Source organism: Sceloporus occidentalis, unplaced genomic scaffold (genome assembly GCF_023333645.1).
Source record: "Sceloporus occidentalis isolate IW3139 unplaced genomic scaffold, rSceOcc1.0.p SCAF_101, whole genome shotgun sequence".
Taxonomy (NCBI): domain Eukaryota; kingdom Metazoa; phylum Chordata; class Lepidosauria; order Squamata; family Phrynosomatidae; genus Sceloporus; species Sceloporus occidentalis.
In genome coordinates this window covers 815,737-887,825 of record NW_028317081.1, presented here as the reverse complement: position 1 = coordinate 887,825, position 72,089 = coordinate 815,737, and the positions used below count along the sequence as shown (strand labels likewise).

Here is a 72,089-nt window from a genome sequence, read left to right as displayed (position 1 = left end):
TTCATTCTACAGGACAGAACTGTATCTGTCCTGTAACGTTCAGATGCTTAGAAACAATTGTCTCCTACTTTAATCACCAGGTATTGTCTTTGCTGGAAGTACAGAAATGTAACTATCTACACCCAGAATATAATGCATTATGTCCCACATGATCTGCATGACAGGGACATTTCTAAAAGCAAAAAGCTGTGCGGACAGGTCACCGAAGGTCTGCACAGGCCCATGGTCCAACATCTTAACATTCACCGTAAAATACTTTTTCAGTTGTATACATTAAAGTCAACTGTGCCGAACGATGTTTATAGCGTTTGACAAAAATCCAACACAGATTTAGATTACCATTTTCTCATAAAGGTTACTGTACATGATCTGACCCAAGTCACACACTTTAACAAGGACTCTGGGTTCACTGCCAATAATATTTTGTTCTATCACCCAAAACACAAATACAAATTCATAAACTTTTGTTTATATGAAACTATGATTTTTCACTCACTACAGTGACAAGAGGGAGTAACCCACTTTGGGGATGAGATCATAACACCCACTTCAGCAAACACACGATGGCAACTCACCACTAAAAAAGACAGTCCATGTCACTAATAATGTGTATTGACTGGATGTGGGCCGAGTGATCTCCTCACACCTGCAACTCCCAATGCACAACATGACGAACAATATATATATATACACACACACACAGAACAAAACTAGAAATTGTCATACACCCAAATACTACTTGAAAGCACCTATGGGTAACACTTATGGGTGATTCCGTCACACTGTACGGATTTATATTGCCGCTACGTTAAATTCCCCAGTCCTGGAGAATCCTGTCTAATCCTAACATGGCTATATTTCTTACCAAGGAGTTGAACCAGTAGAGCTGAATGAATTTTAACCCCAAAGAGACTTTCCTGCTTACTAAAACTCTCTCTGCACACCATTTAAGTGGAATATATATGTATACACACTATACGAGATAAGAAGACAGGTGGATCTGGCAAATGAGTTTATGGCTCAGCTGACCATCATATTTTAGGATCCAAAATTTCCCATCCACAAGGTTAGTTGCAGAAAAAAGCAGGTCTACATGATGAGTCTCCAGCCTCCCACGCTTTACAACTTTACCTCCTCTCACTGTGAAGAAAATTACACACACAAAGCAGCTACACAATGAATGCCGTGCAGCGAGTATGCCCCCCAGGGCCAGTTCCCTACCCCTCATACAAGGACCCCACTCCCATAAACCGAGCGTGCCCCCGAAGTTACCCAGGAGGTGACCTCTACCCCGGGTTTTGGGTAGCTTACTGGGAAGCCGGCTCAGGAGAGTATGTTCAGGCCGTAGCCTGTCATAGATCAGGCCGCCCCCGCAGGCTTCCCGTAATCCGGGTCTAGGTAGCGGCCTAGCGGGGCCTGTTGGTTGGCCTCCAGCCCGAGCCTTCAATTACACCAGGTACGGCTTGCTAGGAGAGGCCGAATGGAGTCACCCCCCACACTCGGTTACTGGGCCTGAGGGGGCGCGCTCGGTACTAGTGCCCCGCTGAGTTACCTGAGCCCGCGGCCTCCGGGCGGCTCCTAAAGGGGAGCGGGGACAGAGAGGCCTTTCCACCCCCCGTAGGAAGACGGTGCTCACAAGCTGAGGGAAGATAATCCGGGATGGTGCTTCTTCCGCCTGGCTGCGGCGGACATGTAGAGAGAGGGGGAGCGGGGAAGGAGCCGATCCCTTCTCCTCCTCCCCCCGGCCTGCCCCCTCCCGCCCGCTGTAACGAGACTCTCGTCAACAAACAACACCCGCCGCTTCCACCACCGTCGTCGTGCACTGCTCAGCCCGGACACGGCCGCTCGGTTCGCAGGAGGACAGGGCCCCGTGTATCCGTGCGCTGAGGAGCCCGCAGGCTGCTAATCCGGGTACAGCGCGCCCTTGGTGGGGGTGTAGAGGGGCAACCTGGACCCCGGGAGCGGGGAGGGGGAGTCGTGGAGGACGCCGGTGTTTTGGGGAGGGGGAGGGGAGGAGTCCGGTTGGTGCACGGCGCTCCGGGGATCGGGATACGCTTCTCCCTCAGAACAAAATGCCGACCGGAAGTGCAGCCGCACGAAGGACTCCCTCCACCGGCGCCAAACCGCCGAGCAGCCAGAGCCAGGGCCACTTCCGGTGTGTGTGACACCGTGAGCTCATACACACAGGGCTGTAATGTGTGCTACACACGCATTGTGTGACACACTAGACTGTGTCATAGCAGAAACTTACACCACTTCCGGTGTGTGTTACACACTGCCTTTCCCTGTGTCCTGTGATGTGTTATAGCAACACTGCTACTTCCTGTGCATGAAATGAAATGCATTTTATATATTACATTGTGTAATATATATTGGGCTGCCTAATAAACTCAGCTATTCATTTGCCTGTCTCATTGTGCTGAAATAACAAATATTATTGGAATGATTTGGAAAGGAAGCCGCACAGTCAGCCTCAATAATATTTCACCTAATTCAAAGTGCAGTAACACATCCTAGGCGATGGCAATGATTTTATACCAGAAGAATAAATCATCCGAAATACAAAAGGACCTGAAATTTATCAATGAAGTTACGTTTTAGTGTCCCAAAATTTTACTGATATAATTTGTTGCCGTGTACATTCAATGCGAAAATAATAAATACGCATTTACCATCATTAATATATATACCATCATTAATATATATATATATTTATTTATATATATATATATATATGTGTGTGTGTAGTACTGTTCAAAAAGTTTGGGGTCACTTAGAGATTTGCTTGTTTGTGAAAGAAAAGCATGTTTTGTCCATTAAAATAACATGAAATGGATCAGAAATCCAGCGCAGACGGTGTTAATGTTGTAAATGACTAATGCAGCTTGGAAACGGCTGATTTTTAATGAAATATCTTCATAGGCGTACAGAAGCCCTTTATCACTCCTGTGTTCCAATGACCCTTTAATCACTCCCATCACTCCTGTGTTCCGATGGCCTTTTATCACTCCCATCACTCCTGTGTTCCGATGGCCCTTTATCACTCCCATCACTCCTGTGTTCCGATGGCCCTTTATCACTCCCATCACTCCTGTGTTCCAATGGCCCTTTATCACTCCCATCACTCCTGTGTTCCGATGGGTTCTTTATCACTCCCATCACTCCTGGGTTCCAATGACACGTTGTGTTTGCTAATCCAAGTTTAAGTTTTAAAGGCTGATTGATCTTCAGAACACCCTTTTGTTACAGCTAGAAATTTCCATGAAAACAGCTAAATGACCCCAAACCTTTGAACGGTAGCGTGTATTTTAATATGTATATTATTGAAGGATACAACTTATCCTTGCAGCTGGACTGTTTTTTATTTATATATACTGTATTTATATTGCAACTATTAAGGAGTCGGTCCCATTTTTTTCAGGGATGATGTTAATTTAGGAATAAAGGGCAGGGAAATGTGGCTGAAACGAAGTGGAGTGAAAATGGTTATTTACACCAGGTATGAAAAACGTTGGCCAGATCTTTAGGCAAAAACAGGCAGATTTGCTATGCTTGGCTAGTGTGTAGCGCTTAGGTCTTTTATGGAAGAAAGATGTTTTTAAGTTAGATAAAATATAACGCTGTTATTATGCCTCATTCACGTGCTTCTTCTTCATCTTCCTTTTGGAGGCATTCAAGGCAACTCCTCAGAGACATGGCTTCCGGATACAGATATGCTAAGCTACGCATTGAAATGGACCATGAAGCGTCACGGCCTATCACCAGAATAATTCATATGCATGGTGGTATGCATACATGTTCTAACGTGGTGCCATAACTGTGCCAAGTCTCCATGATTCATTGTTATAAAGGAAAAGCTACAATGGGGTATGGAATGCCCCCTCGTCTACAGTTCAACCCTTTTCCACCATGCTTAGGGTAGCTATAGAAAGGCTTAAGGGGTACCTGTGCTCCGCACGTTATCTCCTCACCCTTTGGTGGTGGGAAAGAGGAGGATTAAATCAATTATCTTGTCCCCACCGCATCCACCATGTCCCCTTTCCCGCCTTTGTCAATATTCAAACATACCTATACTCTCCAAACCCCTCATCGTAACTAGTGTGCGGGTGTCAAGGAGAGTATGTAACTACACATACATATCTAGAGCGACCTTGGAAATCAGTTTGGCCGTCTAAAACTGTCCATTAAATGCAACATGCCCAAAACGTCTGATGCCATGTATGTATAAAACAGGCCTATATTGTGAAACTGGGATATCTGTAGCATGGAGAAATATCTATTTATTACCAAGACCAGTCCCCTACCTTATTTCCTGGATAAAGCAATTATTATTAATAATATTATTATTATTATTATTATTTTATTTATTACCAATACCAGTCCCCTACCTTATTTCCTGGGTAAAGCTATTATTATTATTATTATTAATAATAATAATGTATTACTAAGACCAGTCTCCTACATTATTGCTTGGGTAAAGCAGTTAATAATAATAATAATAATGTTAATAATAATGTATTTATTAAAAAGACCAGTCCCCTACAGTATTGCTTGGGTAAAGCAATTAATAATAATAATAATAACAATAATAATAATGCTGCATTTATTACCAAGACCAGTCCTTTACTTTATTGTCTGGGTAAAAAGATTAATAATTCTAATAATAATAATCTACTTATTACCAAAACCATTCCCTTACCTTATTGCCTGAGTAAAAATTTAAATGTTGTGACAACTTTTATTAAGGTATATATTGTATATTTTGTTGCTCTGTTTATGGCAGAAAATGTTTAAATTGCTCATTTAATTTCATATTGATTATTATCTATTGCAAATCTTTTGTTAATAGCCCATAATGGCTGTGAGTCTGGTTCTTTTAGGAATGCAATGTTTTCTCCTAAGTAGACATTATTTTACACTGAAATGTAGACAATTACTTCTGTCTCTTTTATGGTAAATTTGATTTTATGGTTATACTTTGACTATTAAAACAATATAGCGGTATTAACAAGTCATATCGTGGTAGAAATGACCAGAAAATAGTTTATAAAAAGTGAAACAGATTTATTTATTTATTTTTTTAACCTTAATATATAACCATGATAAAAATATCAAACAATGATCGATCAACCTTTTCTTGTTAATTAATATTTACAAATATAAATCAGCACAAAGTTATAAAAAACAATTAAAAAAAACCCCTCATAGTTAATGGGTAGAGATCGCTTGATAAACCCTCTCTGTTTTACCTAGTCTTTTATTAAGCATTTTAAAGGTGAGCTGCCACCTTTACAGTTTTGCAGTTATTTGAATCAAAAGTGAATAATTATTCTTAAGGGAGCTGTGATCTGTGAGAAGGTGGCAAGACTTACATAATTAGTATTTAAAAAAAAAAAAAGAAATTAGAAAATAGGATGAAATAATCACGCAGAGCCAGAGAACATAAAGTGAAGATGTCGACTTTCAAGGTATGCATATAAGGAAAGGGCTTCCTTTAGGCAATGGTCAGTCCATGGAGCAGGCAGCCTAATATGGCTAATTGCTTACTATGGTAACTAAAGTAAAAAAAAAAGTGGGTAAAAGTGGCTCTTTTCTGCCAGCGGATCTATCATGAAATCAGTTAAACAACATGCGGAAAAATGTCTGATCTCGGCTAACACACAGGAAGCAGTAACTGTAACAACAGGTGGCGGATGAGCTTCGCTTGTACAATGCATTAGCATCACTGCTTTTACCAACTAGAATAAAGGTTTATTATCCGCTGACCTGTCCTTTGGTGTCCATGGCTCTCTGTGCATGGATAACCCTGCCTCTTAGAAGAGGGAGAGCTGCAGATACCCTACCCAGGTATGCCCCTTATATGTATGTGATGTGCTGAACTGTGAATGCCATAATAATGCCATAAGAAGTTAAGTCCAGGATCAGGGTAATCATGTGATATATTGCAGCACCTCTCCTATTTCTCACGTCTTTCACAAAATGTCTTTTTACATCATGCAAAGTATGTAAATGTTTGATGTGTTCATTCCGTTTTATGGAAGTCCATTAACAGAAGACTATGTTACAAAAATTGTGTTACATTATCTCTTACCTAATAAAAATGTGCCAAGCACTTTAATGATTATGTACATGCTTTAATGGTTTTTTTGCCTAAGTGATGTGGCAAGCAGTGAACTGCTATCTGAAAGAAGCTTCAAATACATATATACACGGAACAGCCTCCCATCAGAAGGGGTAGAGGCTAATACAGTGAGGGAATTTAAACATGCGTGGGATAGGCATAAAGTTATCCTGAATCTAAGACAAGACCAAGAACTGAAACAAATGGACAGACTAGATGGACACGTGCTTCTTATCTGCCATCAAATTCTGTGTTCTGTCAAAGTGGATTACATTTGGGGATGCTTACAGGGTTGGTGTATTTTGTAAATTGGGACACATTGAAATTAGGCTTAAGTTAATACTGAGCACCGAATATTTCTGATGGTGTCTGGCAATCCATTTAACTCTAAAACCAGATTGTCTGGCACATTATATACCGGTATTTCTAATCAGTATATATTAGACTCGTGCTTTCGGATTTGTATGAGTTTTAACTTTAAAAAAATGTGTCGATTTGTACGAATGTCCAAAAACGAGGAGGGACCCCAACAAAACAAACAAAAGCAAAGCGAAGAGATCCGAATTTCTGTATTCAAATATGTCTCCCTATCTTCTCAGTAAACCGCTTCCATGTCCCTGTCTCCTTTCCTGCAGCTCAGCTACTTCTCTTGCCTCTTTTTGTTCTTCTTTCTTCTGTCTTCTTTCTTCATGAACCAGGCCTACTTTCGCAAAAGGGCGGAGTCTCCGGACACACCCTCTCCCCGGATTGGATCAGACACATTTCTGGACTAAACGCATCAAGCTTCTAGCCTGGAGTCTCCTTGTGTTGATCTGGTGTCAGCTGGCGCCTCATGGTATGTTTATCTAGTTGATATGGCAGACATCTGTGTCAAGGAGAGCCACAGAAACAGGAACTGGTCCGTCCTTTAAAATGAATCATTCCCACGGTGTCTGTTGGTGGGTACTGAGTGCTGTTTATCAGGGAAGACTAAGAGAACTAAATATAAGACTTGGAGGAAAGAAAAGAGGGGAGATGTGATAGGAACGTATAAATACATAAAGGGATTTGACAAAGTAGAGCAAAGAGGTTTATTTCAAAAGGGATCATAATCTAAAACTAGAGGGTCAGAGGTTAAGATGTAATGTTAGCAAGTAAAGTAAGAGCGTAGTAGATAAATGGAGCAGCCTCCCATTAGAAGTGGTAGAAGCTAATACAGTACAGTGAGGGCATTTAAACATGCATGGGATAAACATATGGCTATCCCGAATCTAACATAAGATCAAGGACAGGGGGTCTGAATCTTTACATCAGGAAAAATGGGCAGACTAGTTAGACTGGTTCTTATCTGCCGTCAAATTCTGTGGTTCTAAGTAAGTTTCTATGCTCCAGCTTTTCTGGATTGGAAACACACACACATTATATATATATATATATATATATATATATATATATATCGCACTGTGCTTTTTTTATGACGTCAATATTTTCTATTCCCGTCATAGATTAACTATGCACACAATTTCTGCCATATCCTCACAGTCTATCTATACGTCACCTGAAGGGCTCCCCAAATACATTAATCGACATCATAAATACTGCCCAGGTCTAGGAGCTTCACTTGCACAACGCATTGGGCATCACTGCTTTTTAACAAATATAATAACGATTTTAGTATTTTCAGCTTCTCTGCAGGTCTGTCCATTGGTGTCAGTTGTGCCGGTGACTTCGGGATATGGATTTGGTAAAAGTCATTAAAGTTAAGATTATTTTCTGGGCACTGATCATTCATATAAGAAATTAGACTTTCTAAATAAGGGTTTCAGATGAATCTATGCCGTACTGGTTTCATTCACAAACCTTGCTTGCTCATCAACTCTTATTTAATTGCGGACAAACACTTTAAAATGCCGCTGCTGCCTCCTGATATCTACCTGCCAATTGTTATTGATGAATAAACATATCAGCTGTCTCCAGTATTGATCTGCTTGTATCTTGCATCGCTGGAGTTACTGCGGGGGGGTATTTTGTGAACGGCGGGAGTGTGTGAGGGTCATCGGGGCCACGTGTCTCCGTCATTGCCCGGGAGATGAGTAACATGTGTGTGTAGTCCTGTAACATATTAACTGCTTAAAATAAAGTATCGATTGGGATCAGGGAATGATTGGCAATACGGTACTGCTCTGTGGGTTGATGCGAATTCACAAATCTGGAACACCCGTAGATTATTATCAATGATAATTTCAGTGTAATTTCTCTTTCATCTACAATAATGTTAAACCAGGTCCTTTAGACACTCTTTCCACCTTGTCTGGATTCTTTCTGTGCTTGGATCTCTTTAAGCAGTTCATTATGTGAGCATGTGCTGTATAGGACTAGCAGATCCTTTCGTGTACCTCCGTCGCTTGCCAAAGTTACCGCGTGTAAATGGATGTCTACCAATGCTATATGCCATACCGTCTGGGAATATGTAAAATTCATACAGATGCATAATTCAATTCATTCCGCCTGTGGTGGGTACTACATCTCTGGCGCCCCCTTCTGCTGACATAGGAAAGCGGCGTACCAACTTGTATTACTGCCACCCACCAGCTCTATGCTCCCGGCAGCCACCTAGTCTGCCCATACTGAGGGCCGGTCTCGCTTACAACCTAAAAGAAGTAAGAGGTGAACTTGAAGCTAATATTAAGTTTTGAGCTGCAATAAGATTGCTAGTATGTTTTGGTTGAAAAGTTGTCAAATCTAAATATTATAAATTATTATTATTATTATTATTATTATAAATAATACCCATTCCAGCAAGTAGAATTCATATAGAGTGTCATATAAACTGGAAGATCTGGGGTTTATCCACTAAAGCAGTAGTTTACAGGTGAGATTCGAGGAGAGTTGGGGTTTCCACTCGCCAAACTCACTGTATATCATGGAGAGTCAAGTCCAGTAAGATTTCCATTTGGGATGGAACATTACAAAGGGTATTTAATAATGATCTTCAAAAAAAGTGTTTTAAGACTCAAAAAAATCGCAACTATTCAAACCAGTGGATGAAAAAAAAAACCGAACAAGTTTGGGCCTCACAGGTATCCTGTTGAGAGCAAACACTGATAGCAAAAAATGATTATTTTCTTTGAATATAATTTTCTGCAAAAAAGAAAAGCTATAAAAAAAGTTATAGCACAGATATTAAGTGGTTGACATTTAAAAAATTGGGAGTTAAAGTCCACATTTCCCCCAAACCCTGTTTTTTTTTTTTAATTTTATATGCATTGGTTTACTGTCCATTTAATTTAACACCTTTAATGCAAATTTAACCCCTTAATGACAAAGCCCCTACATGTACGGGCTCAAAGTGCATTGTTTTCAATGGGTTTAGGGACCGCCCATTGTCCCTAGGGGGTTAATTAAAATTGATATACGATCTCTGATATTTTGACATCATATAGCATCTCATGTGTTTAGCCGTTTTTGTAATTGGTAATATAGATATTTAAGCATATTTTTTTCATCGGCTCAGATGGCGGTACAGTGATTAAAAAATAAAGGAAAGGTTTTTACATTATATACAATTATATCTTGGGCCAAATAAATTGTGTAAAACCACTTCCTTAATCCTTACAATGTATGGGTTTTTGGTTCAGAAATATGTGATCGCATTTATTTTTGTAATTGTTGCCCTCTAGTGGTAATTGCTATATAGGTGCTAAAATTCAAATAGTTTAGGATTGGCAAAAGTGGGGTTTAAAGGGAAAGTCTTATGAAAGAATAAACACTTGTCACATTGTTTCTGTGCGTCGCCAGTGCATCGTTCATGAAATGTACTTTTTCCCTTAAAACAAAATACACTTTAATTTTGAATGCAGTTATATGAATAGGAAACAATGTTGGCAACATTCTGTCCAGATCTACTTTGGATTTATTTAGGTGTTATGTGGATATATATGTTATTTCACACTTTCCCAAACCAAATTAGGTGACTTGACGACTATATAAGTATTTGTACAATGGCATTGTCTACTGAAGGTAATGGCATTTAAAGGATACATTTATTTCAATTAAATAATTAGGAGGGACTCTTAGAGTGTAGTGGATATATGGAAAAGCTATCTGTTATGATATAAGATTAGACAGAGGACCAAATAGGGTTTGTGGTTTTAGAACAGGTATCAAAATGAAAACATTAGACGGGTGAAAAGGGGTCCTATCCAGGATATAATCCATACTGTCCCTGTTCTCTGGGATTTCCTACTCCATTATGCCAGACTCTCCCCACTTTTAACCCCTAAATTTAAACGCTCAGTAAGAGCCCACCCGTGCAACCCCCCCTCTTAATACCCTTAACCTTCATCCAAAAAGAGATCTCCAGGCCTCTGACTTCTTCACATCACCCTGACTATAACGAAATCATCTTCACCCAAACAACTCCTGTCCTTCTTCTTCCTCTAAATAGATTGTAAGCCCTGAAGACCAGGAGAAGGAATATCAGAGACCAAAATTCCTGCAGTGAATCTGGCGCTTCGGTTTGTTTCTCCAATTACCTACCCCACTCGTAACTGCCCCACAAGGACCACTGAGGTCTTCTAGATGTATCGACAGCAAATCTTGGTGGATCTAGTGACCCTTTATTTTTATGTTTGCCTAAAAAATTTAAGGACAAGCAGGTTGTGAAGAAATGTCTCAGATCTGAGAGCGTGTAAAATTGGTTGATGGGGATTAACATTTTTGTTCTCTTAGAACACAATATTTGTGTGTGTGTGTGTGTGTGTGTGTGTGTGTGTGTGTGTGGTATAGAACAATAAACGGTCTACCGTAAGCTCATTCTGCATATTGGAGTTTTTCAATGTTTTAGTCTTCCCTATCATTTCTGCTCTGGCTGGGCAATCAGCAGTAACCCTCATCTCAGGCCTGCCCCCTAGTGGCCCTGAAGAAAATTTCAGTTTACGCTACATCTGGTTTTGCGCGTGCAGAGCTATTGTTATTATATATTAATTAACCCCTTAATGACAAAGATCGTACATGTACGGGCTCAAAATGCATTGTTTTCAATGGGTTTAGGGACCGCCCATTGTTTCATTTCACTGAACAATTTGGACTTACAGAAAAAAGGTGAGGAGGCCGCGCTTACAATCTATGCTTCTATACCACCCCATGGCAATAGGAATACGTTTAAGGTCGAACAAACTCAAACTCTGCAAATCTGCAATAAAAATATAAATAATTCAGCCTTTTCTTCATGTATTGTATCATCTCATTTGAATAATTTTCATTGTCAAGATGGTTTCAGTCTTCACAAAGTGACAAGATGGCAAGAGAGAGTACTCTGTTTAAATTGGATATTAATTGCTGGTTATTTCCTTTTTCTTTCGCATAAGACAATTACTGGAATTACAAAGTTTTTCAAATTTTGGTTGAATTTTGTTACGTTGAGATCTGAGAAACGGCAACTCATTTTCAGACAGATTCTTAAGAGAGAGAGAGAGAGAGATAATAAATGAAAGCTCTTCTGTTCTCCACCGTCTACTGTTACCTGTCGGATGAAACGACGGCACATTGTGATTATATTGGAAGTACTTCAGTTCTGCGCTAAAAGGATTAAAGTATTTTGTAGGAACCCACTGGTGATGTGAAAGTTATAATGGCAACACGGCGCGTATATCAGACGTTTTTTAGAACAAATAATCAAATAGTCACATCTCTCTTGTAGCTGCCTGTTTTCAGTACAGATCTGCGAGCCTAGCTGACACAGTGTTTGCCCGGGCCGGACTGAGGGGAGAAAAGGGTCCCTGGCACTTTTCCGCGCATTGTCACCAGCCGTCGCAGAGCAGGACCCCAAACTGCCCCCGTATTTGGTCATCATCTGTACTGCTGAGCAGTGAGGTATGATGTCATAACCCAATACTCTGCCTCCTAAGCATGTGTTAGGCAAAGTGCTCCATAGTTTAAAAGTGCCTGTTTGTTACCATCACATTGAGTAGCAGCACATCCATTAGTTGGCTCACCCCAGTATGAATTATAAGCTGCACACCTATACCTGGTTGGCCTACGTCAGGATACCCCAATGGCTCCAATGTAGGGTCTTGTTCACTAGGCCTCACAGTTGACTTACTGTTTTACAGTGGTGTTAAGGGAACCACTCGGAACATTGCTACAATATACATTTTATCTACAAATCTACACTTCTCTCTATAAATAAATTAGAAATCAGGATACTGTATAGGGTAATAACGGATCACTATTTGTTGGCATTGTTACTTGACAGTAGGAGTTAATGTGATCATTCTAAGCATCCATCTTCTCGTCTAAAGTATTTAATCTTCCAGTCACTGTGGGACTCTATGATTACATCACATATCATACAATTACATCATTTCACTCCTGTGTACTGTAATACACCAACATTTGTTACCTGGGAACTCTGCAGGTTTGACCCGGAGATTGCTGGAACTCCCACCGATGTCACCGGACCGCCTGCTGATGTCAGTGGGCAGTCCCAGCCGCGTCCCGCAACGGAAGGCTCCGGGTAGCCGGAGCCCAGAACTTCCCAGGTATGGTTACCTGGTGTAATGATTCCCATAGTGATGTCATAGAGGAGTACGGATGGATGGTACCCGAGGGCACGGTGTCGCTGTCCATGCTGTGCTGCAATGCACGGTAAGGTTGTTCCAGACACAGGTGACCTTTCGCCAGTGTGTAGTTCGGAGTAGCGCGCATGTGCAACACCTGCCCTATATTTTTAAAGGTAAACACATTCCCAGTTTTAATTGCTGGTGTGAACCTACTTCCCCTTATACCTATATATATACCCTCTCTCCCCTTATAGCCCTTGCTCATACAAGAGCTATCTTTAGTCTCTGGGTGTTATTCCCTGTTATCGCTTTCTCCTGAGTCCTGCACCGGTTTCCAGTACCTGGCCTTGACAAGGAGTTTTCTTATCCTTTTTTTACTGTCGATATTGCATCCTGAACTGTTTAAATAACTTCTGCTTGGCTTTGACCTTTGTTCCTGTCTTATCCTTGTGTACTGAAATCACGAGTCCTGCTCAATTATACCCAACCTCAGCCCACTTTGACTAAGACTCTGCCTTGTTCTTCTGCATTACGCTCCTGCTGTTCTTGTGCCGTGTTTTACTCTGCACTGCCGATCCTTATCCTGACAACTATACCTGGTGTGACAGGAATGAACATTTACCCCTTAAAACCTTCATGACCTTCCATGTTGTCATGAAAAAGGTGGCCCAAAAACCTAACATGACAGCATGGAATGCCATGAAAGTAGCAGTGTACGCTCTCGTGCACACTACTACCCGGCCGGTACAGGCCAGGGAACCACCAATCATGAACCCCATTCTTGAAGTCTTGCCCAATCACGCGAGACTTTCATTAGGGATGGAGGCGTGTCATTCTGATTTAATGCGATGCTCCATTCATGTAAAGTGAGTGCAGCCTCAGTAAGGTGAAAAAAAGGTAAAAAAAAAACTATAATAAAAGTAAAAGTAAAAAGAAATAAAATCCAGCGGTAGGATAACAAAAAAAAGTTCAAATAAAATTGTGCTAACAGGTTGCCCTGCAGAGGATCAGACGTTATTGCACAGCCAGCCACCTGAAAGAAAAATCGGTAACATTAACAGTACATATAAAAAAATAAGAAAAAATACGCCCAGCCTTTACAACTCCAATCACTCTAGACAAAGCGGGTGCAGAAGCAAAACGCTGATATACTTGTGAAAACATATATCTAAACTGTGTTTGCATAGTGTATTATCGTTTAACCCTTTATTTTCTGTGTGCCGATCAGTGAAATGAGCGTGTCATGTAGTATGCCCTGTAGATTAAATATATAAATATATATATATATATATATATAACCCAATGCACTGTAGAATATGTTTTGGTGGGTTTTTCTCAGTTACATGCAATCTGTGCAAATAACCCTAAGAAATATGGAAAGTTTTTGGTGAAAAAAAACCCCACAAACTATTATGATGACTCCCTTTACCAGGGATTGTTGATCAACTGGTTGCATAAAAAGTGTCCAAACGCTCCTAGTAAAATACTCTGGGTTGTCTTCTCTCCAAAAATATGTACTTTTGTGGGGGTATTTTGAGCTGGTGGGCTGCTAAAATAAGCCTATCTGTCCTTGAAAAAACAATATATAATTTGTGTGGGTGCACGAAACATAATGTAAAAATGCTGAAAACAAAAACATAAAAGGACTATTTAGAATGTAAGTATGTTGTAATGTTTCAGTCATGGATAACGCAGTGAGCTTGGAAAAGGTTTCTTTGGTGAAGTTGAAAATAACCCTTTTTTTTTCCGACAGCAGAAAAACACACAGCACTTTGAAATGTTGTTTAGACAACAAAAAGGGGGATTAGGGGGCAGCTTTTTCATGTAAGATCTGGTCGAGCTGCATGCTGCTCAGGCATATGCAAAGTTCTAGCCTTAGATGCCACCAATCAACTGGGATTGTGTCCTGGATTTCAGGTGTCCCAGCCGGTGTCCTGATTAGGACTGTTGGCAGCTATAGATGGGCAATTCTTGAATTGAGCGTCGTGAATGCCTGACCCATGGCTTCTGGTCCTCTACTGTATCGGGTCAATGAAATGTCAGGCTACCATCTGCTGCCAGCCAGTCCTGGTCATAGGATTTGATGTCCCAAAAACAAATCCGGGACAATCAATGTCAGGTGCTCTGCAAACTGCGACTCAGCCGTGTCAAACCATTAGGGGAGGCAAAACCTGTCATGGACAGTGGGCTGAGCCAATGCTGGGAGCCCAGATATTTGAATGTCTGCCATGCCTCCCCTGCTTCTTTGTTTTGCTCAGCAATGAAACGGTGGCGATCATACTCAGACACAGTAGTTATCACTTTATATCAGGTGTTGGTCCATAGCTAGCAAATACTTGGTCTGATCAGGAACGAGGTCCATCTAGCACCCAGATTGCACCCACACGAATTGCCCAGACTGCAACCACAGGATTAAGCCCACACTCACATCCCTCGTCCCCTTTATCTCAGCTCTCATTTTGTCTTTAGCTCTCCTCTTCTTTCACTTTATCTCTCCAATTTCTATTGCTTCAACTTCTCTTTATTCCCCCTTTTTTTATTTATCTCTCCCCTTCTCTTTGACCCCCTTCTCATTATCAATCCTTCCTATCTCTCCCTCTGTGTTTATCTCTTCCCTTTCTTTTTTATGTCTCTTTGTTCTCTTTATCCTCCCACTTTTCTCTTTATCTCTCACCCTCTTTCGCTCTCTCTTTTCTTACCGTTCTCTTTTTTCCTTATCTCTCCCCTTTGTCCCCATATCTCTTTCCTTTCTCCCTATCTTTACTTTTATTCATTATTATATTTGGCATGTTTTCCCTATCTGTGTCTTATCTCTCCCCAGTAACCCACATACACAGTGGCATGTTTACACACACTCTCACATTTGCAAGGCTCAATCACGTCAACACACATGTACACATACTCACTAACACATACGTATATATACACATCCATGCTCACACATCCGTGCTTGCACACACACACATGCATGCTCACACACACACACATCCATGCTCACACACACACACACACACACACACACACATCCATGCTCACACACACACACATCCATGCTCACACAGTTGCACAGTTGGCTATAGGCTTCTGGTAGCAGTCCCAAAATCTTTAAATCAGAGCAGTCAATCAGTGATTTCCATGTGTTTTGTAAGCTTTCTCTCACTAGATGGCAGTCTTTTCCACAGAAACAATAAAGACGGTCTCTCGTCAAATAGAATGCTAATAAATAAAGAATCCATAAAAACACACGAACAGGGAATATTTTGTACACTTATAAAATCACAAATTATTTCATTCTTTCCTTAGATAATTGATATGAATACCCATTGCGGATTAGACTTTTTATCGTTTTTTTATTCTTTATTTTCTCCTAAAGAAGCCGGTAAGGCGAAACGCGTTGAGAAGAGAAGAGAAGGAGGACGCAACATTACGGTATCATTCGATAGGAGCAGTTTGGGATCTATTTCCCTTCATCTCCAGACTTTTAAGTTGAAGTGCTTCATTTACACCTGCGATCGTGTAAGTGCATTTCGTTGATTGTTTAACATCTGCAGGAAGATATTGCACCATTTGGTCTTTTTATTTATCTAATTTTAGATTTATGGAAGAAATAAAGATCCTTTTACTATTGATATTCTGAAGAGCCTCTTACATCGGCTGCATTCACATCACATTTATATTATTTTATCTTTTTGACAATATTACACTTATTCTTATTATTTGTTCTGTTTTACCCTACATGCACATGCGCCCCTATATTTGTTGTATCTACATTAGATAATATTTCCCATTTTGCTGATAATTTTATGGTTTATTTACAAAATGTGAAACTTTGGCTTCAAGATTTGAAACCTCATGTAGTTAACCTCATTGCCAGTTAACCAGGAATGTAAAAAAGCCTTTATTTTAGGATGTCTGAGCTTGGCTGTCAAAACTCGAATTTGCCGTTTGGGTACAAAGTACTGCACTCAATACGGGAACAAGCAAACAAATAAACAAAAAAATGACTTTTAACATAGTTAATAACAGCACCCCTGTACCCCAGCCATTGCACTGCGTACCCACCCATTGTTTATTTTATTTCATCATGCACTGCAGGTTTGCACTCCAGTCTGGAAAAGGTTAACGACACAGCATTGATGAGATTACACAAAAATATTGCACTCCAGCACTTAGGAGGTTAACTACACACAACACCAGCAAACAGAAAAGACAGATTTTAGGGGAATTGCTGTGCTGAGAAATAACTTTAGTTACAATGCGTCTGCTCGCTGCGTGTCATTATAACGTAACAGTCGGCCAGGGTATCAAACCAGTGGCCAGTTGGACTTTTAAAACATGGTCGAGCTGGTCCAATACTGACTACTTGGGAACCCTATCCTTCCAGATGACTGTACGTTAGCGCTGCCGTATGGGCCATTCTCTCCAGGACGTATCTTCTTTTTACATGTTACTGTCCAACACCAATAGTGCTGCCCTGATGTATGCCATATGTATAAACGCACAGAATTAAATGATTTACTTAACAAAGCGTATACAGCCCCATAACGAAAGCGCATTATAGTTGGTGGACAACTACATGTAAATATTAGATGTGTCCTGGAAAGAAATGGCAGGTATTATAAATTCTAGGCTAGAAGGCTTTACTGGTAAATCTGGTATAATTGCAGTATACCTTTTTGTCCTCTAGATGGCAGAAGCACTTCACAAAAAAACACTTTAAATGACCAGACAGGAAACCACCAGGAAAACAGAGCTGTGAATTATGGTGGGAAGAGGCTGAACAATGTGCCTGTAGGGGGCACTATACAACACCTCCCAAAAAACACTAACAGATAATGGGAGGGAAATGGTTAAATTTATACTAGACATAATAAGTCTCTTTTTTTAAACATCTTTTAAAAAATGCCCCACCGATGGACTCCTAAAATTCAGAGAATAAATGTAATAAAAGGAGCAACCACCATTTTCCCCACATTATAGCATTTTGGTAATGTTGTCCCTTAAATAATCAGCAAGGTTTTAGCATCGAACATGGATGCCATTATAGGAACACAGCAAGGATCCGAATGGGGTGCAAATGCTGCATAAAATATTTAGTAATCAATACAATATTGTGTTGGACTACAAGTAAAATACACAAGCGGCAGTGACCTAGTATGTTTATGTCTATTGGGCATTTTGCCCCCTGCCCCACTTGCCAGGCAACTGCGTAGCATTAATAAAGATTTTATGTGAATTTACACAAATTGATTTATTTTCAGAATTATTTTGTATATTTGCCTTTCCATTTTTTTTAAGTACAAATATATATCACATATATATTATTATATATACTATACTAATATATTATTATCACCAGTTTATTCATAGCAGCCCACAGACCGTGACATCTATACTTTGTTTATACAATTTTTGGTTTTATTAAATTGAATTTTACATATTTCATCCAGTTTAATGGTATCTATATAGCTTCCACAATGGGTTAATTTTATGCTGTGTCTTTGTGGCTTTTACATTATTATTGATAACGTTTGTTTTGTTATTTGAACTATATAATTGTACTTTTTGTATGCTCACTTACTTTAGTAGCTGTTATCGTGTTTATTATAGCCTAATATATGTTTCCCATTTAAGATTTAAGTTCCTTTTTACAGACTGGAGCGGACTCTTCACATGCAGACTGAGACAGGTTAAATAAAACCCCATGAAATTATGAAAAATGTGGTTTTTTTGGAGCGAAAAGCTGGCATCTGGACGCCATGATGAGAGTGAAAGTCACCTCCACGCGATGATGAAAACACTGCATTTGTCGTGGTGTATAGTTGTATATGTCGTAGCGCTTCTGATGTTTACGCTGTCAGAAGCTCTTTGGAACAAAAATGGAAAATGCTTATGGAGATTTTTCAATGATTATAAATAATCTTTATTTTTGCATATTTTTCTCTTTTATCTCTTGTTAAGAGGGTCTATTAGATGGTAAATCTACAACCAGCAGCACTGCCTTTATTTTTGCTCTTTATTCATATTTTTTGGTGTGCGGTCCAGCCTTCTGTTTCTATAGATATTTGTTCATTTTGCATTATTAGGGGATCCAGGACCAAGCTCACATAGAACATCAGGGCACGGTGAGCATTTCTGTGCGCCAACTACTACTTTATTTTTATATTTTTATTTTTACATATTTTATATGTAAAAAGGATCCCATCACCAACTTTACTGGCGGAGCAAAAGGATTGGCTGTATTAAATATTTTAAAAAACATTTAAATAGTAAGCACACCATTTAACACATTATATGCCAATTTAAGGATTGTGTGAGATGTCATTTACTGTGCTGTGGCTTTAATCAATTTTATTAAGTCATTAATGGCAATGCTTCCTTTATTATGCGTTAGGAATAGTGCTGTGGGGTCTACTGTATGTTTTACTCTTGAGGATGTTAGAAAAGACTTTCGCAGATCTGCAAGCAAGTTATTCATTCATATTTTGCATTATTTTGTACATTTTCCTGTATATGTACCAAATATGTATTTTGGGGACATTGTTTCTTTTTGGCCAAATGTTGTTGTTTACCTTTTTTTCAAATGCACATTCCTTTCCTTCGTATCCCCTCCCCCACTGGCCTCCTACGGCTATAACTCCTCCCCTGCTGGCTTCCTACAACCATAACTCCTCCCCGCTGGTCTCCTACACCCATAACTCCTCCTCTTATAGCCTCCTACACCCATAACCCCTACCCCTTTAAACTCCTGCAGCCATAACTCCTCCCCTCTGTCCTCCTAAAAATGTCCTCTCTCTTATTTGTCTCTCTCCGTCCCTGTTGATAAACTCAAGATTAAACAATGTAGTATAAGCACGGCCCATATGTTATGTTACCATTTTAGTAGATTTTTAGGAAATTATTATAAAACATGTTATTAAGATTTAAATTAGCGTCCAATCAGGAAGAGAGGGTGTTAGTAGAATGCAGGGATATGGCATCCTCTCAGCAGACATAATATGAGATATATATTTTTTTTACATTTTAAAATATATATATATATATTTTAAATGTCTTTAAAACTGATATGTTGGAAAAATGATGTTTGGCGCGCTATTGATTAATATTATTTATTAATATACTAATTTATTTTCTATCATTCTAAAATTATATAATAATAATAATAATAACTTTAATTATAATTGATTATTATATAAATAATAATAATAATTATTATTGTTATTGTTTTTGTGACAGGAGCTTTTTTGCCATTTGGCTATTTTCCGTTGTTCCCATGTGACTGGCGGTATATACCGGATCAGTCACCAGGAAGCTAGCGATGCTGGCTCCTACTGACAGGGGAGACCCCAGGCTGTCGATGGACATGCTGATCTCCTGTGTACCCCCGGGAGATGTCCCTCTGGTGTAAAAACCATAGGACATTCTGTTATGTATCTGTCATCTAGAGCATGTCTTAGAGGACATAATAGTAATTCCTGTATCACGAGGGATTAAGGGCACAGTGTGCTCTTGGTTCTTTGGCCTTGGCTTCATGGGCTTGTGTGGCCCCTCAAAGGCTGCACAGGCGCTCGTACCCTGCTGGTGAGAGGACCACAGGCTCCGGACAACAAGGAAGTGTCTTGAAGTGCAATGGCAGCAACCCTTGTTCAGTTTAAATAATCTGTGTTTTTCCGCCCCAGTGTTGTGTGGTATATGCAATATTATGTCCGTCCCCACATTACATTTTTGCCGATTGCCCTGATATGAGGATGGGGCAGTCTTGACCGGGAGTTACGTGTCAGCAGTCCTGTGCAATGCCAGAACAGACCGGTACGTCATTGAATACACATGCGCAGTGAACAAGCCTTAGGATGGACATAATGTGATGCCAACTTAACATGAACTGGGTGCGACAGCATGAAGGAACATAGAGGAAGCTGAAATATGCTGTTTCATTTAACATTTATTATAGAACCCAAGACCATACCGGGGAACTTGTTGGCTCTGCCTACCCGGAGCCTACCCTTGCAGGATGTGGCCAGGACTGGCCACTGAGGTCCCGCTGACGTCGGTGGGAGGGTCCGCTGATGCTGGGGGCGTTCCCGCTGATGTCAGTGGGCATTCCTGCTGATGTCGTAGGAAACACCTCCATTTAAAGTGGAAATGGGCGGGGAGTGGGGCGTGTCCAAATCCCGCTCCCTTCTCCCGGAGATCTCTGAGCCAAACCCGGAGAGTTCCCAGATAGGGCCATTATAGATGTAAATGCGCACATACTCATATTTTTCAGTTATTTAGTGGATAACACCGGTAATCCACACATCGCAGAAGGAATGAACAACTCTTCATTATCTATTTTTTTTTTATTGAAAATACACCTACAAAGTGAAGTATTTCAGTCCACACCGGATACATTGGAAAACAGAACCATAAATGTGGAAAGAATTTTCTACAGTACCTGATATTCTTGAAAACAGTTAGTTAAAAATCACACACAACAGAATAGAATGTTTGACTCCAACACATTTAACAATTAGAACCATAAAAGAACACTTCACAGATATCAAGAAAAAAAAAAAATACGGTTACTTTTTTACCGGCTAAAGTTAAAGTTACGATTTGTACATAAACGGAATCTATTATAAAAAATATTTTCTAATTACATTTCATAAAATCTGTTTTCTATATTCGTATTAGCAAAATAAAACGTCTGTAGTTTTCTCTCTTAAAACGCCTGTGTAAAACATTCTAAAATGCAGAAATATTTCTGCGTTTCTGATAAAAAAAAAAATCTTTTACTCAAATGTATTTATATTTACAGAGCAGTTAATATGTGTACTTCCAGGTACATTTGGGTTCAAAGAAGTTGAGACGTTCCGAACCGTTTTCTCTGTATATCGTCGATAAATTGAGCTGCTTTCATGTAAATGTTACAAATAAGAATGGAGATTGCTTGTGCTTTTCTGAGTAAATGACGTTACATAAACTTAATGCCGCATGATTTATATTCATTACATTAACCCCTTAATGACAAAGCCCGGACATGTACCCGTGCATTGTTTTCAATGGGTTTAGGGACCGCCCATTGTCCTTAAGGGGTTAAAGCCCACTATAATAAGAGATATAGGCTCAGGGTCATTGGGATCATGACACTATGTAGAAACCTTTTTATTTTAAATATAGGCGGATATAACACAGTGAATGAAGAGCCATGTTCTTATTCTCCAATATGGATTAGGCTTCTGGCATTTTATTTTTTTTGGGGGGGGAATATTAGACATTCTACAAATTTTTCTGAGCGTAAGTGGGGTATGTAACACTTTTTGTTTGTTTTGTATTGCATGTACCTGTGCCATTGATAATATATTCTGTAGCATTAAAATATTAAAACTCTCTCAACAATAGATATGTCCCCGTTTTTTTAAATGGACTACATCATGTTATTTATGAATATGGAAAATGTCATCATTTCTTAGTCTTCAAGTGAAATCAATACAATCTGTTACAGTGTCACCAGCTTAAAAAACAAAAAAATAAAAGAACCACATATACGGATATGGTTTTTCATCACCTTAGCGCTATTGGAATGGGGTCTGAGTGGCGAATATGGAGGCGCCTGCACTCTTCATGTATCTGCCGTCGCGGCAGTGGGCTACAAGTGAAAACGGAGATGGAATAATTATGGTTCGATTTTGTTTGGGAGGTCTCTACAATCGTCTACATCTTGGTTTCACTATCTGCGGGTTTCTCTGCTTCATTTTCCTGGGAGACGAGTTGGTAAGGTTTCTTCATTTCATTCTCCTCGATGACGGAGTTGCCCATCTCAGCATCTCCTATCTTCAGCTCGTGCCTAGATAAGTGCTCTACGATACCAGCCCCAAGAGAATCTCCCAGAACATTAGTGGTGGTACGAAGACGGTCCCTAAAAGAGCAAAACAATTATTCATTTGAGTTTAAACATGATTCCCTTGTACCGATCAAGTGACTTGGGTTGATCCGATCTAATTGATTGTTTACTTACAAAAACCAATCGACGGCAATGATCAGAGTGATGTCCTCTGTAGGCAGCCCCACGGATGTTAACACAATGACCATGGTCACCAGTCCAGCTTGAGGGATCCCTGCAGCTCCAATACTGGCGGCAGTGGCAGTGATACTATATATAAAATGGACAGAACAAGTGCTTAATGTAGCAGGTAACTGCAAACCACTATTAATTATTAAAACCATTGTTTTATATAATAATAATAATATTAATCTGTTGTTGATGTCCAACTCTTGAAAGGCTTAGGTGAAGCCACGGTTGGTAGTTTTAGGAAACGGTAGTTAAAGTATGAGGTCCAAAAAACTATATGTGGCAAGGCTGTTATTTACCTGCCTTGTTTTCATAATTATTGCCCACATATTATGGAACTTTTGTGATGTATTAGCAATATCTATTGTTCGTTCCTCTGACGGCACAGATGTCTCTTTCTTTTTTTGTTCCCTTGAGTGGCTGTGAGAGATGATATCATATTCTGGTTCCCCTCTGAGAAGTGAATCGGTATTTCTTAGAGACTACGTCACGTTCTAAGGTTCTGAGGGATAACACCATATCACAAATATTCATGTGGTCCTGTGAGATGGCATCATATTGCATATACTGATATGGTTCTGAGAAATGACATCATATTACAGTACCGTCAACAGGGTAAACGACCTGCCACTGTCTAATTCGCTTCGCTTTATATCATCTTGACAACTTCCAACTCTTCCTCCCCCACAATAATCCTCAGAATATATAATCAAAATATTGGGATGTATTTTAGAATATAATCACTTTATTACCTAATTGTAATAATCTGTCCAAAGTTAAGGTCATAATTGTTGACTTGTGCGATGAAGATAGCAGCCAGAGCTTCATAGAGAGCTGTGCCGTCCATGTTAATCGTGGCCCCCACTGGTAGAACAAATCTTGTGACCCGCTTGTCCACTCCATTATTCTCTTCCAAACATTTAAATGTAACCGGCAATGTAGCAGAGCTGGAATAAAAAATACATTAAGATTGGATGTTACCAAATAAAGAAAAAGAATAAACAAATAAACAAGCAAAAAAAACCAAACAATTGGGCTGGAAACCATGTGAATAAAAATATGCACTCCACTTAACTTTGAGGTTAGTTGTTAACATTAAGCAAAGTAAATACATAAAAATAAAACATTTCAAAAAGAAAAATACACATTTATTAGCATGTACATATACATAATACACATTGTTCTAGTTATATATGGCCATTTAAGATACATTATTCACCAAACATTATTTGTTCATAATTATATATATGAAATATGAGGTGCATTCCTTCCACTCCTAGGTGTATAGCTCCTGAATATTTAGTGGAGTAGGAAGACATCATTTAACAAAGTATAGCATATGACATCATGACACTCAGTGACATCACAGTATTGTGGAAAAGGCTGGTTACATACAATAATAAAGTGGAAAATATGCATATAAAAACTAGCACTAATAGGATAAAAGAGGGCAGTTATAAATAATGCTGTTACGTGTAGTTTTTAACCTACTATGGTACTGCTCCTTTAATTAAAAGATTAAACGTGTACATAAGTGAAGTCATTGTATTTTACTTCTAATAATATAATACGCAGCGTTCTGGAAATAGCTCATACCTTGAGGAAGTTCCGAGGGCTGTGATTAAGGCTTGTATAATACCCCCGATGAATACCCAAGGGTTCTTACGGGTAACAAAAAAGTACAGAAGTGGCAGGACAAAGATAGCATGGATAAGCAATCCAACAATGACTGTAATGGTGTACATGCCAAGCTGGCCACCAACAACGCCCATATCTTCCATCTCCGCAATCTTCCCAGCAATGAGGAACAGGATCCCAACCGGGGCATACCTAGAGAAGGCATAGACAAAGTCAACCCACTGACCACAAAAACAAAACAGATGAAACAAAGTACCAAAATCCTCATATTGTCAGAGCTTTACTTCAAATGAGAGAATCTATCTGATGTATTATAGTGGGGACGCAATTTCATCATCAGGTGGACTGGGCAGCACCTAGACTTTTTTTAGGGGCACACTAGGGGCCTTCCAATTTTTGGCAGCCAAGAATGGAGGGCTTCATTGGCAAAAATGTAAACCTTATGAGAGAAATGTTGCTGGGTCTGCCTACAGGTGTCTGGGATATATAACAGTTTCTGAATGTTCAACTAACATTAATAGATCTGGGTATAATCCACACCCCACCTCTGGTGGCATTAAGAACATTTTAGATTTGTACAAACCCCTGAAAACGAGACCATAAATCGGATGAAAATGAAGCAAAAAGCTCAGAATTTTCTAAACTCAAGGGACCACATTCACTAACACTCTCTCAGACTCTCACACTCCCATTCTTGTTCACTCTCTCACACTCTCTAAATATTCCCCTACTTTCTCTGTTTCTCTGACGTCGTCCCTGATCCTCCAGAGGATGTCACCACAATTACCGCCATATTGCCCTCATTTGCTGCTTTCCATGACATCCTCTTCCCCAGCTGGAGGATCAGGGACGACGTCACCACAGCTCCGCCTGGTTATGTCCACGGAGATGCAAATGAAGAAAGAAGATACCAGATTAAGGATTGAAGATAGAAGAGAAGGGAGAAGATAGAAGAAGTCGAAGTGGTGGGCAGAGGAGGTAGGGAAACATTTAGAGAGTGTGAGAGAACAAGAATGAGAGTGAGTGAGTGAGAGAGAGTGTAAGTGTAATGTGGGAACCAGGCAACAAATTTTGTTCCTGAATCAAAAATACCCACGAATTATCAGCCAAACCGAATGAGCAAGCTCCAATGTGCCTATTATGAATGCAATAAGGCTATAATAATCAAACATGCAATGACTTTAAATGGAATTGTTGACATCATAGTTTTTAGTATTACTGAATTCATTATTTAAAATACCTAAAGTTAGATTTTGAGAAAAAAAGAAAGATCTTCTTAAATAATAGCTTGACACCTACCACATAATCACAGCGACCAATCTCATAATTGCCTCATTGAGGCTGTCAAAGAAGTCTTTTAAAGCTTTTCCTTGTTCTTTCATGTTTCCAATCACCAAACCGAAGCATATGGAGAAGACCACAAGCCCCAGGGCATTGACACCGTTCACAGCTCCAGGTACTGGGACAATCTCCTCTCTCATCTTTGTCAAAGTCTCCATGGCTTCCGATACATTGTTGAAAACCGACGACACCAACGATTCATTTTCCGGGACAGGAACTCTAAAGAGCTTTTTTTCATAATTTGTCTTGAACTACATGAAAACCAAAAACATACCAATACATATATAATAAAAATCATAAAAACATTTATTCTAACCGGTATTTTGTTAAATAATGATTCTGACGTGCGTATTTAAAAATAGATATTACAGAAGACAACGGTACTTGATGGACGTGAAAGCTATCATAGCTGGTATAAATTTTGGGACCTCGTTGGAGCTCAGGGCAGGGTCACAATGAATGCATCGCAGACAAAATAATATCTCTGACTACTCTCCATCATGCTCCCCCGATGTTTTATCATCATACCCGGGAACGTCCCAGGCCTGATCTTACGGATGGAGCAGAATGGAGGGATAGATACAGAACAAGCAATGCATAAGGGCTGGGTGTGAGATTGGGAGGGGATTGGGGCATGGTACACTAAATCGTGCATACCTGTTTAAAGCAGGCTTCCACCATGTTGGGAGGGAACATATTCCTATTTAAAAAGAAGAGGAAAAAAAAGTGTCAGTCCCACATTAGCCAAAAAAATAAACATATACGGCATACGTGTTATTATTAGAAAACAGAAAACCATGACCTACATTATTTATACTCAAAATCTGACGTACAATGAATTTAAGTTTTTCATACACAGGGGACGTTGGGGACAGTCCTAGAGATCCTAAATCTTTAGAGGAAATGGGTTTGTGTGTTGGGAATGGTAACGGCCCCATAAAAGGGGAATTATCCCCAAAGCAACAAACCAAGTGTGCTGATCAGCAGAATATTGATCTTGATGTAGGGCTTGGTAAAGACGGTATTGGTTTCAAGACATTTCCAAAAATTGTGGCAAAATGACTCTTTATAAACGGCCGGCCAGGAATATTTTATCCTTGTCAGTCTCACCAAATAACTGATTGCAAATCCCTAATGTTACAATACCTGGGGAAATATCCGTGTTTGACCATCCATTTGGGACATGTATTGCCCCCCCCCCAAGCTTTCACCCACTAAAAGGACACCTTCACATTGCACAAAAGAGTGTTACTGGTTGTCGTGATAGACAATGTTTTCTTGCTACATGATTGTAGCTTAGAAAAGGGCAGCTGCTATGATACATATATGAATGTATGATAATTAAGAACTATTTGAGTAGAAATATTAAAAAATTGGGAGCCCAGAGCTTTATATGTATTGGGCTGAGGCAGAATGTAATCAGCATTTGGTTAAAGAATAAGTCCCATTGGTTTAACGAATAAGAAATAAGAGTAAACCTTATCAGGTCCATGAACGCATCAGCAGCTGTGACCGGCTCAATTTTCCCTTCCCTGTGCATTTTTTCCTTAGTGCCTTTCCCAGGGTGGATAATGATGACGATTATGATTCCAATGAACACCGCTATGACTGTTGTGGTCATGTAGTATACTACGGCCCTTATACCCATCTTCCCGGAGGCCTTACTGTCAAGAGCAGCCATGCCTGCAGAAATCAAATACAAAATGTAAAGACTTTATGTAACAAAAAGTAACATATAAAGATAAGTGGTCATATGGAATTATTCGGTCACAAGTACATAAATCTGTCCTTAAGGACACTGTGGGCAAGTTGGGGTCACTATTGACATTCAATCCCAAAGAGACAACAAGGAATTACAAAAAAAAGGCAAAAAAAGACTCAGACATCAAAATTTACATTTTAGCTATGAAGACGAGGCTGCTCCACATTCCCAACTCATCAGGAGCATACAATCTATTGCAACCTCATTAATTATTCCTCCCCATCAACCATTTTTAACAGCATCAGGAGGAGTGACAACTAGGAAGGCGATCTCAGTGCAAGTGAATAATTATCTTAGGCACAATATAACAGATCGTATTCCCTGAAACCACACTTTTTAGGAAATTAAAGACATATTATATATAGTATTTAGTCTACTAATTTAGTAGTATTTAGTCGAAGTTGCGCCAACACAGAAGAAGATGTAACGTTACACGAGCTTTCGGGGGCCGGGAGGTCTCTTCTTTAGATGGCCTCTTCTTCCTCATTACTGAGAGGTCCTGCTAGCTTATGTCACACCCAATAAAAGTTATCACCATCAACTAAAGAACCCATCTTTCATGGTAAATATAGGGAGAAAAGAAAATAAAAAACAACACAAAAAACACCCGCCAATTCCAAGCGACTTGTTCACATGAACTTGACACGTAAGATTGTAATGCTGGCACCTGTATATTTTTCTGCTATTTTATTTTAATTTTTACGGATTCATCCCCCCCCCCAACTCTCAAAAATATCAATCTAGTTCCTAAATGTATCCGTGGGTCTTAAGCTCGGTATTCCATGTATGTTGTTAGGGAAAAATTACTATACTGTAAAAAATGACTGAAATGGGCAAAACATTCAAAAACATCCAAAGTGAGGAAACCCATTATGTGAGAGAAAGCCATTATAGTAACTATTTTCATTACCCGTTATAAAACGATGATCAAAAGCGAACAGCCAATCAGAAAGTGGTGGTCAGGTGCATGCTGGGTAATGTATAGTTCTAGCAGGAAGAGATCTGATATCTGCTCACTAATTATAAATAACCAACACATTTATGATTAATTAACATCGGAATACGATGGCGCTATAAAAATCAACAAATAATTAGATTTAAAAGTGTCAGGGCTGTTTGCATTTTTTTTATATGGACATATAGACAGTTTTTTTAAATTTTTCTGGACGAATGGAATTTCCGAGGGATTTTCAGCTACTTCTTGAGTGGCCGCACTTGGTGTTCGCTCGCTGCTGGTCGGGATCCAGCGGGGATTTTGTTTTCTTACGGAACCCACGGAAAGACTTTGTGTTGGCTCTGTGCGGCCGTTTCACACTCGCTTAAGGAAAATGATTGAGCGCCAGAGAAATAAAGGCTCTGAATAGAGGGGGGATTGAGGGATGTTTTTCTTCTCTGCGTGTTCTTTTTTTCTAACGTCATTCTTTTCACCGGCTGAGTGTGTGAGTGCTGAGAAACAAATCGTCAAGGCGACATTTCGAGTTTCCCTGGCAACACAAGCGGCATCTTTTTTCCCAGTCTCCATTGGTACCGAGTTTCCCAGGGCCTATTAAAGGGACGAGAAGGGGGGACTGGGAAGCATGGGGGTTGAATACATTACGGGTAATGTGGGAGAGCGAGAGCTCTTCACTGGGATTAAAGGACCGTATACATCTACTTTTTAACAATGATCCCATTGCTAGGTTCCTGTGAAATAGGAAAACATAAACACAAAGGCCCGGGGCACGTGAAAGACACGGAACTAACTTTACTGCTCCTCAATCAAGCGTTCACACCAAATCACCATTCAGTTTTCACTCGCCATGCTACCATCTTATTTACACGTTTATCTACTGACTACTCACAACTCAAGCACCCCCATACTAACAGATGTCATCCGATTGATAAAATAAAAGAATCTTTTGTACCGTCTGTGACGTATAGTAATAACACGGGAAACGTATAAGATGTGCCATTGTTGGTTGACCAGAATCATATGTTTAGCATAAAAGTACAACTTCTTCTGTTGTTGGGATTTAATACTTTTAACGATTCATTTTGCGTCTAGTGGCCTGTCGTCATCTGATTTGTGAATTCTTTTAGGATTATTTATTGCCCATTAATCTCTCCATGACGGGGAGAATTTGGAATGCACTAATTAGTTACTCGCATGGGTTTTTTCATTCTACTAAGATACGTAGATCAGCAGAAAGACAGACATCTACATTGTTTTTCTGACTCTGCATAAACTTAATATGTTATTTCTAGATATGGTTCTTGAGAGTATCATCCATATCCATACCTGCCAACAGTCCCGAATTTCTCATAACAGTCCCGTTCTTTTGGGTCCTGTTCCATCAAATTCGGGTCTGTTCCAGCATAAAAATACTGCCTATGCACAGGTCGCATTGGATTTAAACTGTGTATGTCTAAGACACGCACTGCTTGTGAATGAGCTCCAAAGTACCCAGCGTCTGTACTGCGTGGTAGTGATGTTCGGATCATGAACGAATCGTTCATTTGATCCGATTCTTTTTAGTGATAGGGATGAATCGGTTCAGTAGACTGAACGATTCATTTGTAGTAGTTCAGTCTGTGAATCATGCAGATGTAACCTGATCCTAGAGCTGTGAGTCATCTGCAGAGCACTCAGACACAGACTCTGGGGTCAGGTTACAGCTCATTAATTCTCAGAAGAAGAAGAAGAGTCGTTCAATGATTCGAATGATCCGAAGACTCGAATGATCCGAAGACTCGAATGATCCGAAGATTCAAATGATCCGAAGATTCAAATGATTCAAATGATTCGAATCTTACAGGGATCCGGATCTTACAGGGATCCGAATCTTACAGAGATTCGAATCATTCAGAGAATATTACTGATACCATACTTTTATAAATAAATACATTAATAATGTTCACTGCCCCCAGGATTTAGATTCCCCTGAGTTTGCCCCCCTTTACCTATAACTGCACCTTCAGTTAACTTTATTAAATAAATTAAATTAACCCTCAGTCATCAGCATAAAATTAACCCTTATACCCCATCAACCATAACTGCCCCTAAATTAACCCTAAAGCCCCCATCAACCATAACTGCCCCTAAATTAACCCTAAACACCCCATCAACCATAACTGCCCCTGAAATTAACCGTAAAGACCCCATCAACCATAGCGGCCCCTGAAATTTACCCTAAAGACCCCATTAACCATAACGGCCCCTGAAATTAACCCTAAATACTCCATTAACCATAACTGCCCCTAAATTAATTGCATGTACTCCAGATAAATTACCTAATAAATTGGTATGGTTGATGGGGTCTTTAGTGTTAATTTAGGGGCAGTTATGGTTAATGGGGTGTTTAGGGTTAATTTAGGGGCAGTTATGGTTGATGGGGGCTTTAGGGTTAATTTAGGGGCAGTTATGGTTGATGGGGTGTTTAGGGTTAATTTAGGGGCAGTTATGGTTGATGGGGTGTTTAGGGTTAATTTTAGGGGCAGTTATACTTAATGGGGTGTTAAGGGTTAATTTTAGGGGCAGTCATGGTTGATGGGGTGTTAAGGGTTAATTTTAGGGGCAGTCATGGTTGATGGGGTGTTAAGGGTTAATTTAATGGTGAGGGTTAATTTAATTAATTTAATAAAGTTAGCTTAAGGTGCAGTTGCAGGTAAAGGGGAAGGTAAATCCTGGGGGCAGTGATTATTAATGTATTTATTTATAACAGTATGGTGACATTCTCTGAATGATTCGAATCCCAATGAAGGCAGAGAGTCGTTCAAAGATCCGGATCACTGTAAGATTCGGATCCCTGTAAGATCCGAATCTTTGAACGACTCTCTGCCTTCATTGACATCACTTGAGTAGGCAGGCAGGAGGGTTCATTGACTAATGAAAGGGGCGGGGCCAATCGTTAGTGTGCCTGCACGGAGTTACTGGAAAACAGTAACTCCTGTGAGTCACACTGAGTGATCCGAAGATTCGGATCATGAATCGGATCATTTCAGTGAACGAGTCGAAATGATCCGATTCCCTTTAATGATCCGAACTTCCCATCACTACTGCGTGGCCTAGAGCTCAACGCCGCAGGGTCATGCAGAGTGTGCAACCCAGCCCCCTTTAAGCCCCACCCCCCCAAAAAGGAAATGTTGGGGAGTATGCATATGTACTAAGAAGCCCTTGGAGCGTTTAGTTAACTCGCAGTTCATTCCCATGGCTCCTGTATTCAATAAACATGCATGGGATTGGCATAAAGCTATTCTAAATCAAAGACAAGACCAAGGACTAAGACTTGAGTCTCAAGCTGAATAAGACATTTTATGGAGCGCACAATTCTCTTTTTAACATAAGATTAATAAGAGCAGTTCTATGGATGAGAGCAAAGGTCAAACGGGAGCAATATTTTTTCAATTAGTTTTGTTCTTTCTACAAAAGGGCCGCTTTTCTCACAATGCAAATCTACAACAGTCTTCTCTGACATTAGTTTGAAATGTTTGCCAGCCTTCCTCTGAAGGTATCCGCTATAAGGAGGCTGACGCATTAGTGTGAAAGAGTTATGGCATTATTGCATCTTTAAGCAAATGGGTAAAACTCAAGCATTAGAAACTTTTGACCCATTAGGAAAATATCTGTATTGACATAGTTTGGGTCCGTTAATGATTTGTTGGCAGTTAAAATGTTCATTGTTTTATAGTATGTTTCACAAGGGGAATGACAGGCTCATGATGTTTCTCCCATTAAGGATACCTGCAGGAATATCACTGCCTGACCAGATGGGACCAGATAGCTTCATCATCTGTCCTACAATACCGTGACCTGGTACCTTCTTTATTAGAACATCATTTTACTGGTAAACGCAACACTATTGACCGTTAACTGATAGTTTGTTAGAAAGATGTAAATGATCAACGCATTGTGTGTATATACAATGGATTATATTTTAAAGAAATAAATCTTTTTGTGAAAAACAATGTTTTGGTGGTCATTGGAGGAGATCCACAGTAGGGTGGAAATTTAGCTGTGAGAGAAGTCACATCTTGATGCCATCTCCAGTGGGAATGGACGCTGCAAAGATGGAATCAATAGGAACTAAAGAAACCACAGAAAAGGCAAATCAAATCATTTGTACCCAAAATAACCCAATAACAATGCGTTAAAATTCAAGGTAAAATAAGTTTACTATACTTATTGTAATCACTTAATATATATAATATCCTCAGTTAATTCATAAAAAAGGGTGAGGATAAAAATAATGTTGTAAAATATGCTGTATGTATGTTCTGCAAGCGTAAGCACCGTTGTCAGGCAGCGGTGGAACCACTTGACACTTCCTCTTTATTATTTCCCCAAAATCCTTAATTAAAACTTCAACTGCCACAATCTATTAGTGATGACATACTCTGTGAAGCCTGCAAATATTTTCACATGTAACGAAGCCAAGCTGTGATGATCCCTCGATGAAATTGATTTTAGCAGCGGCGCAAAAAAATAAAATAGCACAGTGTGAGATGGCGATACATCGTTGTTATTTGCCAATTAATCATTTCCTAACGGTATGCTGTCATCGAACGCTGGGGATAAAGCTATAGTTGTTCAAAATGCCACTAAGACGAGTCTCTTTTTTTTTTTTCAAAAAAGGTTTTTCCGGGTGGGATCATGGTGTCGGGACGTTTAGGTAGCAATTTAACTCTTTGCATTATGCCGTTCCATTGCTGGCTGTATAGGAATGCGCCAACAATATGCTTCTAAAAGGGAAACTAGAGGGTCATTCATCTTCTTTATTTCTGCTTAGCAGAGCAGGAGAGAGAAGCTAGCAGGGGATTCACAGCAAGCCATGGAGCGGTGATTAGTAACAGCTGACAGACCCGGGCTGAAGTTTGCTTTCTTTGGTTACCTCATTGGGGTTTTAGCATACAAAGAGCCGACTGTCTCTAAGCCAAGAATTGGAAGTCCTGGAACACACAATGTATCAGCACGGATTCCTGTAACTAAATACAACCATTACCTGAACAATGGACGCCCCCCAATTGATACTTTTTTTATGTTCAAAGTAGTATTCATGCTCCATAGCATATTATGACACTTGTATGGTTTCCCTAGGGGGTTGGAAAAAATAAAAACTCTTATGAAAAGATATTCCATATTGTGTATTTTTGGTGAAAATTGTTTTGTGTATGAAAGAGGGTGTGGAGTCTAATTCTGTGGAGACTTGTTGCTGCGGGTATGCTGGCATCGGCAGGGTTAAGGTGACCAGACCCATTCAAGCTTGTCCTAGTTTTAAGAGGAACCGGTTCTCCCTCCAGATGGTGAATGAGGAAACCGGAGACATTTATTCTGTGTGTAAGATCTTCAAATGTCTACACTACATGATGCTTTTGCTAGAGACTTCAAGAGTCATGAATGGTGCAGTTCGCTATACCATGTTACTAGACAAACCATTAATAATCACAATTGGGGGCTATGAGTAATTATCATTATCGCATTGTTTATTATCATCATCAACAAAAATAAATATATATATATATATATATATATATATATATATACCTTTCCAAAGTTTGGGGTCACTTAGCTGTTTTCATGGAAAACAGGGACATTTCTAGCTGTGACGTAATTGAAAAGGGTTTTCTAACGATCAATTAGCCTTTTAAACTTAAACTTGAATCAGTGAACACAACGTGAACTGGAACACAGGAGTGATGGGAGTGATAAAGGGCCATTGGAACACAGGAGTGATGGGAGTGATAAAGGGCCATTGGAACACAGGAGTGATGGGAGTGATAAAGGGCCATTGGAACACAGGAGTGATGGCAGTGATAAAGGGTCGTTAGAACACAGGAGTGATGGGAGTGATAAAGGGCCTCTGTACGCCTACGAAGATATTCCATTAAAAATCACCTGCTTCCAGCTGCAATAGTCATTTACAACATTAACCCCGTCTGCGCTGGATTTCTGATCCATTTCATGTTATTTTAATGGACAAAATCTGCTTTCAAAAACAAGGAAATCTCTAATTGACCCCAAATGTTTAAATGGTACTGTATATATATATATATATATATAAACAATATTTTCCTACCAACTTGGATTTCCTTCCTAAACAAGCACACATGACATTTTAAAGAGGCAAAGGTAGCACCAGTCTTTTTATGAAAATACCTTTTTTTAAGCCAGTAAATTACCAATGATTAACATCACGACATCTGTTGGGTTTTTTACCCCCCCCCGTTAATGGTACACAATTACGCACCTTTATTAAAGCAATCTGTTCAATCTGTACCCCACACAATGACCATTACCACTAATTACATAGAAATATCAGAGATGACCTTATTCAATATTCACAGGATACTGCAAAGTAACATATTTATTCAGGGAGAATGAATATTAACGTTTTGTGTAATTCCATATATACGGTAAATACTGTGTATATTTAGACCGTATACTATATTTATATATATATATATATATATAGACTGTATATTTATATACCGTATATATATATATATACCGTATATATATATATATTTATATATATATATATATATATTTATATAAACTAATAGTAAATAGTAATCTTGTTCAGATTATGAACCAAGCGCATGATATTATGGGCTATTGTGCATTTACAGATATGAAAGGATTAAAATAAAAATCCTTATCTATTCCCTTTTAACACCAGAAATACTTAAATATATGCTGGAGAGAAAACCAAAGAACTTTTCATACTTGGTTGTTAAAAGGACAATACGTCTACAAAAATGTTTATGTGATACACAGCTTCAGGCTAAAACCCTCGTATAGAATATCCTGGGAACATTTCTGCAAATTCATTGTGAAAACATCAAGAAAAGCTCAGCTCTAAAAAACCTGAATCTAAATATGTCAACTCTTTGCTCCACCAAGACGAAATATTGTCTACATGATCTAGCATGTAACACAGATCCACTACGCATTCAAAATAAGTTCAGCTTGTTCTAAAAAAAAAAAAATTCCAACAATTTTCAGAAAGCAGCCTGTACTTGAAATTAAAAAAAATGGTTTTAACCCTTGCAGCAGGGCTGGACCGTGGATGAATAGGCAGCCCTGGCACTTTAAGGCCAGTGTCCCGCAAGTGATTTACGTGAGGCTACCAGCTGGATCAGAACCGCGGCACGTTAGGTTTTTATTCACGTAAAGCATGAGGCTGAGCAAACAAGTGCCGCTTCCCTGCTCGGAGAACGGAGAAACTGACCTGGGTTAGCAGGGCTTCCCCCAGAGACTCCAGATCAAACCTGGGGAGTTCGAAGGTAGGAACAACATGCTTCCTTAAAACTTGTAAAAAGAACACAAGAACTTTTGCTGCAAAAATAGATGTAACTTTACAGGTCCAAGAGAAGTTGATGTCTATAGTGGAAGATGAGACCATTATGAGACCAACATAGAAAAGGTATCGTCTTTAAGGTTAAACTAAACTTACGGGCACTCTCTATTTCTATTTAGTGATTTCAATCAAGAATTTCCTTTAGAACATGTGATAATAAAAATGGATATAGCCATTTGAGCCCAAGAGAATACAGAGTCTTTAGTTGCAACTGATACCTTTTTCCTGGCCCAACATGTGGAAAGAAAAACCTCGGAAGCTCTTCTGTTTCTATATATGTTGCCCCAATAAAAGGTGCCAAGGTTAACTTTAGGAAATGTGGATGGGAGGACATTTAATATCAGTAAAAGACTACTGATGGGTAATATTTGGATAATGTTCCAAATGCTATACTAATTATTAATCCATAATACTCACCAGAAATGCTGGTTGAACTATGTTCTACATTTTAGAGGTCAGTACACTTAAAGGGATACCCAAGCCATCATATACACTTTAATGCATGGGGGGGATTCGGCGGAATTGGTGACCGCTGCGTTTATTTTATTTATTTGTTTTTGTCGTATTTTAAGAATGTATATTAAAGTATTCTCAGATCCCTTCAGTGAGGCTGTCAGGGTAATCTGACATTTTATCAGGTGATTTTAAAATGCCAATTGGCTTGTTTGTCATGGGTCTGTAATCAGAATTAAAATTAAAATTGAATTTCTCTCCTTCTATATTTTTGGAGATTGGTTAGTTTGGTTAATCTTCCCAGCTCCCTTTGCTTTCCATTGAGTGACAATTAACAATTGTGGTAAAGTGTATGGGAGGGTGGTGGATGGGATATATATCTCACCTGGTTTCCTCAGCCAGGCACGGTAGCAAACCCAGGAGCCCTCAGGTGAGGCTTTCTAAGCTCATTACTGGGGAGGAAGCCTTAAAAGAGAGGGCTGTTAGGTTTGAAGGGGGGAGAGAAACTGAGTGAAGGAGCAGCTACAGCCAGCGCTGCAGCCCACCAGGTATGAAGCTTTACCTATGGAAAACCCGTTACTTTGCTTTGTGCCAGACCTTAGGCTTGTAGAGAGGTATCCGGATGTTTAGTTAGAGCCGGACAGGCTTAGAGTTTGTTTTGTTTACAAGGTGCTCTGTGCCTACAGCATCCAAATAAACACGCTTTACGTTTGAAACCTGTGTGAATACAGTCATTGCCGCCCCGTGCGTGAGCTGTTCCCTACAATATATCCGACTTTTAATAATATTCTCCTTCGTGTCTGGTTAAAAAGCCGGAGTCCAAAGTTATTTTTTATATTCTCATAGAATTAAAAGATATATCTACTGAGATATATCTAAAGCCGTCGAACAGGCAGCTGATGGACCGCAGGCGTGCGCCAGCGATCTGGATGCTGACAAAGTGATCTCCTCTCCATGTTTCAGCTGCCAACCTGAGGAAGGAATCTACTTAGGATCATTTACTCGAGGAGGCTTAAGAGGATTTCCCTTATACACGTGCCTTTATTTACTGTCAGGAATAGCAACAAAACCACTGTTTAAACATCATTTAAACTGTAACACCTACCAGCTTATCTCATTTCGTAACATATATATATTTAACAGGTTTGCCACGCACCCTGCTTCACGTTATTAAAGTGCTGCTAAATTGTTAATATTAACGTCAAGAAACCAAAGTTATTCCAATGCCCCTGGAGGTTTAAGAACGCAGTTTGTACTTTATACGTTATACGATGTTTACAGGATCGTGGACATCATACATTTACTACATTTACAATGAATATGCGGTTGTAATATCCAGTTGTATGGATTCATATTATTATTTATTGTTTTATATAGCGCCATCAAGTTCCGTAGCGCTGTACAATGGGTGCACAGGACAAAACAAGTAGTATGTAACATAACAAATGGACTAACAGAGACAACAGGTGAGGAGGGCATATCCTTTGAGAATAACTGATCGATCGTTACGTACATCGTTCAAGCTACCGCCATTACTATTCCAAAGATCCTTTCGTATGACATTTAAATGCTACATTTTTGTTGTTTTAATTTCGGTGCTTCTTTAAGCTTATGGTGGGTCAATAGTGACATAAGCTATCCATTGTAGAGAACACAAAAAAATAAACAAAATGGAATACCCTATTGTCAATATGGATATGTGTAAGAATAAGATACAAAAAAACAAGCACAAGCTACGTCACTTTTTGATTCTTTAGCCAGTCTTTACATGGATTCCCTCATTTGCATATGCTCCCTATTTAAGCGTAACAGGGGGTTAGAAGTCCATGAACTAAGTGTTCAACCTACAGACTGTTTAAGTTTTAATACAATTATATTTTCGATCTGAGCAAAATAATTTTGTATTCTTTTCCAATGACTGAGGAGTCCCCCGAGGCATTCAGAGAAGTAAAAACTCTTCCCCGAGCAAAATGTGTCGTTATTTGTTGACAAAGTTAAACATGTTGGAAGTAAGTGGACAGAGGGTCTCACCTTTAGATGGACCATGGAAGGTTACATATGTTTCTTTTGCCCCATTTGGCTACTTTTATGGTACAGTCATGATTTTGAGCTATTTGAACTAATCTTTTAAAAGCACCAAAGAGTTTAGTTTTATATAAGCCAATTAAAGATCGATTTTGCTATAAATCCATTTAGTGGCACCAATTGATTATACAAAACCGTATAAAATTAGCTTTTTTATATTTTTTGAATGTAGAAAATAGAATTTCCCTCTGATTCGTACTACGTACTTTACTAAACCTAGCATAACAATGTATTTTATAGAAAATACATCTATTTTATACAAAGCTCAACATGTCACTAAAACCATTGTACAACACTGCAGAATATGATGACGATATATAAATGAAAACGAAAAAAATAACTTATTTTTCAGTCCATTTGTAGTTTAGTTTAAAAAAATCCCAATACAAAATGAAATTTGCATGTAATTTCACAGATACTACTAATAGCCCAAAACCCCCCAAACCCCCAAAATACATTTCAGATCATAAATCTAAAGTAGGTTTTTTTTTTATATCAAATAATTTTCACTAAAATTCCACTCAGATATGGTATCAGAGCAAGAATGATGTAATATAACGCAATAATAAACTAAATAGGGGTTAGTTAGTTAATATTCTTTTCACTGATTTCACAGTATTTCCATATCTAGAACCCCCTGCCTGCGGTCAGTATCAAAAGCTGCTTTCAAACTACTTAATAAAATAAAAATTAATAAACAGAACAGCTTCAAATTACGGTATTTAAAAATAATTATTTAAATTTCAACCATTGTACGCGATTCCTTCAGCACTTAATGGGTTAAAAAGCTGTTTATGTACGTGTAGCTTTAATGCTGATCGAGGTGGTCATGGAGCAGAGTGTGGACAATTTAAGTTGGTCATAAATGTCCCTTTGTTTAGTGTGCTTTGTTCCAGTGACCTATGAACCCGAGGTCAGCAAAGCAGCAGGCAGTTAAAGATCAAAGCCCCTTTATTACTGCTGATGACCATCTGTACAACACACTTATGGGATTGGGTTTATAGCATATTTTGGGAAGAATTTTACATTTAATGGAAAATAACTCTCCTACCCCATAATACTGCAGCGCACATATAAAAGATACTTTATATAACTATGACTTCATTTTAGAAAGGAGATTTGTAAAGTTTTAGAAATATAGTTTGTATTGTTCTATATGGCATTTTATTTACATAAAAAAGTGCCCTGCAGAGTGTTTCCAAGTGGCAAGCGCAAAATCGAGCTGGTTTGGCAATAACACAGACGGGATGCCCCCTGATTTACCACGTTCCCCTCGGAACACGGGGAAAACCCCAAACCAGCGCCTTTTTGGTTGCCGCTACATACGCCTCTTCATCTTATGGGCCTCACGGAAATAAGCACAAAACTAATGTTATTCTTATGCTTTGGTTTCTGTAGCGCCATCATATTCTGCGGCGCTCTATGGTGGGGTAACAGGACATAACAAGTCAGGCATCACACAACAATTAGAAAGGAAAAAAAAGGTGAGAAAGGGCCTGTTCAAGCATGTTTACAATCTAGAGGATAAAGTTTTCCTCAATTTTGGTGAATTAAATAAAGAACAAACTCCAAATGATAAGGTGGCCTTACAGTAATCACTACATTTGTTCTTTACATAACACAAATGTTCCAGGGCTTCAGTACCATTCTCAAGGTGCAGGATATCTCCATTCTCCATTAGTAAAAATTGATTAAGTTGTATCTACTTAAAAAAGATTAAAAAATAAATTGTTGAATATTTCAGTGTCATCATTCACATACATGGAAAAATACTATAGAAATTTGTAATTCATACACCCCAGCCAGCTATTTCCACATGAACGGAAGAAAAGCCATTCAATATATATCAATATTGTTACATAACGAGCTATTGGCTGCTCTAATTTGGGTTTTCAGGGGAGGGAAAAAAGGAGAAAAACATTGCCAGTGTAGCCAAGCTCATATCTCACGTAGCTGAATAGGCAGTTACAGATCCGATGCCAACATTCATTCCCTGTGACCTGAATGTGCTTCTAAACAAGCTGTACGCAGTGTATATATACATACACTGGGGCGGAAAATGTAGTCAATTTAGGGCAAACTGGTTTCCAGCAACTATCCCAGCATTAAGGTAAATGATATTGCAATCCTCAACATGTTTCACTAGGCATGTTGGGCAATATTTGTTAGGTACACACTGCTTCTGCGGTTCTCCGGGTCATCACCTGAATCCACCCGGTCGCAGGTTCTTGACATGCCCCACTACCCGCCCATTTCCCCTTTAAATGTGGTGTTTCCCACAATGTCAGCGGAACAGCTAATGATGCTGGTGGGAACGCCCACTGATGTTGATGGGAATGCCCACTAACATCGCTGGGAACGCCCACTGACATAATCGGGACTGCCCACCAATTGATGTCAGTGGGCAGTCCTGGTGGCATCTTGCAAGGGTAGGCTCTGGATAGCCAGAGCCATAAAGTTCCCAGTTATGGTCCTCCTTAGTGCCGATGGGCTGTTTTTTTTAACCTGCCCATTGGTCAGTGCCACTAATGGAGGCCTGATTCCCCAGTAGGGCTATTGGGCCTCTGTTATGCACCAGGGAGGCTGCTGCCCCCTGGACCCTCTGTCCTGACGGCCAAGGATGGAATAGGTGGGTATACTGCACAAGCTGTACTCAATGATATCAATCTCTGGAGGTCTGTCTTCTTGAGGCCTGGTATATGTTCATTCTTCATTACATTGTCAGTGACATTTTTAATTAATATATTGTGTTGTTTATATAGTTTTAGTAGTAGTTTTATATACATAAAAATACTGATAAGTAAGGTACCGTTTTCTTCTTATTCCCTTGAGTTGCTTTCTCAGCAGACTTTGAGATAGTATCAAAATATTTCAAATTAACATGCATTTAGGCACCTGTATGAATCTATGCACCTGTATGCACACCCATGCTAACACACCCTTACACATACACGATTATGCTAAGACACACACTTACACAAAAACACACACTAACATATATATATATATATATATATATATATATATATATATATATATACAGGGCCGGCCTTAGGGGTGTGCGACCTGTGCGACCGCACAGGGCGCCATGGTTGCAGGGGCGCCTGACTGGGACTTAGATTAAAGCATCGTTTTGTTTTTTTTTGTGTTTTTTTTAAAACTTTATTTAACATCATTCATGTTAAATAAAGTTTAAAAAAAAAATGATGCTTAAATCTAAGTCCCGGTCAGGGGCGCCGAGCGGTTGCTCGTGAAGTTCTCGGCAACCGCTCGGCGCCCCTTACTCTCCGTGACTCCGTCGCTGTGCCGGCATCTCATGTTGAGCGCCGGACTATTCCGGCTCTCAACATGAAATGCCGGCACCGCGGCAGAGAGAGAAGACGGATGCCTCCCGCTCTCACCGCAGGACTCCGGCAACAAGGTAAGTGGGGGGGGGGGTGTAGTTTGAAGGGTGTAGTTTGAAGGGGCAGAGGGGGGGGTGTAGTTTGAAGGGGCAGAGGGGGGGGTGTAGTTTGAAGGGGCAGGGGGGGTGTAGTTTGAAGGGACAGGGGGGGTGTAGTTTGAATGGACAGGGGGGGTAGTTTGAAGGGGCAGAGGGGAGGGGTAGTTTGAGGGGCATGGGGGGTAGTTTGAAGGGGCAGTGAGGGGGGCGCCAGAGGAGTAGTCCGCACAGGGCGCCACAACGCCTAAGGCCGGCTCTGTATATATATATATATATATATATATATATATATATATATATACACTCCTCGTTCCCTAACTCCCTTACCCTCTGACTCTCTTACTAACTCCTTCATTCCCTTACTCGCTTACGCACTTTGCCTTGCCCAGAGCCTTCTTTCTAGCTGCTCGCGCAAACTTTGCAAGTAGCCTTCTTGTGCATTTGGGTTTCATGCCCCTGCCACATTTCCGTCTTATAACTTGGAATTCATTAGTGCCAGTATATGCTACAGGACCTGAAAGCTGCAGTTCCACCTACTCAGCTGAATTTAACACTTTAACCCGGACAAAATACCTAATTTGAAACATCATTCCTAGTACCGTACTGCTGAATGTCCAAACTATCTCCTGAAATAATTATTTGACTGTGTAAATGCCATATAAACTTAAGAAGCTTTTTTTTTACTTTTTTTTAATGTGATTAGACCTTCCAATGAAAGAATAAAATGACAGATCTGCTAGGGTTTACTTACTTTGCATACTCTAATTAATGTTTGGTGTAAGTGGAACATCACCTTTAAGTTATAATACCATCAACAGATCTCTAATGTTAGAAAGACGGAAGGAACATGTCGTTTCTCTTTTATTTTTTCTGTTTCCTTCTGAAACGCGAGGTATCAAACATTTCAGATGGTTTAAATCACTCCGGTTCTATTAAATCCAACAGACAAAAGGGTAGGACAATACACATTCCTGAGTGAGTCGCTTGCCAATGATGCTTGGGAGACTAGAACATCTATTCAGAATCTTTCTCCTGCACTCATTTCATCCAATGATTTTTTTGTCACTGGTGAAATAATTACTGTGGTTATTTGGGCAGCTGATAATTAAGTGATTAAAAAAGTGATGAAAGCTCTCTACTATATAATGAATAAAAATAGCACAAAGTTGTGCTTGCTTGTCCCAGTGGTGTAAAGTGGTAAACGCTCAAGTTATGGCCCTAAATGCCAGAGCTTGTTTCGCATGAAAATCGGGGCCCTTTTAAATTTGAAAACTAAATTTGTTGCGCAACACCCACATTCACTCTCTCACATTCTCATTCACTTTCTCTCTCACACTATCTGAACGGCTCTGTACGTTCTCCACCAACCACGTCAATGTCTTGCAGATCTGCTTCTACTCTAGCATCCTCGTCATCCTCTTGTTCTTCATCTTCTTGTTCTTCAGTCTTCCTTCTTCTTTATTCATCCACATCTCCACAGACATGACCTCTTGGTGAATGTCTGCAAAAACGGAGGTGCTTCTGGGGACATCCTTGGATTGGAGAGGGGATGTCACCGGAAGCAATGCCATTTTTGTGGAGGTTCATGAGAAGTTATGTTTGGTTAAGAAGGGAGCTTTCCAGCCACACCCTCTTCCCTGATCCTCCAATAGAGGGAGAGGATGTCACTGGAAGCTCCACAATTTTGCGGAAGTTCACAGGAGGTTATTTTCGTGTAAAATGGTGGAGCTTCTGGGCACACTCTCTCCCCTGATCCTCCAGTCCAGGGAAAGGATGTCACCGGAAGCTCCACAATTCTTGCAGTATGGGAGGTCATGTCTGTGGAGATGTGGGAAGAAGAAAGAAGACAGAAGAGAGAAGAACAAGAAGCTGAAGAAGAAGATAGAGAAGAAGCAGAGCTGCAAGACATGGAAGTGGAAGCTGTCAGCGGAGAAGATAGGGAGAGTGTAAGAGAGAGAGTGAGAGGAAGTGAATGACCGTATGAGAGAACGTGTTCAATAAGTTCTAGAGCCACATGATAATTAACTTACAATTTTAATAGTATTGATACCCACATCTGGGTTGCCGTATCAGCCACTTTTTGAGTGCACATTTTACATGTTACCAACCAGCACATATAAAGGTTTGCCCCTTTAATGTGAGTTTATATATCTCACATACTGCTTGTAGCAGCACGTTACATGTCCTATCAGCAACATAACCCTAACCCTAGATGTTAAAATGACCATAACGTGTCATCATTGATATTTGGCATACTGTAGCAAATGTGTCACAAGACACTATTTGAAAAAAGCACATTAAATATTAGACATTCGCATACACAGGCCTGGAGGCTGCTAACATGCGGAATACAAATCCATCTGTCTGGAATGTTAATCTCCATGTCTAAAATTCTAGTTGACACACCTTTATTCAAGCAGAGATTTTCATAGGGACTTTGAAACATGAAAAGATTTTTCAATTATCCAATTTTCTTCTTCCACTTTCAAAAGGGTGAACAACATCAAAGGTGCCTTCAAGCACAAGCACTGAATACAATGTAAAGGTGTTTAGAAGATTGGGAGAGGGTTTCTGTACCTGTAACCAAACTGGATACAATGAGTGGGAGAACCAGCATCTGTAGCATCCTCATCAGAAGCTCCCCCGGGAAGGAGAAGTACTTGATTTCTCGGTACGACATGTGATATTTCCGGACTGAAAATCCCAGTATAATACCTAATGGGAACAGCAAGGAGTTAGGGTTATACGAGTCTTCACAAATAACAACTCATTTAACTGAGATACCATAGACAGTAGACTATACATTTTCATTATTAACTGTATATACAAAGATGTAAGAGCTAGAAGAAGAATTAACTAAAAGTCATAACATGGTTGAAGGAGGTAGAGAGTAACAATGGTGTCAGGAAGGGACAGAACATGAGCATGTCTACATAAGGTAGACAGTCAGAAGGGTAATCTTCGGCTCTCCAGATGTTGTGAACTACATTTTCCTTGATGCTTTGCCAGCATTATGACTGTAAGAGCATTATGGGAGATGTAGTCCTCAACATCAGGAGAGCCGAAGATTGCCTACCCCTGGTTTAAGGGATCGTTCTTGCGCTCCATTCTTTATTAATCTATTAAATGGAACCGCTCTGGGATTTCTATTCAGGCTACATGTCCCAATATGTTAGTAAAGGGTATTCATACAAAAGCTTATATTTCTAAATATGTCCCACCAGCTCCTGATACTTGAGGGCTGTGTATTGCTGCTTAACACGAGCTGTGCATGATGTAACTTTGGTTTTTTAGAACCAATACAATTAAATCCTAAATAAAACATTAGTTAAGTGCATTTTCCAAAATAACATAATTTTTTTGCCTCTGTTTAACTTTGGTGTTTCAGATTCCTTAAATTGCCAGACCATGTGTTCTTGTATAAGTTGCTAACTACCTACTAAATATAAAATGAAACAAAAAGTCTGACATCATACACAATATTGAAGTCAGTGATGACTTAAAAGGTAACTACATGAAAGCGGACACATAAGTAACATAATTACATGGGTTTAAGAATAAACTATATGGACCTTAATGATCTAGAAACTGAAGGGAATTCAGTAGCTATATCCTGTGAGTTATTTCTTGACTTGTCAAGGCCTGCAAATATACAGTAGCACACATGACTTAAAGTGTTCAGAGCAGTATCGTGATGAATCTGGGTCCAAGCAGCATATCAAATTAGGTATTCCCAATGCTCCTGCGCCATTTATCTTCATAGGCGTTCAGCCTGCTCAACTCTGTAGTTCATTTATGGTCCTATGAAGGTCCTCGTACTTGGTCACAGTAGTAGAATACGTTATCTTGTGGGTGCTTTGCCTAAGGAGGTTGTTCTTACTCACATTTATGAACTATATCCCAACAACAGGTACTGTGAAAGAATTCAGTGTCACATCTACAGGCTTTAACTGAATTATGGGAAAAACTTGAACCCACAGAATTTTTTGGAAGAGCTTCCACTAAGTTTGTTCTATGTCAAAGGGGACTGATATTAACAAACATTTTGGTAAGTTTAGCAAGGTACGTTTCCTGATTTCAGCTCAAGTTGCCCTTGATTTTGTTGACGACTAATACAAAATATAGAGAGTTGGCCACTGGTTCTAGGGGGATTAGTTCTCATGCGTAACAGTTTAGGACAATACAAAATTATCTTTAAAACTAGTGTATAAAATGTTTTAAATGTTAACAAGTTCTCATTATTCTAAAAACGTGTGTTTCTTAAAGGTATGCCTTTACGCAATAATTTATGCAATACGATAACCTCTGAGCCACGAAACACTATTGTTTTGAAGCTTGAAAAAGTCCAAAAATGACCCTCTCCAGCTATGAATCAGATTTATAACCTCTGAGCTATAGACTGACCCGATGATTGTTTTGTACAGAGAAACAGTAGTGTCACCCTATTTGCGTCCGTCTTTGTGTAGATGCACGGTGCAGGAATAATTTATTTGACATTGCGAAGGTGGAGCTGCCCTACTATGCATTGATTGATACATCTGACCTGGGGTGGCTTCAGGAAGCATTTTTAATGAATTTCAGACAATCGGCGAAGGGATATTTTCACAGAATCGCAAAAGAGACTTCAAAAAAGTAATAAGGGGCTCAGTAAAATGGGGGATTATGCATCAAAGTCTCTTTGAAACGAGGATAAATTATATACCCTCTGTTAATAAAGAAGGAAAGGAGAGGTTTTCTCGACACCCATTGGAAGCTTCATAAGTAGCACAATTGATGGCTGTCCAGAAATGTTCAGATGGAAGAACACTTTCATCCTGTTCTTCTTGGGTGGTCAGGAACTCAAATACCGGGTTAAAAAACATCCAGTGTTTCTTCGTTCTCGAAGGCTTACCATTCTGAATGGCAGTCCAACGGTTCCATAATGGATAATAGTTGCATACAGTACATGGCCCATGTATAATATGCATGGAAAAGTTATAGGAAAACATCTTATAGATCCTTTTTTTATATTTTTTATACATGTATACCATCATCTAAGTGTCCTACGTTAAGGGAAAAAAACTGAGCATTATATGTGAGATTTTACATCATTTGTACCCTTTTAATGTCATGCATGTTACTGACGTAGCTAATATTAATGTAATTACCGATAGGGTAATAGAGAAAATGGGATTTATCTAATGAATTTTCATGTAAAACATTTTGCAAAACTAGTTAAAGTCCTGGATATGTCTGAAGTATTTAAAACAGGTGTATTTGAATAACCCTAAAAAACTAATTGTGGTCTCGGTTAGCAATTCTCAGCCAACTGGACTGAACCCAGGATATATTCCATAACTTTGTTGCTTGATACTATGTGGAATAGTGGGCACTTACTTAAGAAAAGGTTAAATTGTTGGTAATTTGTGGGTAAAGCCCTAATTAATCGCAATTCCAGGTACCTAAGAGGTCATTTGATCCTGTAGAACCCTTCTTGCTCACTTCTGCCCGCAATATCACTCCAGCTTAATATAACAAGAGTTCATTCATCATATGGTGGGTTTTTTTCTGATCGTAACTCTTCAATAGCCCCGTATGTTTAAATATGTTTTCCAACTTTACCAGACTCTTTAAGTATAATTTTAAATTTCCCAAAGAATCCCTTAAAAGCTTTTTCAGAGTTTGAGTTGGCTTTATTGTAAGAAATTAACTTTTAAAGTTTTATAACGGGAATTTTTCCAAATAAATAATCATTTGTAGATTGTAAGCTCGTTTGAGCAGGGCCCTCCTCGCCTTTCGTTTCTGTAAGTCAAATCGTTATGCACTACTTGCTTGCTTGTTACTGCACTGCATAATATAAGGACCCCATGTAAATCAATAATAATTTATGGTAAAGAGTAAGACGATTCGATGTCTACATGCATAAAATCTAATGAAAAATACCAGCAATTAATACTTAAAAAAAAAAAACACTTACCAACAATGACAGCAATAACAGTAAAGAGGACAAATCCGTTCCGTTTGAAAAAACTTTTGACATCATCTTTTGTAATATTTTGCATCTTTTTCTTTGCCATCAAGGAACGTTGACGGACCCCTTGCTGGAAGCGTTCCATCCTGTTTCCAGACCGTGGGTCTTCCCCGTTACTCTTAGTCATCTGTGCGGTGATTACGCTGCTGCTTCCCCAATCTGAATGACCTCGAAGACTTCCAGTGGATGATCAAAGAGGCTGGGTTGGCTGCCGCTCACCTGTAACACAAGACAGGATTCAGGCATGATGGGTACTGAGCCACAAATCAGATTCTTTCAGTAGAATACAACAAATCCAACAGTCAAGAGGGATTTTAAAATTAAAGTGAAATATGTTTTCCTACTTTAACTATGTTTAATAAAATCAAATATATGTGTATATATATATATAAGTGACTATATAACTATATACTGTATATTAACCTGCATATATATATATACTGCAGCTACTACTACTACTACTACTACTACTACTAATAATAATAATAATATATCTTCCGTTTTGGTTTATTCAAATTCTAAGCCCTAATCAAACAGAGAACACCTTTGGTAATTTAAAAATAAAAATGAAATACAAATAATATTATGATTAGTTCACTAACAAAGTGCCATCATATTATAGAATAGATAGCTACTTCATATTGTTTCTCATTTATTATAACTATTGACAGATTTCACAAAATTTTGACCGATTTTATCATGAATCATTAAACTGCCTTACAAATATTATGAATATGACATTGTTCTTTACCAATTATTCCAAGGGCAGTATGGATATAACTAATACCAAGGTGGAAATTATTGATTATTGTCTCAAAAGTATAACTAAAATATATTTTTTTAATCTAATAACAACATCTTTGTTAAGAAAGGAAATGATGTTGAATGGAATAAAGCAAGGGAGATTATTTCAGATCACACATCTCCTAAATGGAAGCCTTATTAAAATATAACAAAATAATAATTTAATCTGTCTGGTGCTATGCGTATTTTTTAGTCCTTACCTTTTGTTTCTGTATGTGAAAATGCTTATGTTATGTATATGTTATATACTACTTGTGATGTCTTGCTTACCCATTGTACAGCGCTAAGGAATATGATGGTGCTATATAAATCACTAAATCATATTTATATATCAATATAGTTATATCTATCTATCTATATATATATATATATATATTTACTTTATATATATTTACTATATATATATATATATATATATATATATATATATACATATATGTGTGTGTGCACCTGTAGCTTCAGATTGCAGAACATGGTCTCATTAGCAATGACTAATAATCCTCTTTATAATTTGTTGCCAAAAAATTTGGACCATCTTTGTTGTAAATTTTAAGGACAGAATTGTAGTAAATAAATCACATTGCTTGTGATCTCAGCATGAGGATAAAGTGGGATTAATTCCCCAGTAGGTTTTTCTGGCAGTACAAATATAAAACAGTTTAAGTATGACAATTAAACACTAAAATCCTATTTTGGGACAATACAACTGCATTTAACACATCTAACATAAAATCACTTAATCCTAGTGAATTTTTATTATACAGAGCAATACAGTTATTCTACATTAACCCACCGTTAAAAAAAATCTAAACATTTAAAAAGGTAGTTAATAAAAAAAATAAACTTTGAATGTTTCACAGAGAAATGCTGAATGCTTGTATTCTCTTCCTAATAGGCATGCTAAGCTTAGCAAATTCTAACCAGTGCTGTTCAACCGTTTCAAATTTCTTTACATTAAACCATATGATGTCTCAATATATTCTCTGTCTCCGGCTTCCTCCTGACCCCTTTTGAAACTTAACACCATGGAATTTTTTTCCCTTTCACTTAAAGCCTACGTTGTCGAACATGGTAAACAGCACGATGGCGTATAAAGGGTAAAATATCCGAGTACTACTATATAGCTTAAAAAAATAGCATCAATGAATACCATATGGACGTATGGAGCATTCTCTCGTCATCAACGAAGATGTTAAGCAACAAATAAAAGACCCCTCCGTCGCAGGTCATACCCCCGTTTTGCCATTTCCCGTTGTTAGTTATGGAGAGTTCAAATGATAAAATAAATATGTAAAGAAAACCTAAAGCCTTCAATTTAAATAACCATGTAATTCCTAGAAACTCATTATACAAACTAGCAGGATCTCTAGCTCTTGCACATGTGCACATTACATAATACATGTTAATGGTAGCGTATTGGACAAGGGGTTCAAGCTCTTATTATTACATCTTACTGGCAATCATTGAAATATAGAAACTTAGAATTTGCCGGCAGATAAAACTCATTCGGCCCCATCTGGTCTGCCTGTTTTTCCCTAATATAAAGACTCGGATCTTAAAAGGTATTTGGTCTCATATTACCATATTCATATTCAGGATAGCCATATGCCTGTCCCATGCGTGCTTAAATTCCTTCATTGTATTAACCTGTACTACTTCTGCTGGGAGGCCGTTCCACTTATCTACCACCCTCTCCGTAAAGTAAACCTTCCTTACATTACATCTAAACTTCAGACCCTCTACGACTGATTACGACCTCTTGTTCTAACATTTCTCCTCCTTTGGAATAAACTTCCCTCCTGTACTTTGTTAATCCACTTTTAAGGTATATATTAAACTTCATTTTCATTCATGACACAGAGTCTCTTTTTTTGGACAATTAGTAGCGGATTTAAAACATTAATTGTCCAGGATCCAACATGCTCTAGGTTTACAGATTGAAAACACGTTTCCAGTACCACTGATGTGTTTTACCAGTAACAGAACGAATAAAGTTTAATAGATACAAACAAACCAAGGTCCGCTATTATTACATAGAGGTCCGCTATTATTGCATAGAGCGCCGCTTCTAATAAACTCGATCTAAATCCTCCAAATTCCTGCGGTTAGGTACAGAAGTTTGTAGCTTTCCTACCGAGAGAGTTAATTCTTCCATCAGACATGCGTTAAAAGACGAGACGTAGGAAACGCGATCGCACTCACCTTGATTTGATGGAAGCGGGGATCTGATAGGGGACTTGGAGCAGCAGACGCACACACACTCACAGGCTCGCTGTACTGGAGTGAATGAGCATGTGCTTTCAGCTGCGACTTACTCTTACCCTGTGACTTAAGGAAAGGGGAGTGAACTCGCAAGAAAAAAAAAAAAAGAATAAGTGGAGGGGGGTTCCGGAATATTGATGAGTTCTGGAAGAGAAATGCGGCTCCTGTCTTTGTTTTCTCTTCTTTAGACCACTTTCACGCTTTGTCAGTCCTGCTATAAAATGCAGAATGAGAACCAAGGAAGAATTATTAAACGCTTTGAACAGAAAAACCCCCAGTGTCCCTAATTAGACAGAGCGCTCAGATCCCGATGGCTCCTATACGGTTCCTTCTAAATGACCTTTTTGATTTTAATTATATTTTTTTGGAGTGCCGAAAAGATTTCTCGTTCTTAATTATTACTCAGAGTTCTTTAGGTGTTATTGTAAAATCTCACACGTATTATTTTCTTGTTACTTCCACTTTGAGAGGGCTTGTATATTATGCGTGTACAAAAATAATACGGCCAGTATATACAATTTATTCTGGAATGCCCATTATACATGAGTTTACGCTATGCCTGACATTTTACATCAGTTTGGCAAAATATACTGATTCATTTTTTTTATGTTTTTAATAAAAGCCGGTAAATCTAGAAGTCTACAGCAAAATGATATATTATTCCTATTTATCGTTTTATATAGCGCCATCATATTCCATAGTGCTGTACAATGGTTAGACATAACAAGTAGTATGTAACATAACAATTTGGCTTACAGAAACAACAGGTGAGAAGGGCCCTGTTCAAACAAGCTTACAATCTATTATTATTATTATTATTATTAATATTATTATTATGTTTTTATGATTATTATAATAGAAAAAAACAGACTGGGGGCATTCAATATATATAAGAGATCTTAAAGACGATAGAGGAGCATTCAATATATAGGAGAGTTTAAAGATATATAGGAGATCTTACAGACTATAAGGAAACATTAAGTATGTATGAGAGCTTATATACTATAGGGAACATTCAATATATATAAAAGATCTTACACATTATAGGGAACATTCAATATATAAGATATCTTAACGATTATTATAGGTCATATTTGTAAGTTGAAGCTGCAACTGTCCTTTAAACGTCTTTTTTAGTGAATAAAGCCCTATAACAGAGGTTTAAAGAAGGGCAGGTAGTTGTTGCAGAGTTGGTATTCCGATTGCTTTGGACTACAGCTTTGTGATGCACAGGTTGGAAGCTGAGCATGATGGGAGTTGCGGTCTACATCAGCCGGAGAGCCACACCATGCCCACTTCGAGTTTTGCAGTTCCCTCCAATAAAAAAATGAATCCTCAATTAAATAGATTTTCATATTTCCAAGTCATTTGGGAGAATTGGTGCGTCTGTGCGTTTGGTCTCTGGGATATTAGACTAAGTTCTTAATTATTGATTTAGTGAACAAGGCACTAGGGTAAAAACCAAACAGGCTATACTATGAAATTCAATATCGGCGTGTGAATTCAAACACGGCGGACACAAGTGCAAATACGGAAAAGTAAGGAGAAACATGTTTTGTATGCTTTTCTGTACTGTATGTTTGTTACACCTTGTTCCGTAGTGAGCCATTTCGCAACCAAGGATAGCAACATATTAACCCTTTTTCTGCGTTGACAATGTCTTGGCCACCACGCAAATGGTTATTTTGGTGATTTACAGTGTTTTGGATAGAATAGAAAGTTCAATAAGAGTAGAACTTGTTTGCTCTTTACTTGATTGTAGAATTAACCAGGTAAGAGGCAAACGTGCCTATTCATTATTGTCATTAATGCCAACTCAGCAGGCTACTGGATGACCATCTATGCATCATTTGAATAGTTTTTGCTGGAGTATTTATTAAGGACAACATGCTATGATTGTTTTTTTTATGACAAAAAACCCAGGTTATGCACAGAAAATGAAATAGGAGACATTTCAGATAAATCAGAAAGTAAGGATCAGACAATTGCTCCTGCAAGCTGGAAAGCTGATCTAATCACTGATGTGTTGCCAGCATGCAAGTAAGCATGTACTCTACTTTTTATTTCTTTATTTCTCTACTTCTTAAAAATTAGGTAAATACAACCTCAGATGAACAACAACACATGGCTGTGACATGATTTATTTATGTGTCAAGGAAACGATGCCTCCATGTATGAGATACATGATTGACCCTTGGTCAACAACTTTTGTTATGTGTACCCCGAATACATTTTCTACACAGAAGTCAATGGACGGGCAACAGTGCCGAAAGGGGCTAAAAAGCAGATGCTGGGGTACGGCAGGGGTAAGCACTTTCCACAGGGGTTGTAGCCCCTTGCCTTGAGCATCTGCAAGCCAGACAGGGTAGTAATAATAACAGGAGAGAGGTCAGGGTCTATGATTCAGAATGATCAAGAAACAAGCTGGGATCAATGGACCGGAGAGTAGCAGGAAGGTCTGAAATCAATTGAATTTGAGTAGAGGAGAGAAAGAGAGAGAGGGGGGGAGAAAGAGAAAAAATAGCAAAAAGGAGAAAAAGAAGAGAGAGAAAGAGAAAATAGAGAGAGAGAGAGAGAGAGAGAGAGAGAGAAAGAGAAAAAGAAACCTCTTTCATCTTCATTTTACCCTCCGGCTTGCAACATTGTTTCAGCCCCTCCCGATAGGAAAGAAGGGGTAATGCTGAAAAGCAACCGATGCCTAGGCCAGCAATCTGTAGATCTTTGTCATCAGGGTTAGGGTCAGGGGGTTTACTCTGAACCATTGATCTATCAATGTGAAACTACACAGAAACTGCATATCACACACAAAAAAATGGAATATACACAAAAAGGATTAAAAATGAAGTTCTAATGAAAAAGTCTATAACTTGGTGACGTATAATAAAACTATGGTACCTAGTATCTCAATTTAGCCATAAATATGCCTTCTACACTATATCTGAATACTCAGGCTTATATTCAATTATCTGAACATAATGTTATTTCTCTCTAGTGGTCAAGCAGAAAATCTTCTTACTCCAGGATTCAGATTTGATAGTAACTCACACAAAACAAAAGGAGGCTTGTCTCGCGGGGTCCGCAGTGTAAAAAATATATCTGATTCCTCCTCTCTCCATCAGCTAACAATTAAGGGCATTGTGTCCATTAAAATGTGAAGCTGTAGGCAGCAAGTGAAGGAAGAGTGAAAAGCAAAGCAAGGTAAACTTCAGTCTCTCTTTTATTTTTACAATTTCATTTACAATCTAAATTGCCATAAAAGACTTCCAGATGACATCATATATATAATTGGAGCAATGCAGAAAAATGAATGCAGCCTCAATACCCATTCATTTTCCGCCCCCTAATAAGCTTAATGAATATGTGACATCTAGACGATGAAGTGGTTTAGTTGAAGAAAAAATAAAGCTCTGAAGAAGTTAAAATGGGTCCTGATTAATAATAGGATTTTTGGTTCCAATATTTTTTACACTGTGATATATGTCATGTGTGGGTCCACTATTAATAGTGATGTCATCTTAAATCTCCCTCTTTGCATGAGGTCACTGGGTGACCAATTTCAAGGAATAGCTCTCTCCACTCCTTTCTCGATGCAGAGAGTCCTTTTTGGTCTGCATCCTCTAGCTCTACATAATGTTTGGAAGTTAACATAAATTGCTCCAAATCATTAGGTCTCTTTACTAAAGAGTAAGTCAGTCTGTATAGTTTAAGCTCAATGTTCCTTGACATGTTGAAAATGCCAATTGGGTGACTGGGGTAACAGTTCAGATGAATGCAATTTAATTTTTTTGACCATTGCAAGCTTTGTAGGGTGCTTTTAGTGGATGTCCCTCCCTGCATGCGTGTGTTAGCATGAATGTGGGTATGTCAATATGGCTATGTTAGTGTGTGTATGTGTGTTCGTGTTCAGTGTCTGGGTGTGTTACTGTATGGTTGTGCTAGTGTCTGTGTGTTGGCGTGAATTCCCCTCCCAAGATCAGGCTCTGGATCCCCCCTTGCTCACACGTGGGGTCACTTTACCAGTATTTCAGTGCAACGCTCCGTTCGCGTGTCATTGTCACATACACATCTAGCATTCTGCGTCTTGGCATCTATTTAATTCTGTTGCGAATGGCTATCTCTGGCAAATAAATAGAGATTACAGTTGGTCTCCTTTAATTAAGATATTAATTTTAACTAATTCATGTCCAGGGAGCTCATGCTCCATCTTCTCTTTTCTTCCCTATAAACTACAACAGACTTTATCCTTCAGTTCAATGAAAAAAACTTTCAAAATATTTTATCTAATGCAAAGAATCATAACGCACCCTGTAATCTTCAAATGAATATACAAAATAAGAAGTTCTTTTATGTTCTAGTTTGGATACACAATATCATGAGATAATCCTTCAAGTCCGTCTACACTGTAACTAATCGCTATAGTGAGAAACCACCGACTCAAATTGACCCCATTCCAATGAAAATTGACGGTGCTGTTTTCCCTGGGCTACTTTAAAAATAAAAAAACACTAAAGAAAACTTGAGAAGGGAGCCCTAACCTGAAAGAATAGCTCCATCGACTCATTTTGGAGCAGGTCCACGACTCACAACCATGTGCAGGATCGCTTAAAAGATACTGGATATGTTAAGTGGTCCTGCCGGGTATATGAAAAGAAAGATGTTTCATTGTTGATACAGAACACTTTTCGAAAGAAACATGGAAAGCGTTTATTGTCGGATTGCTCAAAAGCTAGAAGTGACTTGTGACTTGTAGAGGAACCTGGCAATCCCATCTGAACCCGGGAGGAGGAAAGGCATTTGAACCAATTCTTTGAGTATCAACCAACAATTTATTTACTGCATTTTTGGTTAGGATCCAAAAGCTGAATTTCTATACCAATGTCACAGTAGGTTCCAAAAAGCACGGCAATAAACCAGTATTTAAGATTAAGTCAATCAGAATAATTCTCCTAGAAAAGACGACCCAAGAGCAAAGTCCAAGATGATCGGCCTCAGCAACAGAAAAGTAATTTTTGGAGAGATCAGCTGACCGGTCAGATTAAAACCCTCCTTAAAGGAATGATCCGTGAAAAGCTTTTTACAACCCCTGGAATAATAAGGATATCAGTGTGTTTTCCATGTACTTTTAAGTATATTTTGCATAAAGTAACATATACAATAGGGTGCGTTGGGTGGAGTATAGATTACTCAATCGGTGTCTCGGGGGGGGGGCATGTATTAAGTGTTAGTGTATAATCTCCAAAAAACACTACTTAACAGGAGAGAAAAAAGTGGAAAAAAGAAAAAAGGGAGGTTTAAAAAAAAAAAGGGGGGGTTAAAATAAAAGTAGGAGATGACTGGGTTCACCCCTTAAGGTCTAATAGCATTCTAGGTTGCCACAACCATTTAGAGTTTAAAATACTGATGAATATTTAGTGCTAAGGCGGATAAATAATTTCCCCCTAATTCTACATATATATATATATATATATATATATATATACTGTATATATACTGAGCATTGGATGTTTGTGCATGCACAGGCACCTGGCAGCATGCATTAAGACTCTCTTTTCCCACTGCATCACTTTCACTAACCCAGTAGCAGCCCATTTGTGCCATCAGACATTATAAGTGGCCACTGATCCGGAACGTGGTCCCATGTGTGCCCCCCTTTTGTGACATTTTATAGTGTTCTCTCACCAGATCCTGACAGGCTGCTGTCGGTGGGCGGTCCCGCTGCTGTCGGTGGGCGGTCCCGCTGATGTCGGTAGGCAGTCCCACTGATGTTGAAAGGCAATCCTGATTAAATTGGGGCGTTCCCGCTGACATTGCGGGAAACACCCCCATTTAAAGGGGAAATGGACAGGGAGTGGGGTGTGTCAGGTCAGCACTATTGTTTTTTATATTATTATTATTATTATCTTTTTTTTTTTTTTAAACTCTTTTTATTAATTTTTAACAAAGAACAAGAACATCGTGACAAAACGATACAGCCACTGTCTCAGAGATGTCAAGGAACAGTACACAGTCCCAGATAAGGGAGACAAGCGACACAATAACATAAAAAGAAAAACAAAAACGAAAACAAGTCCCCCCACCCCACCCACCCAACAACCATTTAAACCCATGGCCAGAAAAAAGAAAATGCATAAATATATGTATATACATGTTGTTCGTCAGTTGTCTAGTCAAACATAGTAACAACTTAGGCGCAAGGGGTAGCACCTTGGAGTAAGCGGGCAGTGAACCACAAGGTATCCTGAAAAGTACGTATAATTCGTGTCTTAAGGGGTTCGTCCAACGTTTTAATAAAGGTTTCCCATTTCGTAAAGAAACGTTTAGTACCCTTGTCTTTATTGAGGGAAGCATCCAACCAGTCCATTCGAAGCAAATACAACAATTTAGAACGAACCAGGGACAGAGATGGTGGGGACGCCTGTATCCAATGATGCAAAATAGATTTCCTAGCCACTGCCAAAATTATTCTGATTAATGTCACATCCCTGGATCCCCCCATCCTAACGAGGCCATGAATGGCCGCAGCCGGGTCAATACAATAAGCATCAGTTGATAACTGCCTCAAAAAGGTTTGGATAGTAGTCCAGAAGACACGAATTAGAGGGCAAGCCCAAAAATTATGAAACAGGTCAGCACCTGCAAAACCACATTTTGGGCAAGCGTCCACTGATATTATGCCGATTAAAAATTGTCTATGGGGAGATAAGTAGGCCTGATGCGCTATCTTAAGTTGCAAGTCTAGGTAGGAGCTAGCAGGTAATAATTTACAGGTGGTCAGTGTGCTATGAAGCAGATCGTCACCCGTGACATCAGGAAAATGTGTGGACCACGCTAGTAAACCTTTCGGTAAATAGTCATGGTGAGGTATGGTGTGTATCAGTTTGTAGATAAACTTCGTAGACGTCGGAGTAGAAGAAGGTTGCCTAATCTGTCCATCAAGGGGACTGGTCCAGTCTGGCAGTGTGAGAGGGCCCAACTGCGACCTGACTAAACTCTGTACTTGCAAGTATGCGAACCAAGGTATGGTAATAGACGCAAGTCTATCCCTACAAGATATCAAGGGCAGAAGCGTCCTTGAGGAATGGTCCAAAAAGGGGGCAATAGTGCGAATCCCCTGTGTCGCCCAGACCCGAAAAACGGCGGACGCCTGACCATTCTGAAAAATCGGGTTCTGAAGAAAAGGCTGGAATAAAGAGTATCGCCATTGGAGACCCAAGCGTAGTCTGACCAACTTCCAGGATTTTATAGTGGAGTAAAGCAAAGGATTGTCCCTAACGTGTGACGGAAGTTGGGTGCAGGGTGTATGTAGAAGGGCCTGGATAGCAACAGAGGGGCTAAAACACTGATCCAATTTAGAATCCGTGTAAGTGGTGGAGCAAGAGATCCAGTCCACCGCATATCGATATAAGGCCGCAACATTATAATCCCTAATGACAGGGAGGTTAAGACCTAATTTTGATTGTTCACGTTGCAAACCAAAGGTCGCGATTTTGGTTTTTTTGTGATTCCAAATAAAACGTTGAAATAAAGTATTTAGAAGTGTCTCATCGACCCGTTTAAGAAAAAGTGGCAAAGACTGGAAAAGATATAGCAATTTGGGGAATGTCACCATTTTAAGAAGGGCTATCCTCCCAGAAAAAGAGAGCGGCAAGTGTTTCCAACCCTGCAATTCCCTTGCGATCTTCCGAACCATAGGTTTATAATTGAAGCTATAGAGATGAGTCGGGCACTTAGGTATCCTCACCCCCAGATATAAGAGCGATTTTGATCCCCACTGTATTCCCAGATTAGGCATGCCTGGGGGGAATCTCAAGGGGCGCAGACACAAAGCCCGGGATTTAACCCTATTAACGACAAACCCCATAACCTTCCCGTACGTATCCAACTGGTCAAAAATAAGCGGTATGGTAAGACGCGGGTGAGTAATATAGAGAAGGACATCATCCGCGAATGCATAAGCTTTCAATTTTCAATACCCGGGATATTGCGAGATAAGAGAAACAACCGCAGCAAAGGATCCAAAGCTAAATTTAAAAGCAGCGGTGAAAGGGGACATCCCTGACGTACACCCCGTTCCATGATAATCGGGGGGAGAATCCAACCCATTAGTCGTAATGACCGTGGAGGGATTACAATATGACTGCCAAATTAATGTCAAAAAGGTTTGGCCAAAATGTTGGAATTTTAGAACCCGAAACAAATGGGACCAGGAGACTTGGTCAAATGCCTTTTCAGCGTCTAAACTTAAAATGGTAGGATAGGAATTGGGGGGAAGTGAGGGAGAAGCTAAAGTAGCTGCAATAGCCGCACGGATACCCTGTACCGAGTGCCTCCCCCTTAAAAATCCCAGTTGCTGAGGGCAGATAATGAAAGGCAAGATGGTTTGCAGGCGATCAGCATAGATTTTCATGTCTTGGTTGATTAAAGTGATCGGTCTGTAAGAAGTTATTAATGTGGCATCTCTACCCGGCTTAGGTAGTAAGATAGTGCGGGCAGCAGTTAAATTAGCAATGTTAGGCTTATCCTGAATAATGGAATTAAACAACGATGTCAGTGACCCCTTAATGTGCGGCTGAAGGATTTTATAGAATTCGGCTGGGTAGCCATCGGGACCTGGAGCCCTTTTGTTGTGGAGGGACGATATGGTGGACTGGACCTCCGCCTCCAAAATAGGAGCGTCCAAGATGTCTCTGTGGGCTGGGGTAAGCTTGGGTAAAGATGCCCGCCGAAGCAGGCCAATTTATTATTATCTTTTATTTATATAGAGTCAACAATTTACTCAGCGCTTAATACAATACATATATTCAAGGGGTAAGACAAACCGATACATTAGATGGAGAGAGCCCTGCTCTCAAGCTTGAGATATTATATTACATTTTTTGAATAGTTTTTTTTTTTTCATTTTTATATTTATCTGAAACAGTACATGACTTTGTGGGCCTCCCTGCACCAGAAAGGACAATCCATGCATGAGTTAATCTGCTGAAGCCCCTGTCTGTCCATGCTAGCATGTGCAACATTGGGTTAATATTATTTTTTGTGGTTAGCTTATAGTTTATCTATAGTTTGAATGCTATTAAAGGTGCAGTTCCACTTACTCTGCTGAATGTAACACTTAAATCGTGTAACTAAGTGCAACATTAGAAACATCATCCTTAGTTGTGTTGAATGACCAAACCCCTCTCAGAAATAATTAGTTTATCATGTAAACTTTTATCTCATTCACAGATTGTGCTGGGAATACTTAATCGCCATGTGACACAAGAGCAAGAGCTGGTAGATTTTCCCATGGAAACTGAAAAGGCTTCCTAATAGTGTCTCCTTTTATGTGATTACACCTTCAGAAGAAAGAGTAAGAGATCCGCTAAGGTTTATTTTCTCTCTTTACATCACAGAAGGTGCAATTCACGGTTTATTTTAAGTGGAACTGCGCCTTTAGCTATACAGGACAAATCATGTTTTTTAACTAAGATTGTCCTTATATTTTCTACTTTATGAAAAGTTGGGCTAGTTTAACAATTAAATGCAGGGATTTTTAAAATTTTAGACGGACAATACCGACAATGAATTTCACTTGAATTAAACTTCATGATGGTGGACTGGACCTCCGCCTCCAAAATAGGAGCGTCCAAGATGTCTCTGTGGGCTGGGGTAAGCTTGGGTAAAGATGCCCGCCGAAGCAGGCCAATTTATTATTATCTTTTATTTATATAGAGTCAACAATTTACTCAGCGCTTAATACAATACATATATTCAAGGGGTAAGACAAACCGATACATTAGATGGAGAGAGCCCTGCTCTCAAGCTTGAGATATTATATTACATTTTTTGAATAGTTTTTTTTTTTTCATTTTTATATTTATCTGAAACAGTACATGACTTTGTGGGCCTCCCTGCACCAGAAAGGACAATCCATGCATGAGTTAATCTGCTGAAGCCCCTGTCTGTCCATGCTAGCATGTGCAACATTGGGTTAATATTATTTTTTGTGGTTAGCTTATAGTTTATCTATAGTTTGAATGCTATTAAAGGTGCAGTTCCACTTACTCTGCTGAATGTAACACTTAAATCGTGTAACTAAGTGCAACATTAGAAACATCATCCTTAGTTGTGTTGAATGACCAAACCCCTCTCAGAAATAATTAGTTTATCATGTAAACTTTTATCTCATTCACAGATTGTGCTGGGAATACTTAATCGCCATGTGACACAAGAGCAAGAGCTGGTAGATTTTCCCATGGAAACTGAAAAGGCTTCCTAATAGTGTCTCCTTTTATGTGATTACACCTTCAGAAGAAAGAGTAAGAGATCCGCTAAGGTTTATTTTCTCTCTTTACATCACAGAAGGTGCAATTCACGGTTTATTTTAAGTGGAACTGCGCCTTTAGCTATACAGGACAAATCATGTTTTTTAACTAAGATTGTCCTTATATTTTCTACTTTATGAAAAGTTGGGCTAGTTTAACAATTAAATGCAGGGATTTTTAAAATTTTAGACGGACAATACCGACAATGAATTTCACTTGAATTAAACTTCATGATAAAGTCTCCTATAAATCTTACCCCTTCTCTCCAACACATCCCTTTGCTTTGTCTCTGACCTTTGCCTCTTCTTCTCATGACAACTTCCATTTTCCCATCAGAAAGGCTTTTCTCATGCTGCTCTCTGTGTATCGAACTCCCCATTCTTACCAGATTCTCCACCTTCTCTGAGAGACATTTCTGGAAATTCCGAGGAAGCCTATCAGTTGTTTTCCGTCTGATGGTGACAAGGTAGATCTCAAACTGTGGCTGCATAGGTTAGCCAAAAAGAATCTCTTGAGCAGCTTGGGAACCGTCGAACCCATGGTCCTTCAATAATGATCATGAAACTATAGATAGGAATCTGAAGAGCTACTGGTTGTCCAGCTTTTGTGGAACCACTACTTCCATTATTCTTAGCCAGTAAACGTAAGCAGTCAGATGAGACATAGGATTCTGGGATTCTTTTCAGTGTTCGTATACTTCAAGAGGGTTTATGCTATCCCCTTTTTTCCTGCTAGCACCCAGCTTCCCGGGAGTTGAGTACTGAACCATTTTTTCTTTTTTAACACTAACATACTCACACACAGGCACTCACACATACACAGACACACACTAACATACCCAAACATACAAACTAACATACCCAGACACACTAACATACACAAACATACAAACTAACATACCCAGGCTCATACAATTTAGCATTCTCAGACACACACAGTCACACACACTAACAAACCCAGACATACACACACACATAGGCCGGCCCTACTATGGAGCAGAGTGGGGCAATTGCCCCAGGCGGCACTTTTGAAGAGGCCACCCTTTGCCGCCCCAAGAAATGTTTTAGGATGCCGCAGCCAGCAGGAAGCTATTGTTAGCGCGTCTGCGGACCTAATGCACGCTGCACGGAGCGTCTTCTCCTCCGTGATTGGAGGTCAGCTCTCCTGTGGCAGCATGCGTTTCGCGGAGAGCACGGTGACGTCAGGTGTCACGTCAGCGGTCACGCATCGGGGGGGGGGCAGCATTTCACACCTCGCCCCAGGCAGCACAATGTCTTGGGCCGGCCCTGCACACAAAAATATACAGACACACAGTCACCACACTAACATACCCAGAGAGACACAAACACTAACATACCCAGAGAGACACACACAGGCACACAACTCACTTACCATGGTGAGGCTTCAACTTGTCCTTAATGCAGTTCACGCACAGCGGAAGCTGCTGCGCTACTACCGCGACATCACACAATGTAACATGGCCCACCATAACCTCACCTCCTCCTTGAAATTAGAGAAATAAAGTCAGGTTTTACTTGGGACTTGCCTCTTTAGGCCTACAACTAAACCATGCTGCCGTCTTTATTGCCCCCCTCAATCTGCCCATGTGTGCCAGGACTTTGGGTATGGATTGGCATGTAAACTCTACCAGAAAGTCTTTGGAGGCTTTGTGTGGGAAAGAAGTTAAAGCAGATTGTGGGGATAACTGCCCATGACAAATATTAAGCATTTCATTTTCACAAAGATTCTACTGTAGTGAATCGTTAATGATGGCAACCGAATAGTCCTAAGGAAAGCACTACATACATGCCTCAATACAGCTATTTCAGTCAACGAAAAAGTGCCTATATATAATTAAAATGGAAATGAACACAATGCGACCATAAGATTTGCCCCTTTTGCCCCGAGGTAAAAACTCTGAGAGCTCTAGTGGATGATGAATATTTGCCCAGGAAAGAAGAAATCAGTAAACATGGATCATTTGTTTGTCATAGGGTGCTTTAAAATATGCTCATTTAATTAAATTATGTGTAAAATATGAATACCCCAATACACACTGTGACCAGGGCCGGCCGAAGACTTATCGCGGCCTGGGGCGAATTTTATCTACCCCCCCCCCACACACCGGTACTTACCCTTAAACAGTCCTGCGGCGAGTCTCCCTGTGCTGCCACGGTGCCGGCTTATAATGCTGAGCGCCGGAAATTCACGTCACTTCCGGCGCTCTGCATTACAAGCCGGCACCGAGACCGAACAGGGAAACTCGCCGCAGAGGAGAGAGAGAGGGGCGCCGAGCGGGTAAGCGAAAACCACTCGGTGCCCCTCTCTCTCTCCTCCGCTTCAAAAAAACCAAAAAAAAACCCGCTTGGGGCGGCAAAGTGCCGCCCCTTCTGAAGTGCCGCCTGGGGCAATTGCCCCAGTCGGCTCCATTGTAGGGCCGGCCCTGACTGTGACCTACCGTATATTTCTATTATTCATTTTTTGAGTGGGGTAGAATATATCATAATTGCTTTAGTGTATGTATATGATATGTAAGAGTATTAGTTCATTAACACGTACACGAAAAGGTCTCAGTAAAGGAAACGTGTCTCATTTGGTGAGAATTGTCCTTAGATTCAACTGAACAAATCTTGTTAGCGCTAGTTCTTCTTTTAAGGGTTTTAACTGGTGGACTTCAAGGGTGGTCATGCCTTGCTTTGATCCCAAATCCCATTAAAGACATAGTTTGTCAGCCCCGTAGGGGAGCCGCCATTAAGTGACCAGGTGTTTAGAAAGGAACATATATCTGTCTCCTGGATGGCATATGGGCTCAACTACATCAGGTCAATAGGTCAAAATGTCACGTTACTTCTGTAAGAACTGTTGATATCACATGAGAGCTCTTTTATCGACCCACTTGTCCAGCCATTATTTGAACAACGTATCTTTATTAACTATGTCTTTTTTTACACAACATGCTAATTTACTATTAACTATTTTAAAAGTTGATATAATTAACTGGATGTGTGATTAAGCTAAGAGGACAAAGGAAACATAATGTTATTAAAGACAGAAATAGTAACATTACTTGTGTCATGTCACACTGCTGTATATGTAAAACTGACACAATTGGTGTTCAGTAAAAAAAAAAAGTGATTTGGTGGTTTTATCGCCATAGCAACATAGGAATGGTCTGATGTTGATATTTCTCTTTGTATATTACAAAGAGGAAACCTATAAATAAATGAAAACATTAAAATTAACAATATTAAAATATTAACAATAACACAATCTGCTGACATTGTGAAAAATAAAGTGAATTCTCTTGCATTAAAAAGGCAAAGCATCCATTCCCTCCTGACCTCTTGAAACGAAGTTCTAGTAAATTGTGATTTTTGGGCTCTGGTATATCGGAGGAATGTTGTATTGAAACAGTTTCTGATGTTTTATATGTAAAAACAAATTGAATACTCCGCAATTCTCCGGACCTCCTGAGCAGGACATGATGATGATGTGACAATAAAGGCCAGACAAATGAAATCTTTCCTTCTTTATATCTTGCGGAAGGTAAAAGAACATGAAACAATAAAGACGCGCTGTTTGAAGACCCTTAAATAAATCTGCTGTTTCCTCTTGATTTGGGTTTATAGCGAAATTGTTTTCCCACAGGAGGGTAACTCCATGGGCCCTGCAAATATAGAACAATTCAGAACTCTTTTCATGTTCAATCGAAGTTCCTTAGATAAGAGTCCTTGAAGTGGGGAATATATTGAGTTCCCGCAGTCGGGTATCTGTGCCTTTTAATAACCTCTCCCACAGTCCTGGATCGAGGGCTATTCAGCTTTAACTGGCACCTTTTTCGCGGACAATAAAAGACTTTGAAACTCTCAGTGTTCCGTTTCCCAGTAGGAGTTCAGAAATCACGATGCGCTGCTTCTCTTCAAAAAAAAAAAACACAGACAAATTCCATTATTTATAAAATGGAACCGTCCGGTTTTTGAGGTCCACATGACAGCGTGAATTCACTGAACAGGCAGCTGTGTAAACAACAGAGTTTTCAACGGTGTTGATGTCGTTCAGAATGCACACACATGTACTTCGAACATTCCGATAGGCGCATGTTAATTCTTATCGTATTTTTACATCACTCACGTTAAATTAAATATTTTAATAACAGTTATTATGCACATGAAATAAGTTGTCTTATAATTCTAGATCATTTTTATTTATCAAAATACTATTTTTGTTTTTTATTTTTAATTTCCCTGTGTGCTCTTTTTTATTTATAGAGTTTTAAAGGCATGTTGATTGTTGATATGGATCAAGCAGTGAATAAAAGGTATATGGCACATCCAATAATGATAATAGATATTGTGAGAACCCAACGCCCAGTTAAATACACCAGCTGCTATAGGGACTAGTATGCAATTCCCCACAACACACTTTAGAAATACAAATAAGTACAATGTACAATTGTCCATGTGCGCTTAACGTAAAAAAAATGTTTTATGATGAAATTAATAAAATAATAATAAAATTGAAAATAATGATTTTTGGCCAGTAATTATTACGTAGAGTCTTTACCGTCCTTGGTCAACACGGTGACGGTCCTGCAGATGTTGGTGGGCGGTCCCGTGAGGTCGGTGGGTGGTCCCGTGATGTCAGTGGGCGGTCCTGTGACGTTAGTGGGCGGTCCCGTGACGTCCATTGGCGCGCTTACGTCGGGGGCATTCCGATGACAGCGAGAAACACCCCCATTTAAAGGGCTAAGACAAAGAAAATGCCATGCACACTGGAGGTTAGTCGTAAGTTGTACTCATGCCACCATGTTCACTTGAAACTTGAAATTTAGCCTAATGAATATTCTTATTCTCTTTCACTCTCATTCACAGACACAAGGAGCAGAGGCTGAAGAAAGAAGATGCAAGAGAGGAAGCGGAGTTACCTAGCAAGGAGACAGGGAATCAGTTGGCACAGAAGGTAAGGAAACATTCGGAAAGAGCATGAGAGAGAGTGATTAAGAGAGTGTGAGAGAGAGTGGGTGAGAGTTTGTGAGAGCATGAGTGAGAACGAAATAAGCAAAGAAATTTAAAGAAAGATTCAGAACTCTACTTCATTTTCATTTGTTTTGTTTGGGGGTCTCTCCTTTTCAGAGATACATTAAAATTGAAATTTGTACGACTGACCAAGTCTAGTATACATATATATCTCTAGATTGTAAGCTTGCGAGCAGAGCCCCTTTTACCTAATTTATCGGGTTGCCTTTGTCTACTTTGAATGTGTTTATTGTGAGAAGTGCTGTGTTTTCTGGTGCTAAAGAAAAGATAATAATATTAATCATAATAATATATATCGCTAACTGAAAAACCTTGAAAACCTAAATTACTTTGGGTGTGCAATATTTGGTTCAGCCTGCAGATCTTGATTCATCTTTACCAACAGTGATGGTATTCTAGTTGGGTCGAAGGTTGAGGTTATAAGCAGGTCATTGCACAGAATGACCTATTGAGGTTACGCTTTAGCAAGTCACCGAAATTCGTAAACAATACAGTTCATCTGAGATGAAACAAAATGTGTGGGAACTGGGAACTATATATATATTTCTCCTCTTTTGCATAGAGGGAGAGCAAGATATTTTTAAAGCATTTATAAAAAAGTTAACAATCACAATGTTTATATGAAAACATACTCAAAGCATTAAAGGTGCTGTTCCCCATTAATTTCACTCTCTAGTAAGTTACGCAAATATTCTGTCATTTTATTCCTCTTAAGCTTTTAAATACATAAAAGTAACTTGAGTAACATGACAATTAAGTGTTCCGATAAAAATTATGAATTGGGCAAAACTTTACATGACTAAGAACTATTTCATCAAACTGTTTCATTGTTTAAAAATAGTCGGAATGATTTTAGCCCGAACAGATTGGGCCGGGAATCAGATTCATTGGCAAAAAACCATTTGCACATGTCTAACTGTATTTCAAGAAATCCACAATCATAAACACGGCTGTCTTACCAAAGGTAAAGAAGGCAGCTGCCATAGCAATTATAAATACTGTATATGTTTACAAAATATATATTCATAATATAAAAAATAAACATTATAGGACGCATCTTCTTTACACCTTCCTCAAACATGCTAGGGAAATGCATTACATATGACCAGATCCGGACCGGCCATCGGTGTGGGCTGCTGGACAACAGTGCCAGATGATGACAGCTGGAGCAGGCAGACCAGGGGGTAAGATGCAGCCACCGGCTGGATATTCCTGGACACACGCTGCGTGACCATAAAAAAGTAGCATGTGGCTACACATATGTAGCCGCTGGTTGTACTTACATCATCACATGGCCTCTGCCCTTAAAGTGACAGAGCCGCCTCGTCACCGCCTTTCCAAGACGCACCTTTCCCACACCACAGACCAGCTCGAAACCACCAACACCAACCAAACCAGAAACACACTATTTCCTATTAACCAACCATTATTCCACCCCACTTCACACCTCAAGCCAACTGGGCACCTGCACCCCACAAAAACAACACTTTAACAATACCCTCTTGAAACCCAAATTCAAAATATCCAAACCCACATTCGTTAAATGCACCCCAACAACTTTTCCAACTCCCTATGCCTCACAACCACGCCATGCAGCTTTCTCACGAAACTGGCCACCAACTTATTTACCTTACCCCTACGGCTGGCCACAGCCTCATGATCCCTTGCATGCCTCTAATTCAGCTACAGTATTACCTTCAACACAAATCATTCCCCCCAGCATGCAACAACAAAACATCAGGGACCCATCCCATTCCTAACAAATGAACTACTAACCCCATTACCTCCTCCGTTTGGCCCAGAAGACATAAGAATGTCCCACAATCCATGCAGCCAAACCTGCAAAAGAAGAAAATTAACAGCCAATAAAACTTTAAACAGTAGCACCCCTTCTAACAAGAGATACGACTGGAATCTCACCGATTTCTAGACTTGTGCATTCGTCTTCGGGCGAACATGAAAACGAACACGAAGAGTGCGTTTTCGTGTTCGTTCCGAAGACACGCCGAAGAGAAGACAGCGGCGGTAAAACGTAGGCGAAGACGAAGACACACACCACGAAGATCTTCGTGATCATCTTCGTCTTCCACTCTCCCCGGTCCCTTCCCCTTCTAACTTACCTTGGCATCGCGGCAGTGGAAATCCACAGGTTCACCGTCACGGGTTACAGGGCAGTGCGAATGAGCCTATTGGTCGCCTCCATAGGTTAAAGGGCCGTTTGAGCGACCAATAGGCTCACTCGCACGGCCCCTTAACCCCTTAAGGTGCAACAAGTGCACCAGGAGCCTAAAAGACTGTACGAGCGACTCTGTTGGTTAACCCCTAATGAAGCAACTTGTCCGGCAGATCCCACTGGTCTCCCTGTTCTATCAGTTAAATGTCCGTACAGGGAGACCAGTGGGATGTGCCGGGTAAGTTACAGCACCAGGAGCCTAAAAGTCTGTACGAGCAACCAACAGAGTCGCTCGTACAGACTTTTAAAACCCCAATGCTGCAACTTACCCGGCAGATCCCACTGGTCTCCCTGTTCTATCAGTTAATAAATGATAGAACAGGGAGACCAATGGTATCTGCCGGACAAGTTACGGCACCAGGAGTTTAACAGTCTGTACGAGCGACCCTATTGGTCGCCAGCGACGAGCCCCCTGCTGACGACCAATAGAGTTGCTCATACGGACATTTAAACTCCTGGCGCCAGAGCTGCTGCGGTACGCGTTAACCCCGTATTAACCCCTTAACTGGAAAAAACAAAGAAAAAATGAACACGAAGAATGTCCACGAATATTCGCCCGAAGACAAGACAGGAACAGGCGAATATTCGCGGAATACGAAGATTTTTTTTCCCCCGAAGACGAGCACGAAGACGAACACGAAGAGCCCCCTGGTGCCCAAGTCTACCGATTTCCACCTTCCAATCTTCTTTACAATGTCATTCCCAAAACCCAACCGTCCAGCCTCCATCGCTGAGTGTGTCCCAAACTGTGACGGTTCCAAATTCACCCGTCCCATTCCAACCAAAACACTCTGATAAATTGAAAACGCAACAACACTGAACCATCTTCCTGTATGAAAAACAGGCCACCAGCCTCTGGTCTCCACTGCTAATACTGACAACAACGCACAGGGCATTTCACGTCTCCCCCCAATGGATATAAAACCACCTCACAACCCCTTCCCAACATATCCATCTCAGCCCTACTTCCCAGCAAGAAGAGTTCAACTCAACACCAGCACTTCCGGCTGCCGTACCCGGAACCATCAAATCTTCTGTGGCTGCCCTCTCTACTTGGTCCCACCGGCGCACCTTGCCACTCCAGCCAGTCCTCTGCAGCTTGTCTCTCCAACCTGGTAGAAGAGGACATCCTAGGCAGACTCCCCTGCACTGTGACATCCGGATCACCCCTCTGTGTCTCCCATTGGGTTGCAGCAGCCGCCCCCCTTCTGGCCGTCGGACTGGATGAGCCATGACTCCTATGACACGATACCACAGTCTCGGCCCAGACACTCCGAAAGGTGGACATGGAGTGTCCTTGCTGGACTTGACCCCCTCTACCTCTCCTCTCTGCAACCCTCACTCGCTCTCGTGAACCCTCCGCCGGGCTTATAGACCTGCCCGTACCCCAAAAAAGTGCAGTTAACATAGCCCACCTGCACCCCAATAGAGGGTGTCCTACTGTCGCCCTCCTCCAGGGAACCCCTCTGCCCTCCTGCCCTTGTAACCCCTGTGGCCTCCATCCCCCTTTGATCTACCGCTAAACCCCCTCTCTAACCCCCTGACAGAAGGACACCTATGCCGTCCCACCTGAACATCTTACTGCCTCCACCCAAACCCCTATGGCCCTCACCCCTACCGTCCATAACCCCTCTCTGAAAAAATAACCTCACCAACTACACCTACCACCCCTCTCCCTTCCGTCCCAAGGGATCTAACTGACCCTACAGGGCTAACTCCCCTACCCGCATAATGACCTAGGTCCCCCTACCCCCCACAACCCTCTGCCTAAGCCTATCACTAAACTCACAATATAAATCCTCAACATTAATTCAGTTTTGTCTTTAGTTCCCACCTTTGTCCAGCAGGGGTCACCGGTTCCTCCACACGCCATTCTACACTGCCACATGTAATGGCAGACCACCTTCCAGCAGGGGCTGCTGTGCTGCATTCTTCCACTGCCTCCCTGCTACCAAGTGATCCTCCATCTCGGATCTCGGTGGTCCTCCGCCATGACGGCTGGACTGCTGCACTGCTCACGCCTGACAGCGCCTCTGTGACGCCGAAGACCTGACTTTACTGGCTTCCCGGCCAACTGCTGCCGCCTCCACCACCACTGATGGGCTCCTCTACCGTCCCCTGCTCTTCTTCCGTCCTCTGTCCGGCTCTGGTGACCTCCTTCTGCGAACCTGTGCTTCAGACTCCGGGCTCAAGCAGTGCGGCGGCCTGGTCTACCTCACCGGCCTCCTGTCCCGACGAGGAAAGTAGCAGACCCTGCAGTAACCAGTAACTCCTCCACCACTGGATCCATCCTGCAAGACAAAAACAAGCCTTTCCTACCCAAGATTCAGGTAAGAAAAACTGATTAGAACTGACAGTTACAAAATGGAAGTACCTTAACCAATATCCATACCTGGGAACTTCTGAGTTCCGGCTACCCGGAGCTTTCCCTTGCGGGATGCGGCCAGGACTGTGATGTCGGTGGGCGGTCCCCGTGATGGGGCGTTCCCGCTGATGTCGGGAAACACGCCTATTTAAAGTTGAAATGGGTGGGGAGGGGGGCGTATCAAGACCCCGTTCCCGGAGAACTGGAGAAGCGGTGCTTCACTTGGAGTTCTCCTCGTCAAACCCATAGAGTTCCCAGGTATGCCAATGTCACTTAACCCCATTATCCTAATCCCACCTCCTCACCCAGTCAAGTCCCCCGTTCACTTAGCTGCGCTGTTCCATGGGCTACAAAACTGATGCTTGAATATGTATTTATATTGCCTTAGGGTCAAAAGCGTGACGGGGATGTATGAACACGACGGACTGATTTGTCTTTACCCCTTTACCTGTTAAATTAGAAATGGAGTCAGGAAAAATGATTATGAAAAGTATAGTTCTGATCTGCTGACACCTGAGATTATTATAAAAAATAATTAAAACCTAATGGTGATTTCAGTTATATTTCAATATTTCAAAATGCTTGTTTCCAAAGAGAAATTCTAAAGAAAAATAAAGATGGACATATTTTTTTGTAACATAAGTATTAGCGTACTAAATAGAAACACAAGCTAAACATCCTAACAAAGTTATCTCCAGCTGGAAGCTGAACAAATAAACCTTCCATACGGAGAGATCACAGGCTAAACGATGAAATGCAGCTAATGTAAACCACATGAGGCTTAAATATTACAAGAATACTCATCTACGTGTTTAAATATTTAGGAAATTTCACAGCTATCCACCTATCTTTAAAAATCTACAATATTCCAGTATTTTTATTATTAGGGTCCAGATAACTTTTCTAAAATTGTAATTTGTGAATAAACCTATTAAATTGGTTCTTAAAATTGCTATTTAAAATACATGTAGCTGATAAAAGCAGATGTTTTCCTTACGTAACCGTGTTTGGTGTTTAGTACCATGATGTCTACCTGACTGTTGTGTTCCATATTGTCTCCTTGTCATGGCATTTTGTATAATCCAAGGATTTGTGTTTTCATGAGTTGCGGTAAAAAAGTAGGTTATGATCGTAATGGTTTCCTTGATAGCAGAAGGTGTAATGCAGGTTGCGTAGATGAGATAACACATCTGCGGTGATCATTATTAAATGTGAAAATGGAGGAGAGATGAACTAAGATAAAATAAATGTTCAACTCCACAGTATTAAGCTTCTCCAGTTATTGTTGAAAGCCTTTGTATGAA

General features: G+C 39.9%; 1 protein-coding gene across 7 annotated transcripts; it reads right to left on the bottom strand.

Annotated features, from left to right (window-relative positions):
- Positions 1-22,356: 22,356 nt before the first annotated feature.
- SLC1A3 (solute carrier family 1 member 3) lies at positions 22,357-47,908 on the bottom strand. Of its 7 annotated transcripts, none has more exons than XM_089497335.1 (9): positions 47,728-47,908; positions 44,349-44,486; positions 27,172-27,376; positions 26,277-26,393; positions 25,652-25,912; positions 24,311-24,544; positions 23,467-23,661; positions 22,661-22,795; positions 22,357-22,561 (listed from the first exon to the last, which is right to left on the bottom strand). In XM_089497335.1, the coding sequence occupies exons 4-9, from the start codon at positions 26,327-26,329 to the stop codon at positions 22,357-22,359; spliced, it is 1,083 nt and encodes a 360-aa protein (XP_089353461.1). In that variant the 5' UTR covers positions 26,330-26,393; positions 27,172-27,376; positions 44,349-44,486; positions 47,728-47,908. The 7 variants fall into 7 exon arrangements, with proteins under 7 accessions (XP_089353461.1, XP_089353462.1, XP_089353463.1 ...); XM_089497336.1 differs by having other exon boundaries at positions 25,652-25,944; positions 26,351-26,393; XM_089497337.1 differs by lacking the exon at positions 22,661-22,795 and having other exon boundaries at positions 25,652-25,944; positions 26,351-26,393.
- Positions 47,909-72,089: the final 24,181 nt, after the last annotated feature.

Bases quoted from the DNA above. Each gene is read 5' to 3' on its own strand.
- SLC1A3 (XM_089497336.1), bottom strand. From the start codon at position 47,908: ATGACTAAGAGTAACGGGGAAGACCCACGGTCTGGAAACAGGATGGAA. The intron at 44,487-47,727 runs GTAAGTGTTTTT...TGTTCCCATTAG, and splicing joins TGTTATTGCTGTCATTGTTG to GTATTATACTGGGATTTTCA. The intron at 23,662-24,310 runs GTATGAGCTATT...TTTTTATTCCAG, and splicing joins GCCCTCGGAACTTCCTCAAG to CTCTGCTACATTGCCGGTTA.